General features: G+C 46.0%; 2 protein-coding genes across 2 annotated transcripts; both read right to left on the bottom strand.

Moving 5' to 3' along the window:
* Positions 1-17,337: 17,337 nt before the first annotated feature.
* Trmo (tRNA methyltransferase O) lies at positions 17,338-30,232 on the bottom strand. The gene is made up of 5 exons (XM_051161741.1): positions 30,111-30,232; positions 27,920-28,094; positions 25,729-25,886; positions 21,122-21,760; positions 17,338-17,694 (listed from the first exon to the last, which is right to left on the bottom strand). Exons 1-5 carry the CDS (start codon positions 30,184-30,186, stop codon positions 17,435-17,437), a joined length of 1,308 nt encoding a protein of 435 aa, XP_051017698.1. The 5' UTR covers positions 30,187-30,232; the 3' UTR covers positions 17,338-17,434.
* Positions 30,233-36,025: 5,793 nt separating this feature from the next.
* Hemgn (hemogen) lies at positions 36,026-44,497 on the bottom strand. Its single transcript, XM_051161664.1, has 4 exons — positions 44,387-44,497; positions 42,211-42,304; positions 37,538-38,844; positions 36,026-36,206 (listed from the first exon to the last, which is right to left on the bottom strand). Exons 1-4 carry the CDS (start codon positions 44,463-44,465, stop codon positions 36,097-36,099), a joined length of 1,590 nt encoding a protein of 529 aa, XP_051017621.1. The 5' UTR covers positions 44,466-44,497; the 3' UTR covers positions 36,026-36,096.
* Between the last annotated feature and the right edge of the window lie 26,561 nt (positions 44,498-71,058).

The raw sequence follows: 71,058 nt of genomic DNA on the forward strand, positions 1-71,058 counted from the left end.
CAGGCATGTTGTCCTGTAATCCTGGTATTTGGTAGGCTGAGGCAGGAGGATTGCCAAAAGTCTCAGCCTAGACTGGACTATAGACTGAGAAACTATTTTTAAAAAGCTTTTGCTGTTGTTGTTGTTGTTGTTGTTGTGTTTTGTTTTGTTTGGAGACAGAGTTTCTCTGTGTAGCCTTGGACTCGCTTTGTAGACCGGGTTGGCCTCAAACTGCCTGTCTCTGCCTTCCTAAAAGTGCTGGGATTAAAGGTGTGTGCCACCCTGCCCAGCTTTAAAAAAAAAAAAACCAAAACTTTTTTTAAAGGACAGTTTGGAATCCAAACCACCACCCAACACAACACTCAGCTCATATCCATTTCTTCCTCTCTTGTCCTGGGCTGGACAATCTGCAAACCTGTTCCCCGGGGTCCCAGGTCAGAGCCTGTCCTGACCACAGCTGGCATTGGCTGTTGGTCTCCTGCAGCTTCAGCAGTTCCGTGATGTGTGTATCCCCTCCCACCATGTCATCCGCCCCCCACATGTGACCCATGGAGCAACCTGACCTGTTGCGTCCGAACACCAGGGCTTTCGCAGAATCCTCCTCAGATGGGCCGTTTCCCACATCATGACAGCACTGCTTAGTGCCCATCATCTCTGGAAGTTTGGAGTCTGCCGAGGATCACATCAGCACCCCATGGCTCTTAAGAAGCCACATGTAGTGAGGATTTTGGTTTCTTTAAAAACCCAGTTATGTTGGGAAGATGTTTTTACTTTAATCCCAGGTGTGGGGTGTGGGGCTGCTTCAGGTTGTCCACAGCAGCTGACTATAATTTGTCTGGTCCTCTGGCAGGGGTGTGATTCTGTCAGCTAAAGATAGTTTACATTGGGAATTCTGGGAACTCTTGAGAGGGTATAAATGCCAGAGCCCCCAGAGACGTGGCGATGGCTACTCTTCCTGCTGCTGCCGCCCCTGTTGCTGTTTGTTAGGTTGCTGGTTGTTGGTAATCTAACAAGATGGCCGCCCCCTTTCCCCTCTATCCTTTTTTCTCTCCTACCTAGTATTGCAGGGGTTAGAAGGGATTGGGGTGGAGAAGGGTGGTAGGAAAAAGAACCCAAGAAAGTAGAGAAAAGTCTGGATATACCATGACACCAGAACTTCCAGCCTCAGCACTATTGGCCAGAAACACTTTGCTAGGGGAATGAGTCTAGGCAGAACTCATGGCAGCCTCTCTGGCGATGTGCTCTAGGCCACAATACCCTCCGCCTCCAGAGGTGATGTGACAAAGGTCTCCAGACACTACTAAATTCTAAGGCTTCCGACTGCCCCTTGAGGAGAACAGCTGCCCTGTGCCTCCGAGGGCAGAGGGTGTTTCTTTGATTCTGGCACTCGTCTGGCAATGTGACGTTTTTCATCCTCACAGACAGATATGGTGGCACATGTGAGTCCCCTAGTGCTGGGGAGACTGAGGCAGAACAATCGTGAGTTCAAGGTCAGCTACATTGTAAGACCCTGTCTCTCAAAACAAAAGGCAAAAACCCCTTCAATCTTCAACCAGGTGGTGGTGGCACACACTTTTATTATTATTATTATTATTATTATTATTATTATTATTATTATTATTATTATTATTTTGTTTTGGTTTTTTTGAGACAAGGTTTCACTGTGTAGTCTTGGCTGTCCTAGACTTGATTGCAGACTAGGCTGGCCTCAAACTCACACTTAGGTAGCAGAGGCAGGTGGATTTCTGTGAGTTCAAGGCCAGCCTAGTCTACAGAGTAAGGTCCAGGACAGCCAGAGCTAGACACACACACAAACACACACACACACACACACATACACACACACACACACACACACACACACACACACACACACCCTTCTTGGGCAGGGGGAACAGACAAACAAAAGACCGTCCTCAGGGCTTTATTTGTTTGCTTGGTCTGGTAATTTGCTTTTGTTTTGTGGCATCTGCAAGTCGCCAGTATCTGCACTGCCTTGGTATTTTCTTTACATTGATGCCTTAGCTCACAGTATTCAAAGTTCTTTTTTTTTTTTTTTTAAGATTTATTTCTTTTTGTATACAGTGCTCAGCATATGTGTGCCTGCCTGCCAGCAGAGGGCATCAGATGACATTATAGATGGTTGTGAGCCACCATGTGCTTGCTGGGAATTGAACTCAGGACCTCTAGAGGAGCAGTCAGAGCTCTTAACCTCTGAGCCATCTCTCCAGCCTCCAAAGCACTCAACTGTAATTAAATTTCCCTTTCTAGTTCTCAGAATCAGCCCCACAGAAACAAACTGATTTCCTGCTTATCCAAGCAACCAGAGCATCTCCAATTGCTGTAAGAGAATTCCACATTTTTTACTTAATGAGATTTATTGCCTACTCATGAACCACCCAGGTGGATGGATGCCTGGGTCCCTTTGCTCTGTGCGGTGATTTGGGCCTAGCATCCTGTCTAGAAATTCAGGCAGCAAAGGGAAATGAGTCCCAAGAAAGGATAGTGAAGAAAGAAGTTTGGTCCTGGGGTCCAGGCCCAGACATAACACCCCCACAAACCCATCACCCTCAACTTCGAGAAAACCACTTCTCCCACTCCCTGGAGCAGGCAGTGGGCCCAGGAACAGAGTCCGGCCTGAGCATCACCTCCCAGGGATGACTGAACACCAAGGATCCCAGTGAACCCATCATGGTAGACAGCTGCTGCATCAGGTCACTTGAAACCCTGCCAGCTCACCTGTCTCTCTCTCTCTCTCTCTCTCTCTCTCTCTCTCTCTCTCTCTCTCTCTCTCTCCTGTCTCTCTTTCATTTTTCTTTCTTTCTTTCTTTCTTTCTTTCTTTTTTTTTTTTTTTTTTTTTTTTTTTTTTTTTTTTGGTTTTTCGAGACAGGGTTTCTCTGTGTAGTCTTGGCTGTCCTGGACTCACTTTGTAGACCAGGCTGGCCTCGAACTCACAGTGATCCACCTGCCTCTACCTCCCAAGTGCTGGGATTAAAGGTATGCGCCAGCACCGCTGGCCCTCTTTTTCATTTTTCAAGACAGGGTTTCTCTGTGTAGCCCTAGCTGTCCTGGAACTCACTCTGTAGACCAGGCTGGCCTCAAACTTACAGAGCTCCACCTGCCTCTGCCTCCTGAGTGCTGGGATTAAAAACCTCGCCACCCCCCCACCAACTTCAGATGTCTCTTCCTCCTCCAAATGTTCCTTCTACACTCATCCAGACCAGTCAAAGTACCCCAATAAATTGATGGCAGCAAAAAGTCCACCTGATGAAGTCAGAGAGACCTCCTAAGAAAACTGTCCACTACACATTGTCACACTGCAGTGCACCCTGCACCTCACAAACATGGCAAAATCCAGGGAGAAGGAGCCACTGGGGCTTCTGTGGGGTGCGAGCCACACAGGACCCGAGCCGCCTGTGTCAGGCTGGCAGCCCGGCATATCTCCACCCATCTTCTCCGGAAGCAGCTCAGGGAATTAGCTCTGATGCCACGCCCCGAGCTGGAGTTCTTGACACCTCTTTTTGGATCCGGGCCCTTTCAAAAGGAGCATTTCAAATAGCAGCCATCAACACTCCCAGAGGGTGGGTCTTAATCCACAGAGGATCATTAACTTCACCCAAGTGATGGGTCGTCTGTCAGCACCTCCAGTTCTTCCACCAATTACCTATCTGCTAATTATCTGGGATTAAGAACTGACACGGAGCGACATGGTCATTAACCACATATTTGCACGGCTTATTCATGTTAGGAAGGCAGCTCGGTCTCACCGAGTCTAATTGGACACGCCCACAATGCTGCAGCACACAGTTCCCTCTGCTGGGCTGTCAGCAACCCATGAAGGACCATCAGATGTGTTGACTTCTAAAGGGGCTTGGCCCTACACAAGAGGATTTTTCTTTTCTTTTTTTTTTTTTTTTTTTCTTTTTTCTTTTTTCTTTTTTTTTTTAATTTTCTTTTTTTAAACATGCTGGATGCTTTGGCTTTCTGGCAGGACAGATGACAGCTTAACTGTGAACGCACATGCGATCATTTGTCAAACACTCATTAGCTGAGGCACAGTACCAGGCACAGGTTTGGCCCCAGGGGTTTTTACAAAGGTGAAAGAGACACCATTCCTACCACCACCCCTCAGGTTTCCCTTCTTTAAGGGAATTACAGGCAAGCAGAGGCCAGAGCTGGGAGACAGGGAGGAGTAGCATCAGAGAGGTTTAAGAAATCCCGCAGAGAAAGTGGCATCCTCAGAGCCAGGTAGACCGCAGCACTGCAAGCTGAAGACACAGAGACTGGGCAGCAGGACCAGGGGTGGTGTAGATGGTGACCAGAGACGCCATGGGTGGAACAGAGGTGGCCCGGCAGGCTATAAGCATCCTGGAGAGCTTAAGTGTGCGCGCCAGGGAGCTTTCTGTCGGGGTGGGGGAGTAGAGGGGTCTAGTGAGTTTCTATGGAAATAAGATTGATATATTGGCAAACCTTCTCAGAAACTGACCACACCTATGGAAATAGCCCCCACCTAAGGAAAACATCGCCAGGCACGCCTGGAATCCCAGCGCTCAGGAGGCAGAGGCTGGAGGATGCAGAGTTAAAGGCCAGTCTGGGCTACATAGTGAGACACTGTGGAGTAGGAAAGCAGAGGGAGGGGACAGAAGGGAGGAAAGAGTAAAAGAAGTCAATGTTGGAGATAGAGAGATGGCACAGTGGTTGAGAGCGCTGCTCTTCCAGAGGGCCTGGATTTAGTTCCCAGCACCACGTGGCAGTTTTGGTTACCACCTGTATCTCAAATTCCAGGTGATCTGATGTTATGACCTACTCAACTAACGGACACACAATGCCACGGATATACATGCAGACAAAACACCCATACACATAAAATAATAATTTCAAATGCACACAGCTGTTGGGCTGGAGGGATTGGCTTTGCAGTTCAGAGCACTTGCTGCTCTTGCAGAGGACCTCAGTTTGGTTCCCAGCTCCCAGGTCAAGCAGTCCAGTCACCTGTAACTCCAGCTCCAGGGGATCTGGCGCCCTCTTCTGGATTCAGAGAGTACTTGCACTCCTGTGCTCATAGTCAAATACATATATACATAAATTTAAAATAAGAAAAATAAACTGTAAAAGATGCAAATTGTTGCTAAAACCCAGAAGACCATGGTGGCCCCTCTTGGGAACTCTGTACACACAGACAAAGCATTGTCCTGGCCACACCGGACTGTCTCCCTGTCTTACCAATGCGTGCTACTTAGTTTACTCAACACCATATTCCCCAGACTCTGGAAATCTGGCTACATACAAGTTGGGTTTCTTCTTACTGCTCTATAACATCCCACGCACAGACAACACCTGTCTGAGCTGCCCTGTGATGCTCCAGGGCACTGGTTCCCAACCTTCCTGATGCCGTAGCCTTTTAATACAATTCCTCAAGTTGTGGTGACCGCAACCATATCTTCACGGCTACCTCATAAATGTAACTTTGCTACTGTTGTGAATTGTGATGTAAAGCTCGTGTTTTTTTCAGTGGTCTTGGGTGACTCCTGTAAAAGGGCCCTTCAAGTTTCAACGGGGTCGCGACCCAAAGGTTGAGAACCCCTTCTCTGGTGACTGTTTTTGCTGGATTCAGATTCTACAGTAGCTTTGTTGGGTCATGAGTTATGCCTTTTCCCCCTTGAACAGATGCTTCTAAGTTTTCCAGAGCTACTTTGCCTTTCCAGACATCCACCAGGACCTGCACCAGGGTTTGGGTTGCCCTGTGTCTTTGTCCTCACTTGGTAAGATCTGTCTTTTTATGCTTTGCACATGTTGATAAGGGAATGTCCACCTGGTGGGGACAGTATCCTACATCCTTCTGGCAGCAGTGAGGAATAGTGTTTGGAGAAGTGGGAGGTGAAAGAAAATGGGGCCAGTGACTTGGTCAGACATTAGTGGCCAACATATAAGCAACGGAATTGATGGCGATGGAGTTGGGATGAGAAAGGCCGAAAAGCTGCACCTTGAGGGCCATGTGGGGGCTTGGACACACATAGAAACAGACTATGTTACAGCTGCAATTTGAGGGTAGAAGAAAGAGCCCCCTTCCCGATACACCGTGGGCGGGGTGAAGGGAAGAAGTTTGGGGGCGGGGTGGGGGTGCGTCGGAATGAAGTCAAGGCTAGAAACAGCTTGGGATATACACAGGTGAGAGTTGGAGTCAGAGGTGTGGCTGAGATCTCCCAGAGAGTTATGTGCAGTTAAACGGAGGAGGGGGAGGGCTGGAGAGGAGACGCTTGCCTTCAGGGGCCAAGCAGAGGAAGAAGTGGGGGAGACAGCATCGCATCGCTTCCCTCTGAAATGCTGGCATGGGCTGAGAAGCGTGAGTCAGGCGCTCCCAGACCCAACAGCCCAGGGTCCACCTCAGCAGCCAGGACTTTCTCCCGAAGGAGCTTGCATCACTGACCTGGGAAGATGGTTGTGAAATCCGCATCAGGTTGCGTACCTCTCTCTGGCAGCATTTTAGGGACAATGGGCAACGAAGACTCATAGCATCTTGGTGTTGGAGTCTTCTTCGCCTCCACAACATCGCTGACAATTAGTTATTCCTCACCCCGGGCAGGGAACTCACAACTTCCCACGACAACCCATTCCAACCCTGGGCACGCAGGGATCTAAGAAAACTAATCTCAACCAAACCACGGGGGAAGTCCAAGCTGTTTCTAATCTAGCGAGAATGCCCCGAGTAGAGTCAAAGGCCAAAGTCATCGTCGAAAATGCTTCTCCAACCCTAACCTCATCCCCCACCCCTACCCCGCCACACACACCTTCCCGCTGGGTTTGGAGTTACAGCGCCTGGCTCCCCAGGAAGCTGCGGGGATTGCATCACCATTTGCACACGGCCCCGGAATGCGCTCAGCCTTGCAGGCATTCCTCTGGCTCCTTCCAGCAAGGCCTACATCGGTTGGAACCCGGCCAGGGTCTCGGGGCTGAAGCGCTGCGTGCTCCAGCACAGACCCACTAGGCTGGACACGTGGGAGGGATGAGCGGCCGCGGATGAGAACAGACCCGCTACAAGCCGCTTCAAGCTTCCCTCGCTCGGCGCTACCCCCATCCTGCCCGGCGCTGGGCTCTGAGAAACAGCAGGGCGGGTCTGATGTCTGATTTCCAAACCGGCCGCTTGGGGCAACGGATGCTTTGAGAGATGGGCCGGCCATGCAAGAAGGAAGGAAATATGGTCTGTTTTCTTTGGCCCCATTTTTAGAAATTGACAGGGTGTTTTATCAAAGTAATATACCACTAAGTAAGCTTTTGGTTTTGTTTTCAATAAAGTTGCACTGAAAGCTTCTTATGGCCAGCGCTTGTGTTCCTGTGGCCTACCTTGAATCCCTCCCAACCTGTCTCCAGAAGCAGGGGATTCACCCCTGGAATGCCCAGCGCCTCTTAGATAAACTGCTATTATCAGCCATATGCTGGGCCAGGGGTGAAAAGTCAGTCTCCACAATTCTTATTCACTAGTTAAAAAATATTTTTCTCCAGGCTGGAGAGATGGCTCAAAAGTTAAGAACTGTGGCTGCTCTTTCCAGAGAAGCTGGATTCAATTCCCAGCACCTGCATGGCAGCTCATAACTGCCTTTCACACAAGATCTGACACCTTCATACAGACACACAACGTAGGCGAAACACCGACGCGCATAAAATAAAAATAAATTAAAAATATTTTCTCGTTTTATTTGGTATATAGGAGTGTCTGCATTTTATGCATGCACCACATGACTGCAATGCTCCTAGAAGGCCAGAACAGGGAGCCAGACACCCTGGAACTGGAGTTACAGACAATTGTGAGCCACCATGTAGGTGCTGGGAATAGAACCCAGGTTCCCTGAAAGAGCAGTGGATGCTCCTAACCACTAAGCCACCTGTCCAGCCCCATATTCTCTGCTTTTTTAGGGGGCGAGGTGAGTGTGCCTATGTATTTGCGTGTGTGTGTGCACGCGCGCATGTACATGCATGCATGCATGTAAAGCCAGAGGTCAACCTAGGATGTTATCTTCAATGATTTCATCCATCTTCACTTACTCACTTGGGCACTCTACTTATATTCCACACTTATATGGACAAGGAGAACTTGTTTTACACCATGCTCTTAGCAGAGATTTATCATGTCCAATGTCTCTGACAATATCCCTATTTAACAGGTTTTGTTTTCTTCTTCCTCTTTGAAACAGGGTCTCCTTAGATAGCCCAAGCTGACCTGAACTTAAGATCCTGCAGCCTCAGCTGTACACCACCCTGCCCAAGAACCTCGTGACTCTCCCTCCTCTGGTTATACTGGAGTCGGGCTTACACAGAAGGCCTGAGTGGGAGGGGCATTTCATTGTACAGTGAGCTGGTTTTTGTGATTAGATTCTCCTTTTAGGGTCTTCTTCTGTGCCTGTATGTTGGCGTCCTTTATCCAAACCCTCTTCCGCCACCAGCCCCATGTCCTTCCTAGTATTTACCAACCTCTGCTTCTGTGCAGTCAGCTTTTTAGCTTCCACAAGAGTAAAATACATGTCTGTCTTTCTGTGCCGAGCTTCTTTCACATAACACCTTCCAGTTTCATCTGTGTTGCAGCAGAAATGACAGGAGTTTGTGCTTTTTTTGGTCAGGTTCTTTAGTTTGTTTGATTTGGGTTTTGGGGTGGGATTTTTGTTTTTTTGTTGTTTGTTTTTCTTTTCTTTTTTTTTTTTCCTTTTTTTTTCTTTTTTTGGTTTTTGGTTGTTAGTTTGGGGCCTTTTTTTTTTTTTTTTTTTAAGATTGACTGATTGATTGTGTATACAGTGCTCTGCCTGTATGTACACCCGCAGGCCAGAAGAAGGCATTGTATCACATTACAGATGGTTGTGAGCCACCATGTGGCTGCTGGGAATTGAACTCAGGACCTCTGGGGGAGCAATCAGTGCTCTGAGCCTTCTCTCCAGCCTCAGGACACTATTTTTGTTTTTAAAGCAGGGTTTCTTATAGCCTAGAACAGCCTCACACTCCTGATCTCCCAGCCCCCACCTCCTAACCCTGGGATTATAGGTGTACAGCAAGCCTGGTGTAGTGTTTGATCTGTTCTGACGGTGAATAACAAGCACTGTGTTGTGCGTATACTAAAGATTTCTTATTTAGTCATCAAAATTTTGTTTAGCCCCACAGGTGAACCAAGGGCACAGTAGATGTAATCTATTTTGTATTATTGCTCTTTCACAACCTTCTTCACAGAAATCCATCCTCATTCACCATTTAAAGTTTTTTTATATTTATTTACTTATGAGTGTTCTATCTGCATGTTTGTTTGTTTATGAGTGTTCTATCTGCATGTACACCTGCAGGTCAGAAGAGGAATCAGACCACATTATAGATGATTGTGAGTCACCATGTGGTTGCTGGGAATTGAACTCAGGCCCTCTGCAAGAGCAGACTGTGTTCCTAACCACTTAAGCCATCTCTCCAGCACTTTTTTTTCCTTCCTTTCTTTCTCATGCTTATAATTCCTGTAAAACTCCAGCCTTTCACCGCATCCTGGAGTGTGGTGGCCCGACTTTTTTTTTCTTTTTAAATACTAAAAAACCCCAGTTGTTCCAGCTGTGGTGGCGCACGCCTTTAATCCTAGCACTCGGGAGGCAGAGGCAAGTGGATCGCTGTGAGTTCAAGGCCAGCCTGGTCTACAAATGGAGTCTAGGACAGCCAAGGCTACACAGAGAAAGAAACCCTATCAAAACAAACAAACAAACCACTATAAACATTTTTTTTAAAGATTTATTTATTTATTATTATGTATACAGTGCTCTGCCTTCATGTACACCAGAAGAGGGCATCAGATCACATTATAGATGGTTGTGAGCCACCATGTGGTTGCTGGGAATTGAACTCAGGACCTTTGGAAGAACAGGTGGTGCTCTTAACCACTGAGCCATCTCTCCAGCCCCACTATAAACATTTTGCTTGCTCAGTAGTTGTCTTTGATTCCAGCACTTGGGAGGCAGAGGCAGGTGATCTCTATGAGTTCAAGACCACACTGCTCTACATAATAAGTCTGAGGGCAACTGGAACTTCATAGTGAAACCCTGTCTAAAAACAAACAAAACAGCAACAAAAACTCAACCTATAAACATCTCTGCTTCTCCTTCCTGGTTGTTTCATTTGGTTTTTGTTTAGCTGTGTTTTGGCTGCTAGGCCAGCTTAGAAAGAGCTGGATGATACAGGATGGCCTCCCTTACATATACCTGGATTGTTGTCCTAGGAGACTTGACCTGTCACTGCCAAGCAGTGTGATCGGCAGAGAGCAGCCTAACACACACGCTCGTCCCACCTCACTTAGTGTATGGTTCCCCTAATTTCCTCTAAGTTAATTTAATGTCATTGGTTTTCCCTTGTTGCCCCTCATTACTTAAAAGTGCTTTTTTTCTGCATTTAAAAACTTTTAGGGCTGGAGAGATGGCTCAGTGGTTAAGAGTACTGTCTGCTCTTCCAAAGGACCCGGGCTCAATTCCCAGCACCCACATGGCAGCTCACAACTGTCTGTAACTCTAAGATCTGACATCCTCACACCAATGCACACAAATTAAAATTAAATAAAATAATTTTTAAAAAAACTTTTAGCCAGAGGGCTGGAGAGATGGCTCAGAGGTTAAGACTTGACTGCTCTTGCAGAGGTCCTAAGTTCAATTCCCAGCAACCACATGGTGGCTCACAACCATCTATAATGAGATCTGGTGCCCTCTTCTGGCCTGCAGGTGTACATGAAGGCAGAGCACTGTATACATAATAGTAAAAAAAAATAAATCTTTAAAAACAAAACAAAACAAAAAAACACTTTTAGCCTTTAATCCCAGCACTTGGGAGACAGAGGCAGGCAGATCGCTGTGAGCTTGAGGCCAGACTGGTCTACAAAGTAAGTCCAAGACAGCCAAGGTTATGTAGAGAAACCCTGTCTCTAAAAAACCAAATAAATAAAAACTTTAACATTTTATTTGTGTGTGTGATGTATATGCATAGAACCCTGAGCAGGGTTTCTAGTAAGCCTGTTCCTCTGAGGTAGGGTCTCTCTCTGGACCATGGACTCCTGTCAGTAGACTGTCTCCCAGCAAGCCCCAGGGAGCCTCCTATCTCTGCCCCTCAGTGCTGTGGCTCCAAGCACTTAGGAGACCATGTCTGGTTTTCACAGGGTCCTGGGGTGTAGCTACAGTCCTCATACTTGAGCTGCCGGTGCTCTTAATGGCTGAATCACCTCCAGCTTGTACACGTGCTCTTTCAACGGACCTGAGCGTGCAGGTGGTAATAGGAAGGTAGGAAGGCTCCGCTGTTAGGAGAGCTGCTCTTACAGAGGACGTGGATTCACTCCCCAGCATCCACATGGTGATTCATAACTGTATAGCTCGTCCCAGAGGATCTGATGCCCCCTTCTGGCCTCCGAGGACACTGCACACATGTGATTCATTTACAAGCAGGCAGGCAAAACACTCATCACACACAATAAATCTTTTGCCTGGTCTACAAAGCAAGTCCAGGACAGCCAAGGCTACACAGAGAAACCCTATCTTGAAAAACAAAAACAAAACCCACAATCTTCTTTTCCCCCTGAGACAGGGTTTCTCTGTGTAGCCTTGGCTGTCCCGGACTCAAACTCACAGTGATCCATCTACCTCTGCCTCCTGAGTGCTGGGATTAAGGTGTGCACCACCACACCTGGCTAACTTTAAAATAATAGGAGAGGAAAAAACAAACAAACAAACAAACAAACAAAAAAAGAAAAAAAAAGAAAGAAAGAAAGAAAAAAAGAAAAAGAAAGAACGAAAAGAATCTGGGCCCCCTAGTACCTAGTGCTCCTGAATTGTATCCTCCTTGGCTCTACTAGTCTTCTCAGATACGTACTCCTCTCCCACCTCCAAGTCTGTGGACAGTCCTATGGCATACCACACACAGGCTCTGCCCTGCCAACATGCCAGCTGGCCTTCCTCATGCCACCCCCTACACACACACACATACACCTCCCTCAGCATAGCCTCTCACTCAGTGGACACAGACAGTCTTGGGTTCCAAAGTGGGTTTTTACTGCTAAAGACTCAACTGACCAAGCTAAGGGCTCCTATCAGAGCCAGCCCTGGGGATACCAGAGAGCAACCGCCTCAGTCACATGATAGGTAAGTGCTCTACAATGCAAGTACACAGCAGGCCAACAGATGGCGATGACAAGTAAGCGGATCCTGTAAGCAGGAGCACCTTCAACCACAAGGGATGAACTGCTTTGGCCATTTCTGGACCAAGAAGTGCTAGTGGCTCAGACCTTGGCCAGCAGCACCATACACCAGATGCCTTCTACTCCCTGGAGGCACAAGGCTATGCCTGATGCTCTGAGAGAGCAGGAAACAGCCAGGAACAAGGCTGCAGCTCCAGTTACTTGCTCAAGCATATGCTCCACGGACCATGTTGGGTTTGGTTTCATGATTCACAGGTGACCCAGCAGGAAATGTGATGCCTTTTATCACAAGCACCTTACTTCAGAGGGCATGGCAGAAAGGATATACAGCGGTTAGTTTAAACACAGAAATCTAACTCATTAGGTCATACTCAATCGATGTGTCAGACCCACCTAAGGGGAATGGAAGATATTTCCCTTAAGTTCCACATTTAAAAATAATGTGTGCTCCTGGTAAAACAAAAAACAAAAACAAAAAACCTGAGTGTATTGAAGAGAATATAGCCAACAGTGCCTTTCCCAGTGAGCTCTAGAGAACCCTCTGCAGAGATGCCACTGGGCTGGGACTATGGCTCAAGGGCACACAGCACTTGCCTGGTAGGCAGGGGACACTATCCAACCCATAGCACTAGGAAAAGTATCCTTAACCAGTATGTGTGTCCATCCTTCTAGAACTTTCTACACATGTATAAGTATAGATTTGTATGACATCATTTTGTACATATGGATGATGTACTGGCTGGTTTTGTATGTAAACTGACACAAGCTAGAGTCATTGGAGAGGAAGGAGTCTCAGTTGAGAAAATGACTCTGTAAGATCCAGCTGTAAGGCATTTTCTTAAAGAGTGATTGATGGGGGAGGACACGGCCCACTGTGGATGGTTCCATCCCTCAGCTGATGGTCCTGGGTTCTATAAGCAGGCTGAGCAGGCCATTAGGAGCAAACCAGTAAGCAGCACCCCCTCCGTGGCCTCTGCATCAGTTCCTGCTTCCAGGTTCCTGCAGGTTTGAGCTCCTGTCCTGACTTCCTTTAATAATGAACAACAATATAGAAGTGTAAGCCAGCCAAAAAAAGGGGTGGAGGGCTGGAGAGACGGCTCAGCGGTTAAGAGCACTGACTGCTCTTCCAGAGGTCCTGAGTTCAATTCCCAGCAACCACATGGTGGCTCACAACCATCTATAATGTGATCTGATGCCCTCCTCTGGCCTGCAGGTGTACAAGCAGGCAGAGCACTGTATACATAATAAATAAATACTTTTTTTTTTTTTAAAGTGTAAGCCAAATAAACCCTTTTCTCCCCTACTTGCTTTTGGTCATGGTGTTTCACTGCAGCAATTGAAACCCTGACTGGGGCAGAAAGGAAGTATAAAGATAAGATATATATTTACCTTTTACTCCACAGGTTTTCTAACAGTTATATAAACCCTTTCAAATCACAAAGAATATCTTGAAGTGTGAGGTAAGATGAAAAGCTCCTTCACCACTAACCTTTCTGGAACTCGAGATACCACTTGAGAGAATCAATGTTCTGATCAACAGCCAGCAGTTTTCCTGAAGAGGGAAAACTAACAAATATTCTCAGCTTTGTGAGGCCATCTGTGTCATACGTAGTTTTTTTGGGTTTGTTTTTGTTCATTGATTAGTTTTGGTTTTTCAAGACAGGGTCTCTCTGTGCTAGCCTTGGCTGTCCTGGACTCGCTTTGTAGATCAGGCTGGCCTCGAACTCATTCCTCAGACAATGTAAAGACGGATCTTAGTGGGCTGGAGAGACGACTCAGAGGTTAAGAGCACTGACTACTCTTCCAGAGGTCCTGAGTTCAAGTCCCAGCAACTACATGGTGGCTCACAACCAATTATGTTATCTGATGGCCTCTCTGGCCTGCAGGTGTACATGCAGGCAGAGCACTGTATACATAATAATAAATAAATCTTTAGAAAAAAAAAAAGTCCAATCTTAGCTTCAGCCAGGAAAAGAACAGGCTTTTGAGGGTGGGAGCAGTGAGATGGCTCAGTGGGTAAGGGCACTTCCTGCCAGACTTGATGATCTATGCTCAATCACCAGGATCCACTTAGTAGGAGAGAGCCCCACCCCAAAAAGCTGTCCTCTGACCCCCATAGGTATGTAGCTGCACACACATATTAATAAATGAAAAAAGAGAGTAACCAGGCAGTGGTGGCCCTCCCCTTTAGCCCCAGCACTCAGGAGGCTAATGGATCTCTGAGTTCAAGGCCAGTCTGGTCTACCCAGTGAGTTTCAGAACAGCCAAGATTACAGAAAGAAACCCCGTCTCAATGAAACAAAAAACAAAAAAAAAGACTATAGTTTCAGAGATCTTTTGGGTTGGTTTTTTGAAACAGGGTTTTTCTGTACAGCCCTGGCTGTCCTGGAACTCTCTGTGTAGACCAGGCTGGTCTCAAACTCAGAGATCTGCCTGCCTCTGCCCCCTAAGAGCTGGTGTTAAAGGGCACACCACCATGCCCAGCTCTCACCTACCCAGGGGTCATCTCTATAGTTCCTCCCTTGACTGTGTGGACCTCGAGGACGAGATGTCAGTTCCCTCCAGCGTGTGAAGCCAGCTGTGAGTTTGAGGCCAGCCTGGTCTACAAAGCGAGTCCAGGACAGCCACACACAGGTTTCTCCTACACAGAGAAACCCTGTCTCAAAAACAACAACAACAACAACAACAAAAAGAAGAGCACTAGCCAGGCGTGGTGGCGCACGCCTTTAATCCCAGCACTCGGGAGGCAGAGGCAGGTGGATCGCTCTGAGTTCGAGGCCAGCCTGGTCTACAAAGTGAGTTCAGGATGGCCAAGGCTACACAGAGAAACTCTGTCTCGAAAAACCAAAAAAAAAAAAAAAAAAGCACTAACTGTTCTTCCTAAAGGTCCTGAGTTCAATTCCCAGCAACCACATGGTGGCTCATAACCATCTATAATGAGATCTGGTGCCCTTTTCCAGCAAGCAGGAACACATGTAGGCAGAATATTGTATAAGTAATAAATGAACAAATCTTTAAAAAAAAAAAAAAAAAAAAAGATCTTGTACCAAACATCATAAGTAACGTCAAAGGTAACAAATAGCTACAAACCAGCCTGGCTCAGGAGTGGAATGCCATCAGCCACAATGATTGGACAAGTTTGCACAGGCTGTGGGGTTCTTTCCAAACCATGATCAATCAGCTCTGCGATCTGCAGCCGAGATTGGGAAAGAGAATCATGTTGACAGGTGTCTAATTTGGCTACATCAATCATAAATCTTCAGTTATCTCAGGCCATCTCATTAATATCACCCACAGGCCACACATTCCCACAATCACTTCCTACATGGCCCAGAACTGTGTGGTGCTAATTTATCAACCTGTAATACACTGACTTATTTATGTTTCCTTCCTCCACAAACCATGACTTGTAGCACAGGATGTATCTTGAGCCAGGAAACTGAGACAAGAGGATCAGAGTTCCAGGCTAGCCTGGGCTACATGAGAGTCGGCCTTGACCTCTGCCTCACATCTTGTTCATCTTATGTTAATCATTAAAGCTGAGTTGTAGCCGAGCCTGGTGGTGTACACCTTTAATCCCAGTATTCAGGAAGCAGAGGTAGGCAATCTCTGTGAGTTGAAGGCTAGCCTGGTCTACAAAGCGAGCCCAGGACAGCCCAGGCTACACAGAGAAATCTTGTCTCGAGGGAAAAAAAAAGGCAAAACAAGCTGAGTTGTGGTGGCTTTTTTTTTTTTTTAAAAGAAAACTTCCCCTGCACATCCTAAGGCTGTGAAATACAGCCCTTATTTTTTTTTTAATTTTAAAGGTTTATTTACTTATTATGTATATAATGTTCTGCTTGCATGTATGCCTACCCACCAGAAGAGGGCACCAGATCTCATTACAGATGGTTGTGAGCCACCATGTGCTTGCTGGGAATTGAACTCAGGACCTCTGGAAGAGCAGCCAGTACTCATAACCTCTGAGCCATCTCTCCAGCCTTTGTGGCGGCTTCTTAACAGTCACAGCATAAATCAGAAACAAAACAGTAATAACTTTCTTGAGGCTGGCGGAGGGGTTTTATTTTCTGACTCAAGGATGTTCAAAGTGTTTGTCACAAAGTCCTCCAAATGCAAGAATTTAATCCATAAAGTTTTCTTTCTTTTTGTTTTTTGTTTTGTTTTGTTTTCTGGGTTTTGAAGACAGGGTTTCTCTGTGGAGCTCTGGCTGTCCTAGATTTGCTCACAGCAATCTGCCTGCCTCTGTCTCAAAAGTGCTAGGATTAAAGGCATGTACCACAGTGTCCAGCCATAAAGATTTCTACAGTCCCCTCACTTGTCTGCCCCCTCCACAGGTACCCCACAGCCGGGTCAAAAATAAAAAAGTAAAAGAAATAAAAAATAAAAAGATTTCCACAGTCACTTGGTTAGTCTCCTAAGACATTATAACTCAGTGTGACTCACAATAGAATAGAGAGGTGAGGCTCTTGAGTGAGGAAAGCCAACGAACTGCTGAATGGATCAGATGTAACATGAAAGGCCCTGCTAGAATGTTACCAGGCAGGGGTGGCTCACACCTTTAATTTCAGCCCTCAGGAGGCAGAGGCAGAAGCATCTCTGAGTTCAAGGCCAGCCTGGTCCACAGAGCAAGTTCCAGGACAGCCAGGGCTACACAGAGAAACCCTGTCTTGAAAAAAAACCAATAAAATAAAATAGACTATTCTCTGTGTCAAGCAGTAAGAGCAATGAGTGTTCTCAGGCAGCCACCACAGCCACCTTCTGGGAGTCTTCAGCATCGAAGCAAAGCACGAGGCGAGTGTTCTGCATTTTATAATCCTCAGTCAGTTTATTGACACTCACTTCCTTTCCCAGGCACGGTGGCGCACGCCTTTAATCCCAGCACTCAGGAGACAGAGGCCTACAAAGCAAATTCCAGAATATCCAGGGCTTCATAGAAAAACCCCCTCTCAAAAACCCAGCCAGGCGTGGTGACGCATTCCTTTAATCCTAGCACTCGGGAGGCAGAGGCAGGTGGATCACTGTGAGTTCGAGGCCAGCCTGGTTTACAAAGTGAGTCCAGGACAACCAAGGCTACACAGAGAGACCCTGTCTCGAAAAACCAAAAAACAAAACAAAACAACAGCAAAAAAACCAAACAAACAACAACAAAAAAAAAAAACCACAAAAAAATCCTTCAAATAAATATTTTAAATGGTGCCAAAGCACCAATGAGGAAAGCAGATACCTGCAGAGGTCCAGAGGCTGTCTAAAGCCACAATGGGAGCTCCTCAGGACCCCAGAGCCACCAAGGACTCCTCAGGGTCAGTCATTTGAACAGGCTCAGAAGCCAGTTTAATCCTCAGAACTTCCGCGAAGCCATCGCCAAACCAGCACGTGATGTGCGCAATGTCGACAGTGAAGAAGAAGAGGCGGTCCTGACAGAGCTTCCGTCGGTACACGGAGCGAGGATCTGCTGCCAGCACGGCCTCAATGGCGCACTTGGCGTCCTCTGTGGACCGAAAGTACCTGAATGACATCTGACCCGCGTCTGCAATGAGAAAGACACAAGCCTGTACTTACAACCACGCAGGTTAAACTTTGAAGCACTGCGTTTCAGCATGAAATGTGGTCACCTCAAAAAGTCACATGAAAGGAACAGCGTCTGGAAACCTATTCATTTCAGAGACTGTCACCTTCATGAAGTATTGTCATTAGAGTTACTCTGTGTACCTCCAAATTTCTTCTGTTACCGAACAAAACACTAACGGTGTATTTTTAACAGGAATCCAAAACAGGGGAGGAAAACTTCCATTTTCTGTCCACCAAATACCATTCTTTCTATGGTCAGTCTATAACTTAACTCTTGTCACTTTCCCAATGGAAGAGCTATGGTTAAGGAAACAAGTGGCATTCCCAGTGTTCTCAAAGCTGCCCACTACCCACCCCAAACACCTTCAGTGCCAGCACTTGAGAGACAGAGGCAAAGAGCAAAGGAGGAAGGGCAGAAAACTAGGCGTCCAAACTCCACTGCCAGAGGCAATGCCACATTCCTCACAGATGGAGAGCCTAAGACAAAACTTCAAAAAATCCATTATTAGAAGCTCAGCACCTCAGAGAAGGCCAGCCACTGTACCAGGCAATCTTGGATTTCAGGTAAACAGAGGCTTGCCCTTCCAAGTGACAAAGCTTCCCTTGTGTGTGCATTCTTTAACGTATTTCAGTTTTTAAAATATAGTATATATGGGGGCTGGAGAGATGGCTTAGCAGTTAAGAGCATTTACCTTGCCGAGGCCCCTGACTCAGTTCTTAGGACTCACAACTCTCAAAACTCCAGTTCCAGGGGATCTAAACCTTAAACCTTCTTCTGTCCTTCTTGGGCACCAAACACACACAGTGCATATACACCCATGCAGGCAAAACTCTCATATACATAAAGTAAAATAGATAAATCATACACACACATACACATATAATTTTTATTGTTATTTTTAAGGGACTGATGAGATGGCTCAGTGCTGCCAAGCCTGACAACCTGAGTTCAATACCCAGTGGTAGAAAGAAAAGTATTGACTCCTTCAAGTTGTGCTCTGAAATCCACACAGGCACTATGGTGTGCACAGGTGCAAAACACACACACACACACATACAAATAAATAAATGTTCTGCCGGGCATGGTGGCACACGCCTTTAATCCCAGCACTTGGGAGGCAGAGGCAGGCGGATCGCTGTGAGTTCGAGGCCAGCCTGGTCTACAAAGTGAGTCCAGGACAGCCAAGGCTACACAGAGAGACCCTGTCTCGAAAAACCAATAAATAAATAAATAAATAAATAAATAAATAAATGTATGTTCTGAGGTATTTTTGGTTTGAGACAGGGCCTCTCTATGTAGTCCTGGCTTGCTTGGAACTTGCTATGTAGATCAAGCTAACCTTGATTTCGCAGAGATGCAGCTGACTCCCCAGTGCTAGGATAAAAGGCGTGTGCCAACATGCCTGGCCAAATGGTTTTTAAACAGCATATTGTGTGTTGTATGGATGTAGCAGCTGACAATAAAAATCTGATTGGCCAATTACATGGGCAGAAAGAGGAGGTGGGGGTGGGGGGTGGGGAAGTGGGGGTAGGGGAGGCCCAGAACTTCTGGTAAGGAGAAAGAAACTCCAACTCCGGGAAGAGGAGAGAGGAAGGTCTTTTTTGCCAGGAGTCAGGGAAGAAGACAAGTGCGTTCATGGGCCAGGGAGGATAGCTGGTCACATGGCTGGATGGGGCAAGGCGTATGGCTTAACTTAGATGAGCTAGTTGAGAGTCCCAGCTAAGGCCTAAGCTTCCAATTTTTTAAATGGTCTTGGAATGTTTATTCTTATGGTTTAAAGGCCATCCTGGGGCTTAGGTCTGTCTTCAGCAGGCCTTCAACAGCATATAAAACCCCATGTAGCCTCATGCCCTTGCTGTACCTCTGGGACTCTCCACACGACCTCTCAGGAGCCACACAAGCTTCTTTTGGGGTTGTGCATGGCTCTCTTGAGGCTGACCCCCCCTTTCCTTGGTCACGCTGGCTCACTCCATCATCTCCTTGTTGTCTGCTCTCATGTGTTTCTTCAGCGGGGCCTCCTTTGGCCATCTATTTCCAAATGCAAGTCACTAACCCTGCCCTTCTCTTTGCTCTGTCCTATGCTACTGTCCTTTGCACAGCAAAGCCTTGAGCTTTCTAGAATGCAAACGCCATGGAGGCAGGGGTTTTCTGATCCCTTGCTTCTCTCGAAGCCTGTGCCTCTTCATATGGCCATGCTGGCTCTTTACTGAAAAGTAAGACAGGAATGGCTCTCAATGCTTTGGATATCTGTCATCTCCTTGGAAACCAGCTACTGCTTGCTAGCATCCTCATCTCCACCTCTGAACAGTCAGCAGCTTCCTTCACTCTCCATCTGCTAGGGACTGGGGACACCAAACAACACATGCTAAGAACCATGTGTTAGACAGCCTGTGGTCTTTCTCTGGCAGGAAGTGCATATGATGTGGGGGAAAGCATCATCACAGGAGGGTCTTCACTCCTTGTGAAATCTTGGGGTCCCTGACAGAATAAAACAGATACCTCGACCAGATAGAAAAGGAAGTAAGAAATAGAGTGTATCCAGCCATAACCTCAAAAACAAAAACAAAAAAAGCAAAAAACAAAAAAAGAACAGAGAAAGGCAAGCAGAGCTGGAAAGACGGCTGAACGGTTAAGAGCACCTGCTGCTCTACAAAGGACTTGAATTTGGTTTTTAGTACCCATCTTGGGCTGCTCACAAATGCCTGTGACTCCAGCTTCAGGAGAGCAGAAGCCCTGCCCTGGCTGCACCAGACCTATATGACACATACCCCCAAGACACATGCATACACACCATTAAAATAAGAAAATAATTATTAAGTAAATGAAGGGTAAGGGCTGTAAGGCACAAGCGACTACTGAGGCCGCAGCCACTCTCCACAGGTGCCTTCTGGGCACCTAGATTAAGCACCAACTAAATACTGTCAACCAGAAAGTGCCATGTGAGTTGGGCGTGGTGGTACACACCTTTAACCCCAGCACTCAGCAGGCAGAGGCAGGCGGATCTCATGAGTTCGAGGCCAGCATGGTTTAGAAAAAGTTGAGTCCAGGGCAGCCAGGGATGTTACACAGAGAAACTTTGTCTAAGGGAAAAAAAAAAAAAAAAAAAAAAGAAAGAAAGAAAAAGAAGAAGGAGGAGGAGGAAGAGGAGGAGCCCTGTGATGGTGCACCCAGTTTATAATCCTGCTCCTTAAAAACCGGGTCACTGACAAATGTTGCATATATAATAAAGTGCTTTCAGCAGTATCCATCCTGGCTCATTATTTGATTAGGTCTGTAGCTAACACACACAGGCCCTGTGCACAATAAGAAACAAACCAAACCAAACCAAACCAACATGAGCTCCTCTCTCACTCAGACCTAGGAGGCCCAGGGTACCCAAGCTCACCTCCTGAACTGAGCTTCCTCAGGTCCATCTCTGAGTGAGGAGTAAACCGGACTTGTAAAGGGGCCACAGGGGCCTCCTTCACCCAGCTGGGGACGACACTGCAGGGCACCCTGTCAGCTGTCCTGGCACGGCAGGAAGCATCCCACTGTTTTTCTGCATGGCTCCCCAGCAAGACACTTTCCACTTTCCTTGGCCTATCTGTGCCTTCTTCCAGATCCTGTAAGCTCTTCAGATCCTGTAAGCCAAGTTGCTCGTCAACCGTACCCATGCTGTCACCTCTGCTTGGTTCCAGTGCCAAATCCACTGTTTCGTCTCTGTCCTCTGGCAAAGTGTGCTGGGTTCCTGTGCTGTCTTTGGACTTCTGGGAGTCTTGTTCTGAGGTTCTGCTTTCAAGGCATCTTGGTTTCTCCTCAGCGTTATGGCAGGGCTGTGCTTTGCCTGAGAGCAGCCACTGGTCACACCTGTCAGTGGTGCCATCAGACTGGCACGCAGCTCTCGGCTTCTGGTGGTTATTCTGCACGGCAAAGTCCTCCAGAGGCTCCGAGTTCCGCGGTGAGTCATAGTCAGCGATATAGGGCTTTATGTCTAGCACAGGAGTGCCATGTATCATGTCAATTCCAGACAGGTATACAGCTCCACCTGAGTGGGACAAAGATCCTCTTATGTGTTTACAGTAGACAATGGTACAGGCAACTGGAGGACAGGCCTAGCCGGTAAGTCTCTCTCAAATACCTGCTTGCACCTCATTGAGCCCTCTTACACTGTTCTGCCTAGAAACCTACATCTTCATCTGCCAACTCCTACTCCTCCAGGCTCTCACAGAACACGTCCTTTACAAACCTTCCTGGCTCTTCTGGATCCCACAGAGGCACAGGTACAAACCTGCACTAGAGCCTTTTCATACAGAATAGCAATGGCTTACTTCTGTGCCTCTGTGCCTTGACAGTGAGTGTCAGGCCCCAGGCACACATGTCGGGGTTCACTCATCTTTGCATCACTCCCAGGCACACATGTCGGGGTTCACTCATCTTTGCATCACTCCCAGGCACATGCCAGTCCTCAGTGTGTCATCAGGACCAATGTGTATTTTCACTGTTGCAAGCAGACTTTAGGAGGCCTGACAATGCACCCCAAGTTGGTGCTCATGTCCTATATAACCCCTTCTCTAAGTTCAACTTACATCTAAGCCATAGAATATGGCAAAAGAGCCAGGCGTGGTGGTGCACGCCTTTAATCCCAGCACTCAGGAAGTAGAGGCAGATGGATTACTGTGAGTTCAAGGCTAGCCTGTCACAAAGCAAGGCCAGGACAGCCAAGGCTACACAGAGAAACCCTGTCGCGGGGGGGGGGGGGGGGGGCGGGGAGAATATGGCAAAAGAGCTCTGTTACCAGGGGCTGGAAAGATGGCTCAGAGGTTAAGAGCACTGACTGCTCTTGCAGAGGTCCTGAGTTCAATTCCCAGTAACCTATAACTGAATATTAAGTCTCTGAGTGTCCCACGTGGATAGCTACTGTCCATATCCTGTTACTGCTTGCAGAGCCTCCTATCCATACTCTCAGAAACTGACTGGACAGGAACCAACACACAGCAGGTGCTCACATTGACTCTGACTCCATTAAGAAGAACAGGATGGTAAGACCTTGATGTCTGAAACATGCTGTGTGCAAGCCTGGAGCTTTGGAAAGGTGACACTGGACTATCTAAATGATGGGATACACAGGAGAGCCCAAGAGTTCATGGGAAATTCCTACACTGTTCCTGACTCCGCACTGTCATTTGTCCCAGTGCACGAACATTATTTATTATGCTTTCCTCTTATCAACTGACCTTCTGAAAGAGGAGGGACTGGCTCATGACCTTTTCTGATAGGTATAAAAAGAAGCACTCCTGGGGGCTGGAGAGATGGCTCAGTGGTTAAGAGCACTGAACTGCTCTTCCAGAGGTCCTGAGTTCAATTCCCAGCAACCACATGGTGGCTCAAATACCATCTATAATGTGATCTGATGCCCTCTTCTGGCCTGCAGGTGTAATGCAGATAGAGCACTCATACATATAAATAAGTAAATATTTTCAAAAAGAAGCACTCCTGTCTCCACCCCTACATTATTTATGATTGATAGTGTTGGCTCATTCACTTTTCTGATTTCACCTCCCTCAACAGAAGGCTAACATCTGTTTGAGCAGGGATTTTTACCTGAGTTAATCACCAATGTATCCCTACCGCTTACAAGACCTGGCACAAAGTCAATGATTTTAAAAAAGGTGCAGTGTGGTGGTATGAATGAGAATGAGGTCCAAAGGCTTGTGTACTTAAATACTTAGACTACCAAGAAGAGACTTGATACCCTATGAGCATATAAAGGGGGAGGGAGTCCCCCTCAGTCACAGTCATAGGGGAGGGGAATAAGGGGAAAATGGGAGGGAGGGAGGAATGGGAGGATACAAGGGATGGGATAACCATTGAAATGTAATAAGAATAAATTAATAAAATATATTAAAATAAATAAATAAATAAATACTTAGTGTCCAGTTGGTTGGAAAGGATTTATATGTGCCTTGTGAGAGGTGTGTCACCGTGGGTGGACTTTGAAATTTCACAGTTATCTCTCTCTGCCTCATGCATTCGGATCAAGAAGTGAGCTCTCAGCACTGCTCTAGCACCATGCCTGCCTGCTGCAACATTCCCCAGCATGACAGTCACGGACTGAAATCTTCTGAAACTGTCAGCCTTGAATAAACACTTTCTTTAATAAGTTGCCCTGGTCATGGTATCTTACACAGCAATAGAAAAGTAACGACGACGTGCAGTTTGCACGAACGATCAGAAATGCTCCAGTGTTGCCCAATTTGGTAACCATCTTTTTTGTTTGTTTGTTTTGTTTTGTTTTTTGAGACAGGATTTCTTCTGTGTAGCCTTGGTTGTCCTGGACTCCAGGATTTCTTCTGTGTAGCTTTCGCTGTCCTGGGCTCGCTTTGTAGACCAGGCTAGCCTTGAACCCACAGTGATCTGCCTGCCTCTACCTCCCAAGTGCTGGGATTAAAGGCTGTGCCACCAGGTCCAGCCTTTAGTAAGCCATCTTAAAAAATAAGCAATTGAATTTGCTGAGAAACCAAACACTTGGGGCATGATTCAGCAGAGTTCAGGTCCCAAAAAGAATGAAATAGCCTCTTGTCTATTTAGCCCAGTGTCCTAAAGAGCACTGAAAACCTGTCCTATAAGATCCTTAGCAACAGCTGCGCGGGAGGGGGTGGGGGTGGTGGCGCACACCTTTAATCCCAGCACTTGCAGGGCAGAAGCAGATGCATCTCTGAGTTCAAGACAAAGTGAGTTCCAGGACAGCCAGAGCTACACAGAGAAACCCTGTCTCAACCCCACCCCACCCCCAAAAAAAGATCCTTAGCAAGAAAATCTATGTAGAGTAGAGCAGCAGGCCACGTGCTCCTGCCCACTTCAGGAACAAGCTTCAAGATGCTGCGTGGAACGGGCTGTCTCCCCACCCATACGCTGCCATCTTCCACTCTCCAACAAACACTTAAGTCTGTTATTCAAGAGCAAGAAGCTCCCTGAGCTGGGGTGGAACTCAGCTGGTAGAGTGCTTGCTACTGCACTGGGTTCAGTCCCCAGCTCCATGTAAGTTGGGTGTTGTGACCCACTCTTGTAATCACAGCACTCAGAGGGTAGAGGCAAGAGATCACAAGCTCACAGTCATCTTCAGCTCTATATGGATTCTTGAGACTCTGTATCAAAACAACAACAACAACAACCAGAAGCTCTCTGAGAACGTCTGACTAGGTTATAACAGGAGCACAGCTAAAAGCAATCGCGTGTTCTACTGTGGCACTTCCACAGTCTGACAGATGCTAGAGCCTGTAATGTACTTCATCCCCAACACACGGCACAGCTGACGGCCTGCACCACAGCCCAAATGTCTCTTTCCTTCAGGCTGCAAAGAAGAAATGACACCCTTCTTCTCCTGCTTTCCAGAAACGCATGAACAACTGGGCACTGTGCATCACAACTGAAAATAGCCAGTAAAATTTAATCATCTTGTATTTCTTACATCCCAAGTCTGTAAAAATCTTATTACTGAGCCGGGTGTGGTGGCGCACGCCTTTAATCCCAGCATTCGGGAGGCAGAGGCAGGCGGATCGCTGTGAGTTCGAGGCCAGCCTGGTCTACAAAATGAGTCCAGGATGGCCAAGGCTACACAGAGAAACCCTGTCTCGAAAAACCAAATAAATAAATAAATAAATAAAAATAAAAATAAAAAATAAAAATCTTATTACTAATCTAATGATTACAAAGCCTATAAGCTTTTGAAAATAGCACTGGCTTTTCTATAGCGGAATGATAAAAACAAGCTCTGAGCATCTTCCAAGAGTTTGTTTTGTAGTGTTTCCAATGGTGACACCCTTTCGATCATCACATATTCCTAAGTGGCTGAGGGCTCTCAAAATTAACACCACTAGTGTTGATATGAACAGCAACTAGCAGTGTATGCTAAGGTGACTTTAGAAGATTCTCAGGAGTAAGACAAGAGTCAAAGTAGAAGTCAGCGAGCTACCTCCCACCTTTCACAGCGTGGCCAGCGCCAGTAAAGCTTACCTTCCACCTTCTCCAGGGTGGCCAGCGTCAATCCTATTGCATTAGGGCGATGTGGGCTCCTTGTGGAGAACACTCCAGTCTTTGCCCCGTTCAGCCTAGGGGGTTGCACTTTTGCCTTGTAGTTCAAATGGCCATTTTTGTGAAAAACAAACAAAATCCTATTGAAAATAAATCAAACACTGGTTTAAGAATTATTTTAGTATAATGAGAGAAGGGAATGTAATCTCGGGCTAATTAACAGAAAGGATAGTTTTTATTGTGTATCAGTCATAAGCAAATAAGCCCTCCTTCCTCCCTGTAGGAAGAGCATCATCTCCACATCCTTTGAACCCAACACAATCACTGGCACACAGCAGGAACTTCCCAGACTTGTCCCACAGCCAAGTGAACACTACTTCTAAGTGCCTGCTGTGTGCCATGTGTGCTGTGTGCCATGTGTGCCATGTGTGCTGTGTGCCATGTGTGCCATGTGTGCTGTGTGCCATGTGTGCTGTGTGCCATGTGTGCCATGTGTGCTGTGTGCCATGTGTGCTGTGTGCCATGTGTGCTGTGTGCCATGTGTGCTGTGTGCCATGTGTGCTGTGTGCCATGTGTGCTGTGTGCCACGCAGTATGCTAGACATTGTCATACTCACTAGGCTTTCATACTCATTTCATACCTTAACAATCCTAGGAAGTATAATTTAGCCCTCATTGTGAGTGAAGAAATCTAAGTTCAGAAAAGTCCAATTAATGAGGCCTTTCTAAACAGAATATGAAAGCCAGAAACCATGAGGGAAAATAGTAACAGGTTTGAATTCATTGAATCATTACATTCAGGTCTATGAGATATTTGCCATACACAATGTAAGTAATCCTTACATAAGTCACCAAGTAAGGAACTCAACTTAAGGGACTCAAAGCTAGCCCAGCGTGGTGGTGCACACCTTTAATCCCAGCACTCGGGAGGCAGAGGCAGGCGGATCAATGTGAGTTCGAAGCCAGCCTGGTCTACAAAGAGAGTCCAGGACAGCCAAGGCTACACAGAGAAACCTTGTCTCAAAAAAAAAAAAAAGGCAAAACAAAAACAAAAAGGACTCAAAGCAAAGAACAAGAATGTGCAACTTCTGGTGGCGCACACCTTTAATCTCAGCACTCGGGAGGCAGAGGCAGGCAGATCGCTCTGAGTTCAAGGCCAGCCTGGTTTACAAAGCGAGTCCAGAACAGCCAAGGCAACACAAGAGAAACCCTGATGCAAAAAAAACAAAAGAAAAAAAAAAGAATGTGAACTTCTACAGGAACTATAAAACAGCTACTATGAACCTCCGTAACTAAGAGAATAAACTAAAAACCTAACACTGTATATCCCTGTTGGACAAGGTAAACATAGATAGAAACAGAATTCCTAATGAGAGCAAAAAGTATCCAAAATTGTAAGGCTTTTTGTCTTTAAGGGCCTACAAAGGGGCCCACAAGCTTCTTCTGTAAAAGTTCAGATGGTAAATATTTTAGGATTTGAGGCTAATCAGTCTCTGTTTCAACTATTCTAATACTGGAGCAGAATTTTACAGTGGTAACCACACACAATGCATAAACCAGCAGGCATACCATAGGCAACATAATAGCTTCAGACCATGCTATACAGCGGGAACAACTGTGACCCCATAAATGTACAAAAGTCAGCAAGGACCACATTTGATCCACAGGCTGACTCCTATCTGGCTGACTTTTTATTTTATTTTATGTGTATCAGTCCTCTATCTGCAAACCAGAAGAGGACATCAGATTTCAGTGTAGATAGTTGCAAGCCACCATGTGGTTGCTGGGAATTGAACTCAGGACCTCTGGAAGAGCAGACAGACAGTGCTCTTAGCCAGAGCCATCTCTCCAGCCCCCTCTGGCTGACTCTTGCTCTAGAGCCCAGCATAATGACCCACAGGCAGAATCAAGAAGGTCTATGGTTTCAGCTCAACAGAAAACAGCCATCATAATTAGAACAAACAGTAATTAAAACACGTTGCTTCAATGAATCCCAGGTTCCTAGCAATGTCCAAACATGCAAACAATCAAATGCACAAGCTGAATATGGGAGTCCATGCATAATCCATAATCATACAGAGAAGGGTGGTATAGACTGCACACTCCACAGCTGCCTTCAACTGGCGTACTTTCTCAGAATCCAAGCTACCACTTCTAACTAGAAAGCAACTTACCAAACATGGGAAAACTGTTCTAGGCCCATCAAGGCATGTTCAGGATTATTGAAGATGCTCTTTCTGATCTTCAAACGGGCTCTGGAGTGGCCACAAATGGACGGCTGCCTTGGAGTACCAATCTTGGCGGAGAAACACGATTCCAAATAGCCTATTGGCTCAGTTAGAAGATTCCCTATGGAAGAAAACTGGGTAAAAATCACTAATCAAAAGGTCAAAGATGTAAGAAAATGTATTTTTCTCTTGTGTATTGATTTCATAGTTCTAAAATCTAGGCACAACACAACTATTGAAAACATGTTTGGAGCTGGAGAGATGGCTCAGAGGTTAAGAGCCTGACTGCTCTTCAAGAGGACCAGGGTTCAATTCCCAGCACCCACATGGCAAGTCATAACTGTCTATAACTTCTGTTCCAAGGGATCTGACACTCTCACACAGACACACATGCAGTCAAAACACCAATGTATATAACATAAAAAACCAAAGCAAACTAACAAAAAGAACACGTTTAACCAGCCAGCTCAGCGATGCACACCTTTAATCCCAGCACTTGGGAGGCAGAGGCAGGGGTATCACTGTGATTTGGAGGCCAGCCTGATGTACAAAATGAGTCCAAGACAGCCAGGGCTATTTATTACACAGAGAAACCCTGTCTTGAAAAAACAGAAACAAAAAGAAAAACAACACCACGTTTAAACACGAGAGTCCTGCTATGTAGCTCAGGCCAGCCCCAAAATCATAAACCGGGAGCATCAGCCATATCCCTTGGCAGCTGGGATCGCAGTTGGGCACCACCTCAATTCTTACTTGTAGTTTTATAAATACATAAATTTTATAATCATATGCTATATTTATTGCTCTGTTGGTTTTTCAAGACAGAGTTTCTCTGTGTAGTCCAGGCTGTCCTGGACTCGCTCGATAGACCAGGCTGGCCTTGAACTCACAGAGATCCATCTGCCTCTGCCTCCGAGGGCTGGGGTTAAAGATGTGCGCCACCACGGCCAGGCTTCTTTATTTGTTCTTTAAAGAGACAGTTTAGATCTCCAGTTCACTTCATTTGCATCAAATCTAGCCTATTATATCTTATTAGCACAACCAGTAAGACCAGGGACTGTTATCTCACAGGGTATTTCTTTACTTTTTTTACTTAATAAAAACTCTTATTACTGCTGGGCGGTGGTGACACAGGCCTTTAATCCCAGCACGCAGGTGGCAGAGGCAGGCAGATCTCTGAGTTTGAGGTAGACCTGGTATATGTAAGTCCAGGACAGCCAGAGCCGTTACACAGAGAAATCTGAAGGGAGAGTGGGGGAGGGGGGGACATACTCAGACACTCTATTACTTATACATAGAGAAAATTACACACTGTATTTAAGTTAAAGCATAATACACCACCAGCCACACCAAAGACCACAGTGTCACTAACTACTTGAATCTCGGTAGGCTGCTTCCAGGAGCTGCAATCTGAGCAGCTTTCAGAGTATTTTATCATGTGTACTTTTTTTTTTTTGTTTTGTTTTGTTTTTCGAGACAGGGTTTCTCTGCGTAGCCTTGGCCATCCTGGACTCATTTTAAGACCAGGCTGGCCTCGAACTCACAGCGATCCGCCTGCCTCTGCCTCCCGAGTGCTGGGATTAAAGGTGTGCGCCACCACCGCCCGGCCATCATGTGTACTTTCGAGCCTAAACAATATTTCATTTACTCTGAACTCGATAAAAGCAGACACCACACTGTAAATGACCTTCCTAGGCTGACTTTCTCTGTCCATCTATATTATGTGTGCTTCTGACAACTTTCAAGTTTTTCCCAAGAGTATTTACAATTACTGCTGTATTATTTTTGTTTGAGCTTTCTGTTGTTTTTAAAGCCTCATCCATACTCTTGTGAAAGAGGATTAAAGACACAGAAACTGACATCATAAGCCACAGACATCCCTGTAACTCCCTAAAGAAGACCACACTACACACGTGGCGGACCCAGCTACTGAGCAGAGGCCAGGCCACACCCGGTGTACCAAAAAACGCCATACATCACTCCCGCTGAACTTGGCGTGTCACGTGGTCACAGCAACACGTGACCCACGCTTTGGCGGCCAGGACAAGAACCCACGTCAGGCAGGTCTCTTTCTTCTCGGCAGGGAAGCCGGCTGCCTAACCGAGGCCACTAAGGCCGCCTGTTTCGTATAAATTACCTGTCTCCAGGGCCGGCTGAGCGCAACCGCACCGAGCCGCAGTGGCACTGGGACCCTGCTTCTCCAAGCCGCGCATGGTTACAGGCCGCCGAGTCGTCCACTCGCCCTGCGCAGCTTTCCGCTTCCGCCCTTTAGGTTCTGGCGTCTGCGCAGTAGTCGCTTGGTGCCGAGTCTTGGATAACGCGCTCAATGGCGGCCCAGCTGCCGCGTGGAGGCTAGGCGCTCAGACGCTGTGCGGCCCACCTTTCACCCATTGTGTGCCCGTGGCGCTCTCGGGACCTCCTGCAGCGTGACCCCTGAAGGTGGGACACGTGGCTAAAGATGTACGTGCAAAGATACCTTTGAATTATAAGCGGCCTCCGTGACCAAAGAATAACCCTGACATGATTTAAAGGGAAAGGATCACATAGAAAACAAACAAACAAACAAAAAACTGGGGTTTGGGGCCTTTTTTATTTATGTGTGCGCGGGAGCATGTGGAAGTCAGGTGACAACATGCAGGAGCCGGTTCTCTTCCTTTCACCGTGTGGCTCTGAGGATCAAATTCAGGTCGTGTTAGCGGGTTCCTTTACCCTCTGAGGCATCTATCGTCCCAGGAACTGGAGGTTAAATGTTTATAATTCTGCTTGGGCGCGAACAGACGGGTTATATTTATCGCTCTGCCCCACCTTTGCAGTAATAAGTATTTGTCGGAAAAAACCAAGTAAATCAAGAGTGGTGCATGTTACAACCAAGCTAGGGCTAGGAGTTAATGGGACCGTTTCTTGAGCTCCAAGCCACCGGAGCAAAGAGCCAGCCACGTACGCTGGGAATTTAGGGACTAGCAAGAATGGCATTTTAATCTCATGCAGTGTCCAATTGTCCCTCCCTGCACCAGTTCCGCCTCTTTAACTATTTGTAGGGTTGTTTTACCCAAACATGATTATGTCTGGAGAATTTCAGGATCTTGTTAGTTTAGAAAGAACGGGGAAGGGGGAGCGGCGGGAGGTGGGGGGGAACCACCTCACGTTACCTGTAATAAGCAATGTTAAAAACATACAAGTGCACAGATTAGAGATTTAGCCGTAAAAAACTGTTTCTAAGTGATCATTGTCACTGACTAGCAAGCCACTTGTAGGAAATAAACAGTATTTTGAGAGAAAATTGTGGGTTTTTAAAAAGTTAAAACTGATACTGTGTTCCCCTATCAGGAGTTTTGTACATGAAATTTGCAAAAAGCTCCCCCTCCTCTTTTTTTTTTTTTAATTTAAGGAGATACTTCTTGTCTACCTGGAGAAACAAGTTTGAGTACCATTGGGCAGCAGCTACACGCTGTAAAAATGGGCTGAATAAGCTGCAATTGCCACTAGTCGGCGCTGTTAATGCGAAAGTCAAAACCGAAAAGTAAAAAGTGTCCTCCAGAGAGACAAGCTAGTCACCAACTGTGCCAACTACTGAAACTCAGAAGAGTAGACTTGGAGTCACTAGACCTAGGAATCGGTCTTTTAAAATAGCCGAAGGGGAGCTGGAGCAATGGCTCAGCAGTTCAAAGCACCAGCAGCAGCTTTTCCAGAGGATGCACCAGCCTCCATGGTGTGCATGCATCCCCTTCCTCAAGCTGGTGCTAATATCTTCTTTAGTCTGGGCTTGACTGTCTGGGCTGCCTGTTGTGTTTGGGAGTTGGTCCTCGTGAGTTAGAACATGTGGTGAGAGGCTGGGTCCATTTTATGTGTGCATATCCAGACTATTTTCCCAGGTGACACCCTCCCTTGCTGAGAGTCATTTCCAGACTGTTCTGCTGTGCTGGTCTGTATGTGTTTCTCATTTGGCTGCTAGCTTTGTGGTGAGTTTGAATTTGGGAGGTGTATATACTTCTTCTCTTAGGGGTGCTGTTTTGATTATTCTGAGGTTTTTGTTTGTTTGTTTAACTTTAAGGATTTATTTAATATATGAGTGCTCTATCTGTGTGGTGTCTACCTGCTTGCCAGAAGAGGGGATCATATCCCTGTATAGATGGTTGTGAGCCACCATGTGGCTACTGGGAATTGAACTCAGGACCTCTGGAAGAGCAGCCAGTGCTCTTAACCTCTGAGCCATCTCTCCAGTCCCTCGAACTCACTGCGATCCGCCTGCCTCTGCCTCCCGAGTGCTGGGCTTAAAGGCCACCACACCCGGCCTACACACACACTTTTAGAAGCTGGGCTTGGTAGCTCATACCTTTAGTCCTAGCACTGGGGAAACCGAGGCAGGCTGGTCTCTGTGAGTTGAAGGCCAGACATACACACATATTCCGATGTAGCTCAGGCATGCCCAGACCCCTTCCTGCCACAAAAAGAGGGCAGCATAAAATGGAGCTAAGGTGGATTATTGGAGATTCTAATTCATTTCCTCAAAGTTCGAAACCAACAAGAAAAGAATTTGCCATGTGTGGTAGTGCAGGCTTTTAATCCCAGAGGCAGAGGCAAGTGGATCATTGTGAGTTCGAGGGCCAGCCTGGTCTACAAAGCAAGTCCAGGACAGCCAAGGATACACAGAGAAACCCTGACTCTAAAAGCACACACATTAAAAAAAAAAAAAAAAAAAAAAAAAAAAAAAAAGCAAGAAAGAAAAGAAAACAAGAATTTGATTCCCACTGGTGCCTGGATATGAATAGTAAGAAAGTAATGAGTTTTATAGGGAGTGGTGGGAGAAGACAGGACAAGGAGTTGTGGAGATGGCTCAGTGGGTGAAGTGTTTGCCACACAAGTAAGGGGCCTAGAGTTTGGGTCACCAGCACCCATATCAATGCTGGGTGGATGTAGTGACTTGCAGGAGGCAGACAGGTAACCCTTGAAACAAGCTGGCTAGCCAGACTAGCCCAATTATTAGCCTCTGGATCCAAGTGAGAGGCCCTGCCTGGATATATAAGATGGAGACAGACAGCCTTTGGCTTCGTGGGCATGTGCATACATGAGTACCTATGAACCCACACATTCTCACCAGTACCTGAGAGCGCGAGCGAGCGCTCTCTCTCCCTCACTCTCCCCCCCCCCCCCAGAAAAAAAGGCTGGGGGAGCCGGGCATGGTGGCGCACGCCTTTAATCCCAGCACTCGGGAGGCAGAGGCAGGTGGATCGCTGTGAGTTTGAGGCCAGCCTGGTCTACAAAGCGGATCCAGGACAGCCAAGGCTACACAGAGAGACCCTGTCTCGAAAAACCAAAAAAAAAAAAAAAAAAAAAAAAAAAAAAAGGCTGGGGTAATAAAAAAAAAATTAAAAAAAAAAAAAAAGGCTGGGGATGTAGCTTAGTTGAGAAAGTGCTTGACTTGTATGTACAAAGTACTTGGTTCAAGCCCTAGGGTCCTCCATATATTTGAGGTCCCATTTAGGCATAGACATATTTGTTTTTAAATGGGTTTATAATTTCGGGGGGATTTGTTTGTTGGGGGTGTTTCAAGACAGGGTTTCTCTGTGTAATAGCCCTGTCTGTCCTAGACTCACTTTGTAGACTAGGCTGGCCTCGAACTCGTAACGATCCACCTGCCTCTGCCTCCCAAGTGCTGGGATTAAAGGCGTGCATGGACATCTGCACATAAAACCAGGTGTGGTAATACATGCTCACAAGGTGAGTTTCAGGCCAGCCTGGGTTATATAAGACCCTGTCTTTAAAAAGGCAAACGATAAAGAAGAGAAAACCCTGAGTGATTAAGAGCACTTGTTGCTCTTGCAGAGGACCTGGGTTCAATTCCCAGCACCTACATGGACAGACCTAAGTCCATAACTGCAGTTTCAGGGGTCTGATGCAGGCACACACAGATGTCTGTGCATAAAACACTCATACACATAAAATAAAAATATTTTTTAAAATTTAAAACCTTAGAGCATAAGCCATTCAAAAATAAATGTGTCAGCCAGGCGTGGTGGCTCACACTTTTAATCCCAGCACTCAGGAGGCAGAGGCAGGAGGATCTCTGTGAGTTTGAGACCAGCCTGGTCTACAAAGCGAGTCTAGGACAGCCAAGGCTACACAGGGAAACCCTGTATCAAAAAACAAAACCAACTCGTTGTTGAAAAGCCTTACTTCTTGGTTACCTAATAAATCATGAAGTCATTTAAGTCTACAAGTCTATTCCCAGGGCTAGAGACATGGCTCAGCCGGCTAAGCGTTCTTCCTCTGGCCCTCTGTGGCAGAGGCACGTAGCATATGAGTTTGATGCAACATAGTCTACATGGCTAAATCCAGGTCAGTTTGGCGTGATACAGTGAGACCTTGTCTCAGGGAAAAAAAAAAAAAGTAAATAAGATACACTGCTCTCAAGCCGGGCGTGGTGGCGCACGCCTTTAATCCCAGCACTCGGGAGGCAGAGGCAGGCGGATCGCTGTGAGTTCGAGGCCAGCCTGGTCTATAAAGTGAGCCCAGGATGGCCAAGGCTACACAGAGAAACCCTGTCTCGAAAAAAAAAAAAAAAGATACACTGCTCTCTGCCGGTTGTGGTGGCGCACACCGGTAGGATTTGCTGAAGGAGGCAGAGGCAGGAGGATCACGAGTTCGAGGCCAGCCTGGACTACACATTTTAAAAAAAAAAAAAAAAAAAAAAAAAAAAAAAAAAAGATACACTGCTCTCAAAGACGACCCAGGTTTTCTGGCTTGGTTCCTAGTACCCAGGTCAAAGCCTTACAACCTTCTGTAACTGCACTCCAATCGTAGATTAGCTGCCTCATGACAAAGTTTCTGTTCCATAAGAACCTGACCCAGTGGCATGCAGTTCTCTTGACCTTGAACTGTACTGCACCGGGTCTCCTGTGCGGATCCTGCCCGTCTCTCAAGGATAGGTAAGCACTCCTAGTCATGTACTGTTTATATGGCATCAGTGCTGTTTCCTTTGGGAGAGGCTATTAATGAAACTTTAATACAGATTTTTAAGGAGGAGGGTTAAGGCTGGGCGTGGTGGCGCATGTCTTTAATCCCAGCACTCAGGAGGCCGAGGCAAGCAGATCTTCATGAGTTCAAGGCCAGCCTGGTCTACAGGCACTCTGGTTGGTTGGTTGAGTTTTTGAGACAGGGCTTCTCTGTAGTCTTAGCTATCCTGGACTCACTTTGTAGACCAGGCTGGCTTTGAACTCACAGAGATCTGCTTGCCTTTGCCTCCCCGAGTGCTGGCATTACAGGCGTGCACTACTGCACCCAGCTAAGAGAGGTACTTTCATAGAAGGAAAACACCCAAGAGCCAGGGTCTAGGCTCCTGGGGAGTAGCTGCTGCATTCGGCACTTTCTTTTATAATGATTTATTTTCTGGTTGTTTCTCTATGAGACCACATTAAACCCTAGTGAGCAAAGATGGTGTGCCAATTAGGTGTTTACCACCCCACCCCAGCACAAACCAAGACAGGTTTTTGTAACACAGAGAAGCCCATAGTAACAATTTAATATACATTTTTTATAAACACAGTTTAAAAAAATAGAAATAGAAGGCTCAGGTTCACAAACAGAAGTAAATGGCATTCATCGATTCCCAAAAAACTTGCACGAAATCCCAGAATAAGAACTGTTCAGATTAACTCAAAGAGACATGTAAAGCTTAAATAAAATTCTAATGTTGTTCCAACATCAATAGTTGACAAAGTTCAAAGAAACTATATACTTTCAAAATATTAAGTGTTCACATTTAATTGCTGTCTGCTCCTCAAAATTAGCAAATATACATTTCTTCTTAGATGGAAAAAGCAACAACTTATCCATTCCCCTGCTCGTATTTGTCCCTTCCCTCTACTATCTTCCCCATATACATATATACACCTCTGCAAGCAAGAGCACACACACACACACACACACACACACACACACACAATTGCCTATGTGTTAGAGCCTTTAAAATGTTAATTCTCTTAGATATGATCTACAAACGGAGAAAAAAACACAAGTTCAGACAGGAATGCAAATAGTAGCAATTGGTGCAATGTTTCAGAAAATTCATACAGAAGTTGTACATGCTGTATTCAGCTGGGTTGCAGCTTCCTCACTGAGCGCTGTTAAAATAGAGCATAGCCACAGATGTCATTTTCTGGACAGTTCTCTTGGGGGCCCTGTGGACCCGTTGGAGTTTCTGCATCTTGATCTGCTTTGGCTCTTTCCTTCATTTCTGTACAATCAAATAAAATACAAAATAGCAGATTTAATAAACAACACTGACACAGTCCGTTCCTCACGTGGGAGTGGGAGGCCATGCCACAGACCATGCAGACTCATTTCAGCTGGAGTAGAGACTTGAGTATTAAAAAGCCATGTTATAAAAAAATGGTGTTTTTATGGGGTTCTTTGTGGGAGGGAATTGGGTTTTTTTTTCAAGACAGGGTTTCTTTGTTTTAGCCTTCTCTGTCCTAGACTCGCTTTGTAGACCAGGCTGGCCTTGAACTCACAGAGACCCTTCTGCCTCTGCCTCCCCAAGTGCTGGGATTACAGACGTGCGCCCACCACACCCAACTATATATGCTCTTTTTTGAAGATTCATAGTTAGGTGTATTTGTGTGCCTGTGTTTGTTTATGTGTACCACGTGTGCGCAGGAGCCCTGTGAGGATAAAGAAGGGCATTAAACCCCCTGGGACTGAAATTACAAGCAGTCGTAAGGCACCGTATGGGCGCTGGGAACCAAACTTTAGTCTTCTGCAAGAACAGTACATGCTTTTGACCACTAACTTCTCGCTCCTCCCACCCAGTGCTTTTTCTGTTTGTTCAGTTGGTTTGGTTTTTCAGACAGTCTCATTATGTAACCCTAGTTGTATGGCACTCACCAGGTAGGCCAATCTGGAACTCACAGAGGGAGATCCATCTGCCTCTGCCTTCTCAGTGCTAGGATTTAAAGGTGTGGTCCTGAGTTCAATTCCCAGCAACCACATGGTGGCTAATACCCATCTATAATGAGATCTGGTGCCCTCTTCTGGCCTGCTGGCTCACATGCAGGCAGAATACTGTATAAATAATAAAAAATATTCCGTGTTTTAAAAGGCATACATGTGTATGTAAGTGTGTGAGTGTGTGTGTGTGTGTGAGAGAGAGAGAGAGGGAGGGAGGGAGGAATAGAGAGAGAGATCTTTTTAGGGCTGGATAAGAGACTCGTGCTTAAGAGGACTTGCTACTCTTCCAGAGGACCAGAATTTGGTTTCAAGCATGAAAACCAATCAGCACAGTTACATAGCAAGTACCAGCTCAAAAATAAAAAAAAGTATTTTTTTTGCACATAGTTAATCCAATTCCAGGTTTGTTTCTTTTTCTCTCACTATAGTTTCTCAAAATAGGTAACTAGAATTTTCAATTATTTAAATTATTTGGAAATGTGCCAACCAAAGAATGTTGGTTGCCTGAAAATATATTTTACTTGAAAAGACCCAGGGATATTCCTAGCTCCCATGAGCTATGGCAAAGACAGCTTTAAGTCAAATTTTGAAAGAGTTGTGGCTGTACAAGCCCCCTACCTTGAGAGAAAGTACAAGAGTCCTCCCCATCCTGGTGTGCATCAGGGTTCGGCCCCTGGGCCCCACCTATTTCCGGAGCTCCTTCTGGAAGGCAATTTTTTGGCCCATGCCTGTTCTCACGAGCCTTCATAGAGAGGTCTTCAGGCCCCGCCGCTTCTTGGAAGCTTTCCAGTGAATAGTTCTCAAGCCCAGGTGTTGGTTGGCATGTTTCATGGGGATATTTGTCAGACCCAGGTGATTCTTGGATTGTTTTATGAGAGGAGACTGTAGGCGCAGTGAGTTCTTCATAGGTCTCATGAGAAACGAATTCAGATTCGGCTGCTTCTTGGTGTGTGTTTGTAGAAAAGTCTTTAGACACATTGCATTCTCCGGTTTCAGAAAGGACGTCTTCAGTCACACCCATTCCTTGGTCTGGGTGGGAAGTATTTTTCTCTGGTCTGACTGATTCGGGATGGCTTTCGGGCACATCTGACTCAGGGATTGCTTCAGGTGAGCATCCTTCTGAGCCAGCAGCATCTCCAGGTATTGTACAGGGAAGGGCTTTGGGAACAGCCATATCTTGATGTGTTTGAGGAGAGAGGACTTCAGGTGTGGCTACATCTTGGCACGTTTTCAAAGTATATTCTTGAAGCACAGTTGGTTCCTGGCACATTTTAAGAGCGATTGCCTCAGGTCCAGCTGTGTCTTGGAGTTCTTTGGGATAATGGGTTTGGGGCACAGCTGTTTCCTGGCACATTTTAGGAGAGAGTGCCTCAGGTTCGGTCATATCTTGGGGTACTTTGGACGGATGGGTTTGGGGCACAGCTGTCTCCTGGCACATTTTAGAAGAGAGCGCCTCAGGTTTGGTCATATCTTGGGGTACTTTGGACGGATGGGTTTGGGGCACAGCTGTTTCCTGGCACATTTTAGGAGAGAGCGCCTCAGGTTTAGCCAAGTCTCGGCACATTTTGGAAGAATGTTGAAGTGTCGCTATTTCTTGGCACGTGGTAGGTGAGCGGCCTTCAGGTTTGGGCTCGTGTTGATGCGTCTGAGAATGGTTCCATATGGCTACGTCCTGGCACTGAATGCTTTCTTGGTGTACCTCAGGACAGCGTTCTGCAGGCTCAGCTTCTGTGGAGGATGCCAGCAAGGGGAGAGCTTCGGTGGTCACACGGGGTTCAGGGTGCTCAGTCTCTTCCTCAGCAGGTACCGATTCTTCCTGCACCCTTTCCTTTTCCGATTGTGGCTGAGACTCTCTGTTCTCTTGTCTCCTTTGGCCTCTTTGATTTCCTTTTCCTTTTCTTTGATACTTGCGTTTTTTGTGCTCTCTGCAGAGAGACCAGAATTAATGTCAGCAACAGCGCTATAGGGTCCAAATGAATGTTTCCGATATCCACCCTGTCTTTATAGTCTTGTCACAAGTCCTTAACCTCCCCAGACATCAACTTCCATGTTTGCAAAATAAACAATTCTAGGTGTTTAATCATTAGGGAAGTGTTCTTTCAGGACTTCATGGTTTTAAATCTAAAGTATGTGTGAGTGTTTGAGTGTGTGTATGTGTGTGTGTGTGTGTGTGTGTGTGTGTGTGTGTGTGTGTGTGTGTGTGAGAGAGAGAGAGAGAGAGAGAGAGAGAGAGAGAGATGGAAGGAGAGAGGGAGAAAGAGAGTGTGCACTTGGGGAGTCAGTGGTAAAGGGCTTGACCTAAACTCAAAACTGGGGAAGCAGAGAGCCCTGGGCCTTTCTGGTCAGCTAGTTGAACCTAATTGAAGAATTCCAGGTCAGTGAGAGACTCCAAGTCAGTGAGAGACTCTCCCTCAAAAGAGGTGGATGGTGCTCCTGAAGATGACACCTGAGATTGTCTTCTGTCCAGCTTACACACATGCATACACGCGCGCGCGCGCGCGCGCGCACACATGCGCACGTGCGCATGCACCTGCACATACACATTTTTTTGTGTGGTTTTTCAAGACAAGGTCTCTCTCTGTCGTCCTGGCTGTCCTAGAACTTGCTCTATAGACCAGGCTGGCCTCGAACTCACAGTGATCTGCCTGCCTCTGCTTCCAGCGTGCTGGGATTACAGGTGTGCGCCACCATGCCCAGCTAAGGGAGGGAGTGTTTTAACCCTAATTAAGGATGCATGAAAAAGCCTATAAAGCTGGGCAGTGGAGGCACTTGGGAGGCAGAGGCAGGTGAATTTCTGTGAGTTTGAGGCCAGCCTGGTCTACAAAGAGAGTCCAGGACAGCCAAAGCTACACAGAGAAAGCCTGGCTCAAAAAAAAAAAAAAAAAAAAAAAGAAAGAAAGAAAGAAAGAAAGAAAAAGCCTATGGAAACCCACTGTTGGGGAAACTAATTAAAATTTTTAATTAGGACCAAGAAGATGGCTCAGCACCTGATGACCTAAATTCATTCCCAAGATCCATATGGTGGGAGGAGAGAGCTGAGGCCCACACATTGTCCTCTGAGTTCCACATGCACGGATACTCCCACATATTCACATATTAAATAAATAAAATGTAACTTAAAATATAACTTTTAAAAGCCTTGTGGTGGTGGTGCATGCCCTTTAAATCCCTGCATTCAGGAAGCAGAGGCGGGTAGATCTCTGAGTTTGAGGTCAGCCTGATCTACAGAGCGAGTTCCAGGACAGCTATAGGGCTACACAGAGAAACTCTCAAACAAAACAAAACAAAATGAAATTATATAGAGTTTGGATAGAAATGTGCTGTATGAATGGACAGTGCTCCCTCTCTCCTCGAGAAGTCCTGGGCTGTGGCTCTGGTGACTCTTACCTGCAAGCACAGTATTCTGCAAACTGAAGAGAGGACTGCCTGGAGTCCCAGGCTAGGCTGGGTTACAGTGTGAAACCCTATATGCCCCCCTCCCCAGTGGATTGTAGATGTGCACTGCCAAGTCTAACTTTGTCAAATGATAATTCTTTTTCTTTTTTTCCCTTACATTTATTTATTTTATAGGTGGGGGAAGTGCATGCACCACTGTGTGTGTGTGTGTGTGTGTGTGTGTGTGTGTGTGTGTGTGTGTCTGTGTGTGTGTGTTTGTGTGTGTATGTGTAGGTCAGAGGACAGCTTTCAGGAGTTGCCTCTCTCCTTCCACCATGTAGGTTCTGAGGCTCAAACTCAGGGTATCAGGTTTGTGGACAAGCACTCTTATCTACTGGGCCACCAAGCTGGCCAGTTTATGATATAAAATGTTTATTGTCTGCCAAATGTCTGGATTTAAAAGATGATATAAAGTTTGATGACCCACACCTGAAATCACAGAACTTGAGAAGCAGAGGCAGGAGGATTGCCGTGAGCTTCAGGCCATGTTGAGCTACAGAGTGAAACCCTGTGGGGCTGGAGAGATGGCTTAATAGTTAAAAAGCACGGATTGCTCTTGCCGAGGATGCAAATTCAATTCCCAACATCCACATGGGGCAACTTGAAGCTGCCTATAACTCCAGCTCCAGAGGGTCCCATGCACCTCTGGCTTCATGTCACACATCTACACACACACACACACACACACACACACACACACACACACACACACATTTTTTTTTTCCTGAGACACGGTCTCTGTGTAGCCTTGGCTGGCCTTGAACTCACAGTGATCCAGCTACCTCTGCCTCCCGAGTGCTAGGATTAAAGGCCTGTGCCACCACACCCAGCTCACAGACACACATTTTTAAAAACAATAAACTTGCCCTAACATGCCCAAGGTCAGTGACTAGGAAGTTGGGGCGTTAGGCTGGTCATTTTCGCTTACCAGGCAAGCTGCCCCACCCCTCTCATTTTAATGTGCATGAAGGCTGTTTGCCCGGGTATCAGTGCCATGTGGATGTTGGGAGCAGTGTGCTTGACTGTTGAGTCATTGCTGCAGCCCCTTGTTTTTCTGTTTCTTTTATATTACTGTTTTTATTTATTATTTTAAAATTTATTCTTCTCTCATATGTTACATCCAAACCACAAGTTTCCCCTCCTGTCACTCCTCTCAGACCCTCCCCCGCCTCCTATCTCCCCCAGATCCATTCTTCCTCTGCTTCCCTTTAGAAAACAGCAGGTCTCCAAGGGATATCACCCGAACAAGACATAACAAGTTACAATAGACTAGGCACACACCCTCATATCAAGGCTTGGATGAGGCAATCCAGTAGGAAGAAAAGGGTCTCAAAACCAGGCACCAGAGTCACAGTTTTTGTGTTTTAATATGTATTCTCACTAAGCCCTTCAGGCACGAAACTCACGATGTTCCAATACCACTCTCTTAAATGCTGGCATTACTTGAATGCACTACCAAGCCAGGCCTTATGGACCTTTTTAACACTAGCAAAACAAAGAAAGGATAGCAGGAGCTATCCCCAATAGTCCAGACAGACATCCTTTCATGCTGGAGCCTGCCTCAGGGACTGGTGGAAACAGAGAAAGAAAGCATGGGCTGGAGAGATGGCTCAGCCGTGAAAGGTTAGGCTCACAGTTAAAAATACTAGAGAAAGAAAGCCTGGGACGTTTCTGTTGTCATGACTCTACTGCTGTGACACTAGGCAAGAGAGATAACCCACTAGCTTCTACTTTTAAAACAAACAAAAACCAGAGGCACCATACCAACAGCTCAGAGGACTCCTAGGACAATGGTATGAGCAGGAGTGTGGCTGTGTGACACCCACACCCAACCCTCTCTCAGGAAGGGAGCCTACCCAAGGAGCCATTGTGACGTCTGCTTCTCCTGTACTTCAGCTTTTCTCTTCCGGAGCAGTTCTCTGTTTCTCAAATTCCAGGTTCCAATGATGCCTGCCGGATGAAAAGCAAAGTTACTGGGGAGTGTGCTGTCAAGCCATGGTGTACCTAAGGTTTATTTATTTATTATTTATTTATTCTAAACTAGTATTATTTCACATGTATTGGTATTTTCCCTGCACCACATGAATGTCTGGTGCCTAAGGAGGCCAGAAGAGGACATCAGTTCCCCTGGATCTGGAGTCAGTAGCTGCCATGTGGATGCTGGGAATTGAACCCAAGTCTTCTGGAAGAGCAGACAGTAATCTTTTTTTGTTTGTTTTTTGTTTTCTTTTCTTTTTCTTTTTTCTTTTTTTTTTTTTTTTTGGAGACAGGGTTTCTCTGTGTAGCCTTGGCTGTCCTGGACTCGCTTTGTAGACCAGGCTGGCCTCGAACTCACAGTGATCTGCCTGCCTCTGCCTCCCGAGTGCTGGGATTAAAGGCGTGCGCCACCACCGCCCTCCTGGAACAGACATTTAATGAGCATTTAAGAGTGAAAAGTTTAGAGACCTACACAGATGGTATTTGTTCATCAGTGTGCTATCAACCTACTGACTTATTCAAAATAAATTTATATTTGTATGACTAATTAAAAAAAAAAACAGGCCATGTTCTGTCATCTTTGACATAATAACCTGTTTTCATTGCATTCCCTGTTTTCATCCAGCCCATATATTATACAAAGCAGTGATGATAGCATACCATGATTTTATCTTTTATTAACCTAACATTAGATCAAAAAATAGTTCCTTTAACACTATAATTTTCCTATGTCATGGTACTTAAGCTAGGTGATACACTCTTGGGTCAGGCACTCCGCTCCCAGGAAACATATAACATGTCACTTATTTCTTTTCCTTATATGTCAAACTGTAATAATATTCAACTATTAGCTGGGCATGGTGGTGCATGCCTTTAATCCCAGCACTCAGGAAGCAGAGATTATTATTTTTATTAATTGTTTTTTCTGAGACAGGGTTTCTCTGTGTAGCCTTCGCTGTCCTGGACTTGCTTTGTAGGCCAGGCTGGCCTCGAACCCACAGTGATCCACCTGCCTCTGTCTCCTGAGTGCTGGGATTAAAGGTGTGCACCACTATGCCCAGCTCCTTTCCTTTTCTTCCTTCCTTCCTTCTTTTCCTTTCCTTTCCTTTTTTTCCTTTTCTGGTAGTGCTGGGAATTGAACCCAGGGACGCTAGACAAGCAATATGCAACTGAGCTGTGTCCCTAGCCCAGGGATTCTTGATGGGGAAAAGTTTTATTTTTACCAAGATTTACTTGAATTTCAGTTTCCTTCAAAGTGTGAATGTGAGTAAAGGCCACAGTGGTTTTAGCAGTGTGGCACTTTATCAAAGACATTACAGAATTTTTTTCCTCTATGACACTACAATTCTTGCATGGAGCTTCAGTGGTCATTTGTGGATATGGATCTTTTGGATTTGATACTATGTTTATTAGACCCACTAATGTGTGGGGTGACTGACTGCACCTATAAATAAACATATATCATAATTTTAACAATGTTGATGACTACCTTAGTACAATGACAACATTTATAATCCCAATGTATTTAATGTTATGTATTTATTTGTTTGTTTGTTTTTTATTTCAAGAAGGTCTATAGCTTCTAATGATAGAAGCTAAAAGTTTTCAAAGTGTACCCTAGAGTATTCTCAGAGATCAGGGTTCCACAGAACATTCTGAGAAATCCTGCTTTAGAGCAAACCTTGAGATAAATTAGAAGCCAAAAGAGTAAACATTCATACAAGTCAGGCCCAGTGGAGTTCCTGTTGCCACATCCTTCCAAATATCCTGCCAACTTGCTCTGACACAGAACAGGAGGAGTGTGGTCCTCTTGCCGCAGCTGTTCAGCTATGGGCATTTTTGCCATCTCCCATTTAGGAGAATGTCTTACCAACGGTCTGTCTATTGCACCTTGCGCTTCTCTAGACTGTTGCAGGCTCTGAGTATCAAAATACTAAGATGGGTCACAGTCCATCTTCTCATAGATGTATCCCATTGCCATTTCTCATCCAACCCATACCCAACCAATTAAAAAAGAGATAGAGAAAAAAAACCGCTCTGAAGGTCTGTCATTACCTGGGGCATGGGACTTCTGTAGATGGCGCTCAGAGCTCTGGTGGAGCTTCAGATGAGATTGGTCCTTCCCCACGTCCATCTCGCCGCAACACCTCTTGGTATTTGCTCTGACTTCACAAGCAGCCTAGAAGCTTTTTGAAAATATCAAAACTAACACTTAAAAAAAAAAAAAAAAAAAAAAGCCCACATCAAGTTTGCTTGTCACTTCCCGCCTAAAAGTTTTATCTGGTTAGACCACAGCTGTGGGCAAATTCCACTTTCCTTATCACACTACACAGGTGTGTGTGAAGCGGGAAATGGCTGGTGCTGGTCCTGTCACCCTGCAAGATCGCTATTTATTCAGGCACAGTCTGGCTTGTGCAGCCTCCTGCCCAGCAGCTATGTGGTCCTATTGCCAGTATGTGCCTGGATTCCTTTTTAGGACACCAAATGACTGGTGCCATTCCAAGCTGTGATTGGAAAGATGGCATTTTAATGAATAGAGGTAGCAGAGTATAGGAAGAACCCTGGGTTTAGTTTCTGACCAATTCAGTGGCCCAGAGCAACCCACATCCCTTTCCTGTGCCTCTATTTGCAAAATGGGTAAAGAGTCACTCTTGCCTGTTTCATACTTTTTTTTTTTTTTGTCTTTGTTTTTTGTTTTGGTTTTTCGAGACAAGGTTTCTCTGTGTAGCCTTAGCTGTCCTGGACTCCCTTTGTAGACTAGGCTGGCTTCAAACTCACGGAGATCCACCTACCTCTACCTCCCAAATGCTAGGATTTCATACATTCTTATGAAAATGAAGGTTAGAGAGTCAGCTAAGGATTAAACTTCCTAGGTGTGGCTCTTTTCACTTTAAGCAGCTGGAAACTGTAAGCAAGCCATGCTGTATGACCTGAGAATAGACAACAAATAGACACAAAGCCCCCACTAGGCATCCAAAATTAATCTCTACCTTGTGCTCACCAGTACGAATAACCTGCTGTTAACTCACCCAGGGGGAGGGGCTGGAAAAGCCTCTCTGAGTGAAAAGACATGGCATTATGTTCCTGAAATGAAGCTGTGGTCAAAGGAACTGATCTCTTCCCAGTGGACAAGCAGACTGATGGAGAGAGTAGTCACAGGGAGGGGACCATGGCTCAGGCAAGGAGGGAACTTGGAGGCCAAGTCAGGAGACACAGGGCCCATTGTGTTCTGGAGCCAGACTGAGAGAAAAATGGTTCAAGTTCCAGAGTCAACCCTGGTTCAAGTTAGCCTACAGCCAGTGAAGACTTGGAACATGGAGACAGTAGTACTGGCTTTGAGGATCTCAGCCAAGGCTATGAGCCATGTAAGACATCTTCCATATGCTTGGCACATTGCTAAGTGGTACCTTTGGTATCTAGCATACTGAACCTCAATAATTTATTCCTAATAAACATATGGGCCTAGCCAGGCATGATGGCGCACGCCTTTAATCCCCAGCACTTGAGAGGGGAGGCAGAGGCAGGCGGATCTTTGTGAGTTCGAGGCCAGCTTGGTCTACAAAGCAAGTTCAGAACAGGTAAGGCTACACAGAGAATCCCTGCCTCGGAAAAAAAAAAAAAACATAAGAGCCCAGCACAGTGGCATACACTGTCATCCTGGCATTTGGAAGGTACAGGCAGAAGGGTCAGAAGTTCAAGGCTATCCTTAGCTGCATATGGAGTTAGGGGCCAAACCTGGCCTACATGAGAACCTCTCCTCCTTCTTCCTCTGCTTCTCCTGCTATCGTCTCTTTATGTTCACATGTACTATATACCTTCTCTATGTTATATGTGTGGATAATAGAGCACATATAAAGGTGGGAGTCAGCTGAATGTGGTGGTACACATGAGTTTCATAATGAATTTAAACTATAACTTAGGGCTGGGCGTGGTGGCACACACCTGTGATCCCAGCACTCAGGAAGCAGAAGCAGGTGGATCTCTATGAGTCGGAAGCCAAAATGGTCTTCAAAGCAAGTCCTGACTAGCCAAGGCTGCACAGAGAAACCCTGTCTCAAAAAACCAAACCGAGCAGGGCATAGTGGCGCACGCCTTTAATCCCAGCACCCAGGAGGCAGAGCTAGGCAGATCTCTGTGAGTTCGAGGCCAGCCTGGTCTACAAAGAGAGTCCAGACCAACCAAGGCTACACAGAGAAACCCTGTCTCAAAAAAAAAAGAAACAAAGACAAAGAAAAGGAAAAAACAAAAACAATGAACAAAAACAAAAAACAAACTATAACTTGATCTGCCAAACTCTAGCTCCCTTTTTTACTCTTCTTGTTTGCTTTGAGACAGGATCTCCTTGCTCAGCCCAGCCAGACCTCAATCCACAATCCCCCTGACTCAGCTTCCAGAGCACTCAGTCTGCATCTGTGTGTCACCATGATAGCTAAGGGCTACGTTTTTAAGCATTCTGAAAAGCACGGAGAATGATATGGCAAGCACCCTCGTCCCCGACACTAAAATGTATCTTTGCTGTAACCAAGCAAGACTTATGCCTCATTCTGTTTCTTAGTCCCTCCATCTTCCTCTCAAGTAAACTACTGAGAATTCAAGTAACGCCGAGGGAAGTGCTAGTCAAAGGGACCTCATGGACAATAGAACAGAGATTGTCTAATCTACCTCTTAAATGGTTTGGGCTTTTACATATAGGGTTAAAGACTTCAATTAATTTTGATAATTATGTGTTTTATAACTAGACCAACATTTTTGGGGGGTTTTCAAGAGGGTTTCTCTGTGTAGCCCTGGCTGTCTTGGACTCGCTTTGTAGACCAGGCTAGCCTCAAACTCACAGCGATCTGCCTCCCTCTGCCTCCTGAGTGCTGGGATTAAAGGTGTGTGCCACCACCGCCCAGCGAATGTTTTAATTCTTAAAATTAAAATTAGTTGGGTGGTGGTTCAATAAAACAGTGTTATAGAATCTTTCTGAGAACACTTTCAGAGATGGTAGAACTACCCCTAAATCAGATTTTCCCCAGAGCTCTTGACACCTGTTCAGGGATATAGCCAACTAGACAGGATGTCTCTTCTATGCTGCCTTCTGAGCAAGACTGTCAGGATTCTAGGGTGAGCAATAGAGTCCCTGAGCACTCCGTACTCAGAAGGGACAGAGGACATACTTTGTTAAAATTACGGTCTCATGTACCCCAGGTTGGCCTTGAACTCACTATGTAGCTGAGGAGTTTTAAACACATCTGACTCTTCTGCCCCACCCCCAATGCCAGGAGTACTGGCATTACAGGTGGGCACCATCATGCCCAGCTTATCTGGTGCTGAAGATGGAACACAGGACTTCATAAATGCTAGGCACGTACTCTACCAGCTAAGCCATACTGCCAGCCCAAGGCCACACATCCTTATTGGAAGGAAATAGAACTTCAGTCTTTTTTGCCCCTTGACAAGTCCCCAGCCATTCTCAGCCGCTGCCCCACTTTCTTTTTATCTGGAGACTCTGTATGTAGAGACTCTGGAGGGTGGAATCTCAAGTGAACAACAAATTGAGGGTGATGCTGGGTGGAGGAGACCAATAGAGACACTTTGGAGGGAACTAGATTGGAAGTCAGGCAAGGTGTTTCTGGTGTGATAAGCAGTCAAGAGCGGGAATTTGGAACAGAAATAGCCATGCTGCTATTTTGCACTAATTTACAGTCCCTGTGTCCAGCTCTATTACCAGAGTGTGAGAGACTAAACACTGTAACTATGTGGCCAGATCTTTTTAACAAAAGCTGCCTTATTCGAGAGATGTGTGCATAAACCTTCCCTCTAGGCCACAAATTCTTGGCAGGATAGGCCCAATCCTATCCTGAGTCACCAGTTTGTCCCCATAGCACAATCTTAAAGCAGGCTTGGTTGGCTCTAGTCATCTCCATCAGTGCCCTCACCACCGTGCATAGGGGCAGCTTCCTGGGATGAGGGATGCTCGGCCACTGTGACGTACTTAAAACAGTGCCATCAGCTGACCTACATTCTTCCTGTTTCCATTCATCAATGTCCACCTCTCAGAAAGCTTACGTAGGAGGGTGAAGAGTGAAGGCCAGCCTAGGCTACTAGTAAGACCTGTTTAAAAAAAAAAAAAAGGTCCCTGACATTTTATAGATTTTTCTTTTCTCTCTTTTTTTTTTCCAAGACAAGGTTTCTCTGTGTAGCCCTGGTTGTCCTGGACTCACTTTGTAGATCAAGCTGGCCTTGAATTCACAGAGATCCACCTGCCTCTGCCTCCTGAGTGCTGGGGTTAAAGGTGTGTGCCACCATGCCTCGTTGACATTATGTAGTTTACAGTTGTTGTTTTTAAGTTTACAGGTTTTTAAAAGAGTTCAAGGCCAACCTGGTGTAGAGTGAGTCCAGGACAGCCAAGGCTACACAGAGAAAAAAGAAAAACAAAAAACAAAACAAACAAAAGGAATTTGGTTGAAAAGGCCAAAGACAAGGGTTTGGGTCTGATCAGCTGGGAGGATGGCGTTGTCTTTACCAGAAGGGAAGGTGTGGAGAAGATGAACACTTTAGTTTGAATGTGCTGCTCCAGAGCGGGAGCACAGCCAGGAGAATAGCCAAGGGACAGAAAACCAGAAAAGCAGGATGTGCCGGAAGCCAGGTGGAAGCCTGCTTATTTGGTCTCACTTAAACTTCTTGTCAGATTGTGCTGGTGTGAAGTCAAGGAAGGCCTGGGGAGTGCCTAACAATTTCTTTCCTAACAGTTCCATTCAGTTCATTCCAGGCTGTGACACCCAGAAAGGTTAAATATAGATTTGGCTGTGGACATACAGGTTCGACCAGACACATAATTTGCTGAGGCCTAAGGCAAAATGAAAAATGTCATTAAGATTTTTCAAGATGGCTGAAACAGACAACTAACACAGGGCCTCATTTAGCATTTTACTGGGTCCTTGCAGCATCTTTACAACACAGGTCTTAACATCCTCCCTTCTCATTCAAGAAACTCCATGAGGACACTGATGTAACTAAGGTCGTAGATCCAGACTGACAGTTTGAGCTTGGAGCCTGGGCCTTCAGTCTCCAAGCCCGGCCCTTCTTGAACTATATAAAGCTAAGTATCAAGAAGGGGGAAGCCGCTCCTGTCTGGCCACCTGAAGCAGAGGCGAGAGGGCTTGCTTGGTTGCATCTAGCAGAGCCCCAGATGGACTGGAAGCATGGGAGGGAAGAAGGCCCAGAACGTCATGGATATATGAGGAGAGCACAAGAGAACAGCGGAGCCGTGTAGCAGATACAGTTCAGTCGATAGCAACGCCGATTAGAAAATGATAGTAGCATTTTAGGCTAGACTGAGGGTTTTTTTGGTTTTGGGGGTCTTGTTTGTTTGTTTGTTTGTTTTGGCTTTCCGAGAAAGGGTTTCTCTGTGTTGCCTTGGCTGTCCTAGACTCACTTCATAGACCTGGCTGGCCTCAAACTCACAGCGATCCTCCTGTCTCTGCCTCCTGAGTGCAGGGATTAAGGGTGGGCATCACCACTGAGGGGTTTTGTTATTGTTCTTTTTTTCTTTTAATCATTTATTTATTTGAGTGTGTGTGTCATTGTATGTGTATGTGTATAAGTGTATGTGTGTGTGTGAGCCCCTGTGTACCCTGGTGCAGATTCCATACACCATATAGATTCCAGGGGTGGTACTCAGGGTCAGGCTTGGCAGCATGTGCCTTCACCCACTGAGCCGTCCCCCCAGGCCTAGATTTAACCATTCAGTCCTCCTTCCCCAGCATCCAAGTGTCTAGAATTAGAGGCCTGCATCACTGATAGAACTTTAGAGCCCTTAAAGCAGGGTCAAGAGAGCTTTGGTCTACTTTGATTCACACCCCTCCGCTGGCCTGTGGTTGTGAAGGCCACATGTGCAGGGTTTGAAGGCACCAAAGAGGGCAAAGGGCATGGGCTGTGCCATTTCTCTCATAGGGTAATTTGGGTATAGTCGCTTAATTCTTTCCATTCCTTAGCTCTTTTTCTCTAAAACAGAAAGCCATGTGAATTCTGAGGATTAAGGAGACCATGAGAGCTCTTTAGGAAATGAGAAACTTTATGCAGATGTGAGGACCACACATCTGGCAGAATTCTCTGCATGACTTGAAGAGCTCCAGTGAGGCACCTGGGTCCCTTCCTAAAACACACTGGGGTAGGAGAGTCAGGGGAGGAGCCTCACTGTGCAGCCCTGGCTAGCCCAGAACTCACTAAGTACACCAGGTTGGCCTCCAACTCACAGAAATCCACCTGCCTCTGACACCTGAGTTCTGGGGTCAAAGGGGAACAGCGCCAACTCCTTTTTTGACAAAATACTTGATGAAGCTTCTTGTCTTTCTCAAAGAAAGGAGGGGGCTTTGTCAGCTCTTGTTTCCCTCTCAGTCTGCAGTCATCTGATAACAAGTGCTGTCTCTGCTCACACAGATGCTGCCCTCACACACAGATAATGTCTTCTACAGCTTTGGAATGGCTGGACCCTGGCTGCCATCTAGCCACTATCACTTTAAAAGTATACACATAGCCAGGCGTGGTGGCACACGCCTTTAGTCCCAGCACTTGGGAGGCAAAGGCAGGTGGACTGCTGTGAATTCAAGGCTAGCCTGGTCTAACAAAGCGAGTCCAGGGCAGCCAAGGCTACACAGAGAAACCCTGTTTGGAAAAAAATCATGCACATATACCTTTAATATTACACATGATGCTATGTTGTATGCATGTATTCTAATGTGTATATGCACAAATATTAAAGTATTTGATAATAACTCAGCTAGGCATCCGTGAGTAGACACTAAGACATGGACACTCACCTGAGGAAAGACACTTCTGCTTCCACCTTAAGCCACCACCCGGCCTGTCTATCTGCCCCTGAACAGTGGAACTAATAATACATTCTCAGACCTTCCTCCTCCCACACTCCTTCATGGGTGAGAGGTGTGGCTGAGCGGCAGAGCACAAGGTCTGCAAGGTGCTGAGGTCAGTACCCAGCCCTGCAACAGTTCATCCCACCACCCTGCAATCTCACTTCTCCTTCCACCTAAGACATAAGAGCTTTCCTTTTGTTGTTGTTGTTTGCTTTTCAAAACAGGGTCTCTCTGTGTAGCCCTGGCTGTCCTGGAACTCACTTTGTAGATTAGGCTGGCGGAGAACCCCGAGGGCTGGGATTAAATAGGTGTGCGCCACCACAGCCCCACTAAATTTTAGTATTCCTAACGGCAAAACCTAGTAGTCCCTGCCCAGCTTCTGTTCTTCAGCTTTTCTGCAGTCAGCTCACTCAGAGCACTTCCTTCCGCCTCGAAACTCACTGAGAAATCGCGGTTTCTCTGAGATGTTCATCTCCACTCTGTCCTCTTCCTCCTCACAGGCTGAGCTTTCACTCCCCCTAGATGATGTGGGTGGGGTTGGCTGAGGATGAGCCCGGTTCCTCTTGACTTTATGTTCTCATCGCAGACAACTGATCCAATCCGCTACTCTCAACCATTACAGCCATGCAGCAGTGCCAACGTAAAGAAGCATAGAGAGCTCATTTGCAAGTAGTCTCTGATGAGCATTCTTTACTGCCAAGAGGTCTCATGATGCAAAAACCTCAGCACAGCTGGGCGTGGTGGCACACACCTTTCATCCCAGCATTCAGGGAGGCAGGGGCAGGCAGATTTTTGTGAGTTCCAGGCCAGCCTGGTCTATAAAGTGAGTTCCAGGATAGCCAGGACTACAAGAGAAACCCTGTCTCAAAAGACAAACAACAACAACAAAAAAAAAAAAAAGAAAGAAAGAAAAGAGAGAGGTGAGCTTAACATTATTTGGGATGAACAGGAAATGCATTCTTTGCGGCGCTGGAGCTTGAACTCAGGACCTTGGACAAGCTATGATAGCACCCTAGTACTGAGCTACAACCCAAGTCCTTTTCTTTCTTTCTTTTTTAATGACAAGGGTTTTGTTATTATTCTGGTTGTTTTGTTTTTAAGACTATTTTGAGATAGGGTTTTCATTAAGTTGACCAGGATAACCCTGATTTACTCTGTAGCCAAGAACACCTTGAATTTGCAACCCCTTTGACTCAGCCTCCTAAGTAGCTAGGATTTAGGATTACAGGCTGTGCCACCAGAGCTGGCTTTTCCTCCTCCTCCTCTTCCTCCTTTTCTTTTTTATACAGGATCTCACTGTGTATTGCCTTGCTTTGCCTTGCCTTGCACTCACTCTGTAAAGAAGGCTAGCTGCTAAGTGCCGGCATTAAGGCTATGTGCCACCACGCCTGGCAATCCACCTTTTTGTTTCTCCTCATAGCACCTCCACCTTTTCCATCCCTTTGTTAGAAGTGTGGGGGAAACCTGAGAAGAGGATTGTTCCTCTCTTCTCAGCCCACTTTCCCACCCTGCAAAACAATAGCTAGAGCTTAGAATCCTTTAAGGTCTCAGCAGGCCTGTGGAAGAAAGACTGACCTTGGTCCGGAGCGGAAGGTCAGCTTCCCAAAGTTCTCTCCTCCCATTCCAATCAAACAGCACCACTTGCCCTCCCTATTTCTCTCGAGTCTTCCCAGCAGGCCTGGTACCTTTGGTTACCCAGTGCCCAGCCTTCCTGGCAGCAAAGTGACTCCATCACAAAACCTTTGCTGATGATGCTGACCAGATGAGGCACTGGTTACTCTGTGAATTAATAATAGGTACCCAACCCTTACCTGAATCATCTCCCTTGATTTGCCAGCCAACACTATTCCTGGTTCACTGGTAAGGCTAGTTTAAAGAGTTTGGATTACATCCCTAGGTCACAAAAACTTCAAAGGAGACAGAGCTAAGGCTCAAAACCAAGTGGTTCCCCTACCTTTTCCTATCTAGGATGATCTTTTTCAGAACCATCGTCTCACTTGTTAGCACATATTTTTTTTCCATATATAAATACATCTGCTGTGCTATATTCATTCACCAAACATTGAATAAATTCCTGCTGTCATTTTTGTTTGTTGGCGACCGGGCCTTTCCACATAGCACAGGTTGGCCTTGAGTTCAGCATCCCAACTCTTAAAAAGTATGCACAGGCCAAGTGGCACATGCCTCCCAGCACTTGGGAGGCAGAGGCAGGTGGATTGCTGTGAGTTCGAGGCCAGCCTGGTCTACAGAGTGAGTCCAGGACAGGCAAGGCTACATATAGAGAAACCCTGTCTCAAAAAAAAAAAATCAAAAACCAAAAAAACATCTTTATGTTCTGAAGGCAGAGATGGATGCCTAATGCTGCTGCCATGGAACTGAAAAGCTGAGGGCATTGCATGTTGTAGCCATTGATGCCCTTGGCCTTGGCCATCAGCTGGAGCTGGAAGGGTAACAGAGTCATAGCATCTTGTATTTTTTCCTGATACAGTCTTTACTTTGTTTCACAGAAATAATAGTGATAACTAATATTTACTAAGCCTTTGCTTGCTATAGCCTAGGCACTGTCCTACATACTTTATGTATAATGAAAACTCTTAAAATATCCTTCAAGGCTGGTACTATGGAGGCCCCCACTCTACAGAGGAGGCCACTAAAGCACAGCAACTAACCCCATGCCCAACGCCGCCACACCTCCCCACATTCCACTCGTTACTGTGACAAAACACACTGACCAAAAGCAACTCAGGAGAGGACATGGTTTATCTTAGCTTATAAGTAACAGTCCATCGTTGAGGAAGAAGTCAGGGCAGGAATTTGAAGCCAGGCGTGCTTGCTGTTCCCACACAGTAATATCTCTTATCTAGGAACTCATCCACAGCCAAGGAAGTATAACAGAAGCCATGGGGGGGGGGGGCTGATGGGGAGGCTCTCCTGGATCATGAAGGCCTGTGCTTAGCGAGCTTTCTTACACAGTCCAGGACCTCCTGCCCAAAGAGTAGTGTTACCCACAGCGGGCTGGGTCCTCTTTTTTTGTTTGTTTGTTTGTTTGTTTGTTTTAAGACAGGGTTTCTCTGTGTAGCCTTGGCTGTCCTGGACTTGCTTTGTCGACCAGGCTGGCCTTGAACTCATAATGATCCACCTGCTTCTGCTAGGATTAAAGGCTAGAGCCACCGCGGCCGGTGGGCTGGGCCCTCTTATATCAACTGACAATCAGGACCCTCACACACACGGATTGCCCACAGGCCAATCTGCTCTGGGCACTTCCTCAAGTGGGCCCTCTGCGGTGCCATCTAGGTTGTCATGTTGACAGGTAAAGCTAACTAGGACAACGTCCCCAGAGACAGGCAGTTTGACTGCAAAGCTGGCCCTGTCCTCAACTGCCCCACTCTCTTGCTTCTCAGGTCTGCTCCCCTGCTGTTCAATGCAGTCAGGTGGCAATATATTTTCTTCCTTGTCATCTTTTTCAGCTTTTCCTCCCTCACACTTGCTCTTTCTCATTCATTTGCTGGTGCCCAGAACTATATGCAAGCTGCTGAGTACACAAAGGTAACTCCCCCCACCCCCTAAAAACCTGAACCAAAAAACTAAGAGAGGAGCACGCCTTTAATCCCAGCATTTACAGGGCAGAGGCAGGCCAGACTTTGTGAGTTTGAGGCCAGCATGGTCTACATATGTTGTTCCAGGAAAATCAGGGCTACACAGTGAGACCCAGAGCCACAAACAAACAAAAAGATAAGACTAAGGGAAGGGCTGGCATGTGACTTAATGGTAGAGATGACACCTAGCATGCACAAGGGCTTGAGTTCAAATCTCAGCAGCATCAGGACCAAATGAAACCTTAATTTTTCTTTCTTCATTTAGCTTTTAATTAATTAGTTTATTTATTTATTTAAAGACAGGGTTTTCTCTGTGTAGTCTTAGTTGCCCTGGACTCGCTTTTGTTGACCAGGCTGGCCTTGAACTCACAGAGATCCTCCTGCCTCTGCCTCCCTGAGTGCTGGGATTACAGGCATGGGCCACTGTGCCCAGCTCAAACAAAACCTTAAAACTAAACTGATGAGCATGGGCTAGGCAGTAGTGGCGCATGCCTTTAATCCCAGCACTCTGGAGGCAAAGGCAGGTAGATCTCTGTGAGTTTGAGGCCAGCCTGGTCTACAGAGTTCCAGGACAGCCAGGGCTATCACATAGAGAAACCCTGTCTCAGCGAGTGTGTGTGTGTGTGTGTGTGTGTGTGTGTGTGTGTGTGTGTGTGTGTGTATGAGCATAGAGGCTGGAGAGAAGACTCCTTAGCAAAGAGCACCTGTTGCTCTTGCAGAGGGCCTGAGTTCAGTTCCCAGCACACCCACATGGTGGCTCATAGTCATCCATAATTCCAGTTTCAGCAGAGCTTGTAGGCTCAGTTTCCTTAACAAATACACTTTATTATGAACGTATTAAATGAATGTACCTCCCTTACAACCCAACTACCCTAAACAGGACGGAAAGGAGATTAAGGAAAACTGGAACCCGGAGCAACCGGAACCCAGAGTTTCCAAATGGAGCGAAGAACAGCCAAACAATACCAAGACTCAAAAAAGCCCAGCCTCCTGTTTTGGGCTCAAATATATATATTCTCTATTTCAGAGTCTGTACTAGGATTTTTTTTCAGCTGGCAAAAACCAAGCCCCACCCCCACCCCCCACGAAGTGGTTCATCTTCTAGTGGATAAACATCACCTGCTATCTCACAAGTCTAACCCCCATCCTACACTTGGGATCAAAACAAAAACATGTTTACATCCAATACCTACCCGCACTGGGATCAAAACAAAAACATGGCGGGGGGGGGGGGGGGTGGGGGTGGGGGGTAGAGGGGGATGCATGCCTTTAATCCCAGCACTCAGGAGGCAGAGGCAGGTGGATTGCTGTGAATTCAAGGCTAGCCTGGTCTACAAAGTGAGTCCAGGACAGCCAAGGCTACACAGGGAAACCTTGTTTTGAAAGAACAACAACAAAAAAAACATATTAGTCCCCACTACAAGAGCCAACATCTCTTGAGACCTCTATGGGCACACAGGTAGTAAACATACATGCATGGAGACAGAATACTCATAAGATAAATGGAATAAATCTTTTTTCCTTTTAAATTAAAAAGAGGTGACCCTAGCGTGTGGTGCACGCGCTTAATCCCAGCACTAGGGAGGCAGAGGCAGGTAGATAGCTGTGAGTTTGAGGCCAGCCTGGCCTTCAAAGAGAGTCCAGGACAGCCAAGGTTACACAGAGAAACCCTGTCTCGAAAAACCAAGGGGGGAAAAAAACAGCTGAAAGGTAGCCAGGCATGGTGGCGCACGCCTTTAATCCCAACACTGGGGAGGTAGAGGCAGTTTGAGGCCAGCCTGGTCTATAAAGTGAGTCCAGGACAGCCAACGCTACACAGAGAAACCCTGTCTCGAAAAGAAAAGAAAAAGAAAAAAGAAAATTGTGGAGAAGCTTCATTCATCCTGCCAGGAACTGATTGATTAAATAAGCCGTATGAGTTCATTGCAACAGGTTTATTGGAAGCGGCAAAGGAGGGGGGTGGGGGCGTAAGAGAAGGAGAGAGACTAGGGCAAGGGCGGCAAAGAGGAAAAATGTCTGCTTTTTATAGTGAGCCTCTGGGAGTGGGAAGCTCCGCCCCTAGGTAGAGGACAGGGCAGGGCAGCCAGGCCCTGCAGCAGGACCTATCAGGGATGAGGTGACTGACTGCCAAGAGGGAGCTCAGAACCCCATACAGTCAGTTCTAGCTGCTACTGAGCCTAGAAGACACTGACCTCCCTCTGGAGCTCCATTTTCTTATTTATGAAATGCAGGGATGCTCTCCTTAGCTTTGTGATTCGGTGCTTCTAGATCATTTAATGCTATTGAGATGGTGAGCCATATGCAGGAGCCCATACAGTAAGGCCACCGTTGTGCCAGGTACTGTGCTGGGAGCTGTCCACAAGTCACTATTTCTAATCCTCCTAAGATCCCTGGAAGGTAGGTGCTCTAACGCGCACACTTGAGGTGGTATTGGAAGACCTGAAGTAACTTACCCACGATCTTGAAGAATCTGATTTAGGCGGACACAGACCTGACTCTTAATCATTGCCATGTTGCGGCTCTGCGTTCCTGCGCACTCTCCAAGACCATGCTCACCTCTTTTTTTTTTTTTTTTTTTTTTTTTAAAGACAGTGTTTCTCTGTGTAGCTTTGGCTGTCCTGGACTCACTTTGTAGACCAGGCACCACCACACCCGGCTACTGCCTCTCAGTCTTAATCCTCATCATCCCTTATCCCGCCTCCACTGTATCCAGTCAGCTGCTCTCTGAGGTCCAGACCGGATGCTCAGCTGTCTAGTTCTAGGTGGGTTTTTTCACCCCTTGAATTTTAGCTTCCCTGCATAGTATGTGTACTACAACTTAAACTAATGTCTAGCCCCATTCATTTGGAAATTTCAACAGTCAGCTTCTAGCCGAGTCTGTCCCCTGGAGCTGGGGTTTAGAGTTGTAATTACCTACAGCAGACTTGGAACCAAAGGAGACATTCCAACTCTGGTGGTGGCTGCTGGAGGATTCAGGGATCCCCCCAACACACACACACACACACACACACACACACACACACACACACACACACACACACACACACACACACAAGTCTGCTGGTGCCTCTGGTGGACGTGGATGGTAACTGTGTGGTTCTGTGAGGTCCGCTGGGTCCTGAGCTCTGGCTCTGTGCTTTCCTTGGAGGGAATTCTAATTCTCTGACATTCTGTTTCCTCTTTCCTGCAGCCCTCCCCTGGGTGAGTTAAGCGCTGAGAGTGTTTGCATACCAAACACTTAGCTAATTGACAGTCTATTGCATTCTGCTTAACAAATGTTAGGGTTTTTCCTATTTGCTTTGTTATTATTCAGTGACACTTAGGTTGTATTTTTAGCCAGGCCAGGGAGGAATGGCTTCAGCAAGCAGGTCTTTCCTGCCTGACACGCTCCTAAACCACTGTGAGCGCCCTCAGCAGAGGGTGTTCAGGATCTGGTCTGCTCAGGTCTGCTTTTATCTGCAAGTGTCCTGGGAACCCTCAAGGTGAGGCCGTGCTCCCCTGAATTGTCACCCTTTGTAGTTATCAGTCTGTCTCCTTCCGGAGAGTCCAGGGTGGGATTTGGGGTTGTAGCGCAGTTGGAAGAAGGCCTGGATTCCATTCGCAGGAGCACATTAAGCACGCAGCAGGGGGTGGGGGTGCACGCTGTACTCAGCACTCTGGATGGAAGAGGAGGGTCAGCAATTCAAAGCCATCCTTGTCTACATACCAAGTTGCAAGCAGTCTGAGTGATGTGAGACCCTGACTCAAAAAGTAAAAAATAGCCAAGCATGGTGACGGACACTTGCAATCCCAGCACTTGGGAGGCAGGGACAGGCACATCACTGTGAGTTCAGGACGGCTAAGGCTGCTACAGAGAGAAACCCTGTCTCAAAAAAATAAATAAATAAATAAATAAATAAATAGGCCAGCTTTGCTCAGCCTTTGCAGACTTTTGTGTGGAAGCTATAGAACAAAGTCTCCCTCTTCTAGAAGTGAAGAGGTAACAGGCCTATACAGAGTGGCAGCTAGCGCTCTCTCTCTCTCTCTCTCTCTCTCTCTCTCTCTCAAAGGATCTTGCCTTACAGCTCAGGCTGGCCTCAAACTATGTAATGTAACCCACAATGACTAAAAATTTGTGGCAATCCTCCTGCTTCAACTGGGACTACAGGTATCGGTCAACATACCTGGCCAAGAATCATGTTCCTTTTATTACATTTATTTTTATTTTGTGTGTTTATGTGGGGGCGGGGGGAGAACACATGTGCCACAGTGTGGCTGTGGGGGTCAGAGGACAACCCACAGGAGCCAGTTCTCCCCTTCCACCATGTGGGTCCTGGGAGTCAAACTCAGGTTGTCAGCCCTGATGGCAGCACCTTTACCCAATGAGTCAGCTCCCTGGGCCAGCGCTTCTTACTCTTGTGTTTAAATGTCAGAATGTCCTTGATAATCAAGAGAGAAATTAAAACAAACCCAGGCAGAATAGCCATCCTCAAAGACTGCTAGGGTGACTCACACTTTCTCTATCTGAAAAGCTTTCTGATAAAACAGACGCTGGATGGCATACATTACATAAAGCACACAGCCTTCCTCATTAACACTGTCTCTTCTCGGGGAACATGAACTGAACGGGAGCAGTTACCATGAGAAAAGAATGTGGCTTAGAAAACAGAGGTTGGATCGCCGGGCGTGGTGGCACACGCCTTTAATCCCAGCACTCGGGAGGCAGAGGCAGGCGGATCGCTGTGAGTTCGAGGCCAGCCTGGTCTACAAAATGAGTTCAGGATGGCCAAGGCTACACAGAGAAACCCTGTCTCGAAAAAAAAAAAGAAAGAAAGAAAGAAAACAGAGGTTGGCCAGCCAGGCCGTTGGTGGCGCATGCCTTTAATCCCAGCACTTGAGAGGCAGAGGCAGGCAGATCCCTGTGAGTTCAAGGCCAGCCTGGTCTACAAAAGCGAGTCCAGGACAGTCAGGGTTACACACAGAAACCCTGTCTCAAAAAAACTAAAAAAAAAAAAAAGAAAAGAAAAAGAAAATAGAGCTTGGGCCTCACCTTGTCCTTTCCCCTTCTCTTCCTTCTCCTTTCCTTTCCTTTTTTCTTTGTATGTGTGTGTGTGTGTGTGTGTGTGTGTGTGTGTGTGTGTGTGTGTGTGTGTGTGTGTGTACGTGTGTTTAAAGACAGGGTTTCTCTGTGTAACAGAGCTGGCTGTCCTGGATTCCCTTTATAGACCAGGCTGGCCTGGAACTCACAGAGATCTACCTGCCTCTGCCTCCCCAGTGCTGGGATTACAGGCGTGTACCACCACCGCCCTGGGTGTTTTCCATATTTCTGATTACATTAATTTCTTTGCAGGGGCCACATACTTGCCATGATGCACAAATGAAGGTCCAAGGACAACTTTCAGGAGTTGATTTCTTTTCTTTGACTGTGGGTCCCAGGGATCAGACTTGGGGCATCTGTTAGGCTTGGTGGCAAGTACCTTCTTTACCTGCTGAGCCATCTTGTGGGCTTTCCTTTTCTTTTCTTGAGACAGGATCTAACCATGTAGCCCAGGCTGGCCTGGAACACTGTGTAGCATAGGCTGGTCTTGAACTCAAAACTCTCTAACTTCAGGCTCCCAGGGGCTGGGAGTATAAAAACCTGGACTCTGGCATTGACATCTGGGTAGGGTGTCTAATACCCCTGAGATACTCTTTTTTTTGTTTTGTTTTGTTTTGTTGTTTTTCGAGACAGGATTTCTCTGTGTAGCAGCTTTAGCTGTCCTGGAACTTGCTCTGTAGACCAGGCTGTACTCAAACTCACAGAGATCCACCTGCCTCTGCCGCCCGAGTGCTGGGATTAAAAGGCGTGTGCCACCAAGCCCAGCTCCCCTGAGATACTCTTAACTCCTGGTTTGGCTCAGTTATATCATTCTCTGGGGAGCTGGCAAAAGCCTGGCAGGCAGTTTTATTTGTTTTTGACTTGAGACAGTATCTCATGAAGGCCCAGCTGACCTAGAACTCACCAAATAGTAAAAGCCGGACTTGAACTGCTGATTCTCTTGCCTCTACCTCTCAAGTTCTAGGATTACAGGCATGCTCTACCACACCTAGCTAAAACTTTTTGTTTGTTTGATTGATTGATTTACTATAAGTTTGAGGCTGGAAAGATGTCTCACAGGTTAAAAGCACTTACTACCAGTTTCAGTTCCCAAAGAGCCCAAGTCAGGTGCCTGGTGGCTGCTCCTTCAGATGCCTGTTGCCCTCCATGGGCACCTGCACACATGCAGTACGTATGAGCTCATGTGACCTTGCACAAACATACACAAATGGAAAAATATATATATTTGTTTTGCTTTGTTTTTTGTTTTTTCCAGACAGGGTTTCTCTGTGTAGTCTTGGCCTCACTTTGTAGGCCAGGCTGGCCTCGAACTCACAGTGATCCGCCTGCCTCTGCCTCCTAAATGCTAGGACTACAGGAGTGCACCACCACACACAGCAACAATATTATTTTTAAAAGGACAAGTTTTGATGGTTGATGGTAATGAATGCCTTTGATCCCAGCACCCAGGAAGCAGAAACAGGCAGATCTTGGAGTTTGAGACCAGCCTGGTCTACAGTATGAGTTCAAGGACAGGCAAGGTTACACAGAGAAACTTTGGCTCAAGAAACCAAGATGATAAGTTAAACAAATAGATAAATAAATGGACAGATTTCATGTAACCCAGGCTGATTGCAAACAGCCTGGTCTAAAAAGCAAGTCCGGAACAGCCAAGGCTATACAGAGAAACCCTGTCTCAAAAAGCCAAAAACAAACAAACAAGGGAGAGGCAGGCAGATCACTGTGAGTTCGAGGCCAGCCTGGTCTACAAAGGGAGTCCAGGACAGCCAAGGCCACACAGAGAGACCCTATCTCGAAAAACAAAACAAAACAAAACAAAAAGCCAGGTGTGGTGATGTACATCTTTAATCCCAGCACTAGGGAAGCAGAGGCAGGTGGATTTCTGTGAGTTCGAGCCCAGCCTGAGAGTCCAGGACAGCCAAGGCTACACAGAGAAACGCTGTCTGGAAAAACCTAAAAAAAAAAAAAAAAAAATCCCCAAACAAACAAGCACTGGGGCTGTATTTCCGTTTGTAAAGAACTTGCCTAGCATGCACAATGCCTTGGGTTTGAGCCTCAGCACCAAAGCAACTCGGCAATCCCAGCACTTAGAAGCCAGAGGCAAGAGGCTCAGAAGTTCAAAGGCATCTTCCACTACACAGCAAATTGAAGAGCAGCCTGGTCTTCATGAAACCCTGTCTCAAAACGGAAAACAGCTCCCTAGACGTTATGGTATAACCTGAATTGGAGTTCTTAAAAGGCGTGAGTCAAAATTTTGTCTCAAAAAACAAAAACAAACAATTACCTCCTGGGCTGGGTTTGTAGCTTAGTGATAGAATGCTTACCTAGCATGTGTAAAGCTGTAGGTTCAATTGCTTGTCCTGTCAGGAAAAAAAAAAGAAACCAACAGCAAAAACCTAATTACCTCCTCCTCATATCTACTCCCCAAGATGGCACCCTGAAGGCCACAGTCATCTCTAGAGGCTGGAGTGAAACCTCCCTAATTAGTTGATTGAATTCTCAGTAGGAGCTAAATTAAAATCTCAGCCATGGTTGCTGACACTCTGTCTCTGGTGCGGTGAGGAAATTCACTTGGCTGTAAATCCTGGTCAACACAGGAAGCAGAAGCAAAGATCGATCAGGTAGGAGGCCTTGCTGCATGGAGCCAGGGAGGGAAGAAAAAGTTGGCAAGTGGGTGGCTGAAACGGGGCCTAGTTTTCACTCTTTGTCAAGCCAGGCGGATGCGATGCTTTTTGTTCTGGAAATTCCCTTTTGAACACATCACATCTAGAGTAAGATAAACTTGAGATACGGTATATACTACATTTATGAAATGTTTAATCCCATCTACTTAGGAAATTAGAATTTGAACATCCAGCGTTCAAGGCAGCCTGAACAACATGGTGAGACGCCATCTCAAAATAGATCAAGACATAGAGAGAAATATGTCATGTCATCTCATCTAGTTTCCCAAGAGATAACTAAAGTCCCTCTACAGGCACAGGTTACTTAAAAAGGGTTCTTGCTGAGCGATGGTGGCGCTTGCCTTTAATCCCAGCACTGGGGGGCTGCAGGAGTCAGAGGCAGGTCTGTGAGTTCAAGGTTAACCTGGTCTACATAGAGAATTCCAGGACAGCCAGGTCACAGCTGCCTCAGCCTCCAGAGTGCTGGGATTAAAGGCATTAGCCACCACAGCCAGGCTAGAAGTGTCATGGTAACCACTGAGGTGTGGGGTGTAGAGAACATCAAATTAGGCATCGTGGTTCACACACGAAATCCTAACATTGGGGAGCTGAGGCAGGAATTGTGAGTTTGAGGTGTGTCTGACTGCATAGCTAGACGCTAGCTACATCAAAAGCAAACAGTGTTGCTAACAGTTCTCACATTCTTTAGCCAGGGACACTCTTACTATATACAACAACCCTCTCTTGTGCCGTCACCAATTTCAGCCGCGCCCCCCCCCCCAGAGTTACCCACAAACGGTTTTCTTCGAGAGCATTCTTTAAGGAGTCCAGTGTTTAATGAAAAACAAGGAAGGGGCTTGTGCTGGGCAGAACGTCTGCTAGGATCACAGCCTGAGACAGAGACGCTTTCAGCAGGACAGCTGCATGCCTCTCGCTTTTGCCCACACTCTCAACCTCCAGGGCCAATCACCTCTTAGTGGGTGAGCTCCCAGGGGCGTGCCCCTGATGTGGGGTCCAGGGGACCCCTGCAGTCACGCTTCTGGGCCACAGCAGAAGCTGAGAGTGGTGGGGATGTGCGGGCGGCAAGTGACTATGATTAAGAACCTGTGCGCTCACGTGGGGGTGAGAGATGAGTCAGTCACACAGTTGCTGGCCTGTGTGAGAGCTCACAGTTTACTGAGAGAAACAGACCCATGAGTGGTCATGTGCAGGGAGTATGATGGCCAATGCCTTCGGTTCTGGGCATTGCCAATGGGTCTGTCTGAGGGCTCAGGGAAGAGTGCAGAAAATGTGGACTAAGTGGAGAGGAGAAATTCCTTGGGGAAGGTGGTGTCTGAGGTAACACACAAAGATCAGAGGCAGGGGGATCAAGTTCAAGGCCAGCCTGATGAGGTAGTTAGTGAAACCCTGAGAGAAAGAAAAGAAAGAAAGAAAAGAAAAGAAAGAAAGAGAAAAGGGAGAGGGGCCAGGCTTGGTGGTGCACACCTTTAATCCCAGCAGTCAGGAGGCAGAGGCAGGCAGATTGCTGTGAGTTCGAGGCCAGCCTGGTCTACAAAGTGATTCTAGGATAGCCAAGGCCACACAGAGAAACCCTGTCTCAAAAAAAAAAAAAAAAAAAAAAAAAAAAACAGAATAAAGCAATGAAAAGGGAAAGAGAAAAGAAGGAGAAAGAGAGAGTCAATTCACCCTGAGGTGGATTTAGGATGGAGGGAGCTAGAAGTTCAAAGACAGAGACAGAAAGGACTTCTAGCCTCCAACCAGAAGCCCGGTGAGACTGGAGAAAATCTGGAATAGAAGAGGCACTTGAGGTCCCCAGGATTCTTTATTGCTTCCCCCCCCCCCCTTTTTTTGAGGGAGGGTTTCTCTGTGGCTGTCCTAGACTTGCTTTGTAGACCAGGCTGGCCTCAAAAACTCACAAACTCACAGCAATCTGACAGCCTCTGCCTCCCAAGTGCTGGGATAAAAGCCCCGGCGTTCTTGAGGCAGACTTCAGGGTGGGAGAGAAGAGATGAGAAGGGAGCCGGGGGTAGGTAGCTTTTATTCTTAATGAGTGTCCACAGGTAACACAACAAGGTGTCTTGTGACACAGCACAGACCTTCACTGTAGCTTTGTGAGTGAGTGCCTGGCTTATGCAACAACTGCAGCCAGTAGGTGAAAAGCTTTGTTATAAACCTGTTTTTATGGAGGGGTAGTGGACTTAGTAGGTCTGGCTGGCTCGGCCAGTGTTCCCTTCCATCCCAGCACCCACCGCATCTGTCTTGGCTCCAAGTCCAGGGAGAGATCTTAAACTGGGGGTTAGTGATTCCCTTCCCCCCACCCCAATACAGAACTTTTCTGTGTAGCCTTGGCTATCCTGGACTTACTTTGTAGGTCAGGCAGGCCTCAAACTCACAGTGATCCTCCTGCCTCAGTCTCCCAAGTGTGGGCTGTGATTCTTTTAGTGGAAATGCTGTGGTAATCTCAGCACAGAGGAGGCTGAGGCAGGAGGATTGGCCAACACGGGCTGAGGTAGGAGGTGTGAGTTCCAGGACAGCCTGAATACAGAGTGAGTTCCTAGTGGGTTTGTTTGTGTGTTTGTTTGAAGGGTACACGGTCCTCAGACACACACTGGAGGAAAGCGAAGGAGAGACCGTGCAGCATTAAAGATCCTAAGTATCACGAGGAAGAACCGTGTCCCCCCAAATGCGGCACTCCTATAGCATATGGTTGCACCTCAAGAATTTCTTAAAGGATGGACATTTCAGTTGGGTCTTGGAGGAAAGCATAGGAAAATGACTACACTTAAGTGATATTCTGGGCCAGCACGATGGCTCAGAGAGGAAAGGTACTTGTGGACCAGCCTGAAGACCTGAGTTTGAGCCCTGAGACCCAGAAGGAAGGAGAGAGCTGGCCTGAAGGGTTTCCTCTGTCCTCCACATGTGCACACATACCACATGCACACTAAAAGAAATGTAACTTTACAGAGAGATCCAGTAAGGTGACATCCCAGGGACTAAGAAGCTGGCCCGGCTGTTAACAGCACTTGCTGCTTTTGCAGAGCATCAGGGTTCCATTCTCAGTGTCAACATTGGGTAGCTCAAGCCACACGAAACCCTACTTCTAAGGGACCCAACACCCCTTTTTGGCCCCCAGGAGCCTCATGTATGTGATACACAGACATACATACAGACACAGGACTTCTCTGTGTAGCCTTGGCTGTCTGGACTCACTTTGTAGACCAGGTTGGCCTCAAACTCACAAAAATCTGCCTGCCTTTGCCTCCCTGGATGCTGGGATTACAGGCGTGTGCCACTGTGCCCCAAACAAATCTTTTTTTTTTTTTTTCTAATGAAATAGAAGTAAATGATATCTTACCTGGCCGTCCTCGGGAACCAGAGAGAATGGAAGGGCTGAGCAATAGCTTAGTGGTAGAGTTGCTGTTGAGTATTCCCAGCACCAAAATCTCTCTGTCATCTCTCTCTGTCTCTCTCTGTGTGTCTCTCCCTCTGTGTCTGTGTGTGTCTGTCTGTCTGTCTTGTCCAGTAGGCCCTAATCAGTCACCACAGCAACTGAACACCTGAAGGGAATTAATATGACTGAACACTTTCATATTTGATTTTACTTTATTTTATTTAGGGTATGGAGAGATGGCTCAGTGGCTAAGAGTGTTTGTTGGTCTTGCAGAAGACATGATTTGGCTCCCAGCCCCGACATGGCAGCTCCCAACAGTTTGTAACTCCAGTCCCAAGGGATCTAGCGTCCTCTTACGCTCTCTGAGGGCACCAGGCATGCACAGGGTGCACAGCCATTCAAGCAGCAAAATACTCATTCACATAAGATAATAAGTAAATCTAAAAACAATTGGTATATTTTATTTGGTTATTTTTCTACATACATGCTAGAAATATTTTCTTGTTAATTTGTTTTATGTTTTATCATGTTTTGAGACAGGATTTCCTCTGTGTTGCAGCACTCGCGCTGCTAGTCTAGGCTATGGTGAGGGTCTGCAGATTGAAAAGATGACATAACAGTGGGTAATTCATGCTAAGAAAATGTGGAATGCCCTCTATTGGTAATAACAGAACTCATCAAAATGAAGAAAATTAAGGCAACCAGTGGAGCACAATGTTTCAACTGCAGAGAAAAACAAGTACTGTTTCAACTGCAGACAAAAACAAGTAATGGTCTGTGGAAAAGATTAAGCTTTGTCACAGGTGGAAGCAGTCTTGGCAGGCTTTACCCTTGGGGCACCCCATGAATACCTTGTGACAGACTGAGTGGAGCCATCCTGGGCCTGGAATTCAGGAACCAGACCTGGGAACCCCACCTGGGCTATTGTTTTTCTAATTGACCCTCAATGGGAGAAGGAGACTGCCCTTCCCACCTGACTCAGACAGGTGGGGAGGAGAGAACAACAGGTTCAGCCCGGGCTTGAGCACGTGTGGAACAGCGAACAGGCTGGACCAGCACGCGGGCCAGAGAGACACCTAAGAACCCGTCCCATGAAACGGCTACCAAAAGGTTCACTCTTTTGTCCCTTTAACCTTTTTCCTTCTTGTGTAAGCTAGTTGGGTTGGATAATAAAGTTTAATTGTTACGAAACAGAGCCAACATCTGGCGCCCAACGTGGGGCCCGATGGGTTCCACAGTCCCTAATGGTATGAGGGAAGATTCAGTATTTGAAGGTACAAAAATACTGTTTCAGGGTATCAGCAAAATCGCAACTGCTGTTGCAAAACTCTTTCCTGCCTTATACTTAGAGAGAATTCTCTGTTTTTTCATTGTCCTTTTATTACAATATTTTATGCTTAGAAGGGTTAGAAGAAAGGCTAATAACATAGAAAAGCCGGAAGGGTCGGTAAGTTTTATCCTTTTGGAAAAGATTGCAGATTTGACTGGACAAATGGATAGACTGAGGGAAAAAAATGAAGAGATGGGAAAGCGGATAGAATTTTTGGTAATTGGGAGTGATGAAAGACAGAAAATAGAGAGACCGGAAAGCCAGAAAAAACCGGAAGAGTCAATAAGCTCTATCCTTTTGAAAAGAATTACTGACTTGACTGAACAAATGGGCAAAATGCAAAAAAACCTAAAAGGGCTGGAAAAGCAGAAGGCAGCTGTGGTTAAAAAGGGTGGAGAAGGTCAGAAACCAGAGACAAAGGAAGCCAGACCGACCAAAAGGTCTTTGGAAGTAAATGTCCCAGTGGAGGACACCTCCACAGTCGCCCAGACACCTTCAGCTTTTCCAGTCACTGTAAGACATGTGCCCGCGCAAAATGGTGCTGGGGGTTATGACGAAATGGCCTGGCGTCCTGTAGACATGATGGATTTAAAACATTTTAAGGAATCCGTCGTCAAATATGGTATGCACTCTACCTTCGTTAAACAAATGTTAAACAGCTAGGCCACTCAGAATAGACTTGTTCCCCAAGATTAGAAAAATTTAGTTTCAGCGGTATTGGAAGCAGCACAACAGCTACAGTGGTTATCATGGTGGCGAACAGAGGCTATAAAAATAAAACAAAAAATTATGACACAGGGAATAAATATTAATAGAGATCAATTGCTTGGTGAAGGACAATATACTAACATTAGAGAACAAATTCAAGCTGAAGATAGAGTGATTGAACAATGTCATAAGGCAGCCTTGAGAGCTTGGGAGCTGGTAGAGGAACCTGGAAAAACAACTATTCCATTTACTAAAGTGTTCCAAGGACCTCTAGAGCCCTTTACAAAATTTTTGCAGAGATTAGGATCTGCTATGGATAAGGTGATGCCAGATTCTGACAATAAACAGACATTAAAACTTATCATGGCTTATAAGAATGCAAATACTGAATGTAAGAGGGTACGTAGACCATTAAAGGAAAGAGGCGCTCCACTAAATGACTGGATAAAGGAGACAGTTAATATCAACTCTCACAAGTATCAAAATAATATTGTGGGACAAGCTTTAGCGAGAGAGCCCAGATATCATAATACCCGGTACTTCAATTGTGGTAAAATTGGTCATGTACAAAAAAACTGTAGAGATAGATAACACAATAACCCAAGAAAAAACATAACTCGTAGGAGAGAACAAAGAGGTTCTGGTTATGATGGTAATAAGGTACCAAGACTCCCAGGGTACTGTAGTCACTGTAAAAAAGAGAAACATTGGTCTCCAGATTGTCAGTCTAAGAGAGATGTACAAGACAATATCTTGCCAACGGGAAATGACAAGATGGGGCCATCGGCTCGGGCCCCCATAAACAATGTCAGCTGAATATCTTTGGCTAGTCAGAAAGTGACAAACCCACAGGAAAACGGGAACTGAGTGTTAGTGATCTAATGCATGCTACTGAAGGCAGTGCAACCTTAGATCTGGCTTCAAATGTGTCTCTTACTCTATCTCCCCAGGTTGAATGTTACAAATTAAATACTAGTGTTTTCGGACCTTTGCCTTCAGGCACAGTAAGAATGGTTCTGAGAAGAAGTGGGCTGACTTCTCATGGTTTTATTGTGCATCCCAGTATTATAGATGGAGATTCTAAGGAGAAAATAAAAATCATGACGTGTGAAAAAGGAGATAAAAATCGATGCCGGGGATAAAATTGCTCAACTCCTACTGTTTCCTTACATTAAGGACAAAGCCGCTCCAGTGAAAAGGACTAGTGCATTCGGAAGCACAGGGACACATGTGTTCTGACAAACAGTAATTAATGATCAAAGACCTAAGTTAATTATACAATTGAATGTTGTTAAAATAAAAGGCTTAGTAGACAGCGGAGCCAATGTCTCCATCATTTGCCAGAAGTGTTGGAACCAAAATTGGCCACTTAAGAAGGTTTATACAGAAATTGTAGGAATTGGTAAGTTATCTCAAATAAAACAAAGTGTACAGTGGCTTGAGTGTGTGGGGCCAGACGGACAGATAGGAAGGCTGAAACCCCATGTGGCTGACATTCCCATAAATCTATAGGGAAGAGACCTCTTACAACAATGGGGTACTCAGATTACTATTCCTGCAAATCCCAGGATAAACAAGGTTAAAACTATGGGTGAATTGGTACACGCTTCTGGAGAAGAGATTCATGTAACTGATCAGGGGCAACCACAAGCTATGCCCATTGTCTAACCTCAGAACTCTTCAGGTTTAGAGTGTCAAAATTTATAAGAGGGGCCACTGCTGAAATACCAACCGCCTTGCCCCTAAAATGGATTTCAAACAAACCTGTATGGCAGGAGCAGTGGCCCTTAACAAAAAAAAAGTTACAGGCACTTCACGGTTTAGTAAAAGAACAGCTGGAGGCTCAACACATCAAAAAATCTTCCAGTCCCTGGAATTCCCCTGTGTTTGTGGTTAAAAAAAAAAAAAAATCAGGTATATGGAAAATGATAACAAATTTGAGGGCCATAAACAAGGTGATTCAACCCATGGGTTCACTTCAACCTGAAATTCCTTTGCCTTCCTTGCTACCTAGGTCTTGGCATATAATTACAAATGGTGTAAAAAAATTGTTTTTTCACCATACCTCTACATGAGAAGGACAGAGAAAGGTTTGCTTTCTCAGTACCTACTCTGAACAGTAATTCTCCAATAAAGAGATATCATTGGAAGGTACTTCCACAGGGAATGTTAAATAGCCCAACTTTATGCCAGTATTTTGGGCAACAACCTTTAAAAATAATTCGTAGAGGCCGGGCATGGTGACGCACGCCTTTAATCCCAGCACTTGGGAGGCAGAGGCAGGTGGATTGCTGTGAGTTCGAGGCCAGCCTGGTCTACAAAGTGAGTCCGGGATGGCCAAGGCTACACAGAGAAACCCTGTCTCGAAAAACCAAAAAAAAAAATAATAATAATAATAATAATAATAGTAATTCATAGACAGTTTCCTCAATCTATCATATACCATTACATGGATGATATTCTGCTAGCTGATTCTGATCCTAGTGTTGTAGAAAAAAATGTTTCAGGAAGCACAAAAAATTACAGATTACTGTAGAAAAAATACAAGGAGGAGATTCAATTACCTATTTAGGCTATAAAATAATTGAACAAAAAATTCGACCACAAAAGGTACAGATCCGTAGAGATCAATTGCAAACTCTTAATGACTTTCAAAGATTATTGGAAAATATTAACTGGTTAAGGCCTACAATCGGGTTAGCTACCTATGAGTTAAGTAACTTGTTTCAAATATTACAAGGGGATTCAGATTTAAACAGTCCCAGGTATCTAACCGCTGAGACAGAAAAGGAGTTAATTCTGGTGAAGCAAAAACTTCAAAAGACATATGTAGATAGAATTGATTCTGAACTTGGTTACATTCTGGTTTTTGCCTTCGAAACATTCTCCTACTGGGCTTCTTATACAAAGGGAAGACAGGATCATAGAATAGATATTCCTGAAAAATAAATAAAACAAAAAATTGAAAATATACATAGAAAAAAATTCTAAATTGATTACAAAGAAAAGAATAAGGTTGTGCAGACTGTCAAAAATGGAGCCGACGAAAATTGTAGTGCCTCTTACTGATTCTGAGATTATGTCATTATGGGTAATTAATAAAG

Source organism: Acomys russatus, chromosome 2 (assembly GCF_903995435.1).
Source record: "Acomys russatus chromosome 2, mAcoRus1.1, whole genome shotgun sequence".
NCBI lineage: Eukaryota > Metazoa > Chordata > Mammalia > Rodentia > Muridae > Acomys > Acomys russatus.

What these genes read in the sequence shown, in the direction of transcription:
- Trmo (XM_051161741.1), bottom strand. Translation starts at nt 30,186, where the DNA reads ATGCGCGGCTTGGAGAAGCAGGGTCCCAGTGCCACTGCGGCTCGGTGC. An exon ending in CACCCTGGAGAAGGTGGAAG is followed by an intron (nt 21,761 to 25,728) that starts GTAAGCTTTACT and finishes TGTCCCACTCAG; the next exon opens with GTGGAGCTGTATACCTGTCT. An exon ending in GAGGAAGCTCAGTTCAGGAG is followed by an intron (nt 17,695 to 21,121) that starts GTGAGCTTGGGT and finishes TTCTCATTGCAG; the next exon opens with ACGCGGGTCAGATGTCATTC.
- Hemgn (XM_051161664.1), bottom strand. Translation starts at nt 44,465, where the DNA reads ATGGACGTGGGGAAGGACCAATCTCATCTGAAGCTCCACCAGAGCTCT. An exon ending in ACAGAAGTCCCATGCCCCAG is followed by an intron (nt 42,305 to 44,386) that starts GTAATGACAGAC and finishes TTCATCCGGCAG; the next exon opens with GCATCATTGGAACCTGGAAT. An exon ending in ACGTCACAATGGCTCCTTGG is followed by an intron (nt 38,845 to 42,210) that starts GTAGGCTCCCTT and finishes GTCTCTCTGCAG; the next exon opens with AGAGCACAAAAAACGCAAGT.